This window comes from Phaseolus vulgaris, chromosome 11 (assembly GCF_000499845.2).
Source record: "Phaseolus vulgaris cultivar G19833 chromosome 11, P. vulgaris v2.0, whole genome shotgun sequence".
NCBI classification, from domain to species: domain Eukaryota; kingdom Viridiplantae; phylum Streptophyta; class Magnoliopsida; order Fabales; family Fabaceae; genus Phaseolus; species Phaseolus vulgaris.
In genome coordinates, this window is record NC_023749.2 from 53,216,311 (window position 1) to 53,288,399 (window position 72,089).

General features: G+C 30.5%; 7 protein-coding genes, 1 long non-coding RNA gene and 1 pseudogene across 10 annotated transcripts; 3 read left to right on the top strand and 6 right to left on the bottom strand.

Annotated features, from left to right (window-relative positions):
* The first annotated feature begins 9,085 nt into the window (after positions 1-9,085).
* On the top strand, positions 9,086-10,689 carry LOC137825753 (DNA damage-repair/toleration protein DRT100-like). The gene has a single exon (XM_068631516.1). The coding sequence runs from the start codon at positions 9,198-9,200 to the stop codon at positions 10,299-10,301; it is 1,104 nt and encodes a 367-aa protein (XP_068487617.1). The 5' UTR covers positions 9,086-9,197; the 3' UTR covers positions 10,302-10,689.
* A 7,097-nt stretch (positions 10,690-17,786) lies between these two features.
* On the bottom strand, positions 17,787-19,955 carry LOC137829569 (protein gamma response 1). Its single transcript, XM_068636398.1, has 3 exons — positions 19,180-19,955; positions 18,932-19,024; positions 17,787-18,753 (listed from the first exon to the last, which is right to left on the bottom strand). Exons 1-3 carry the CDS (start codon positions 19,841-19,843, stop codon positions 18,083-18,085), a joined length of 1,428 nt encoding a protein of 475 aa, XP_068492499.1. The 5' UTR covers positions 19,844-19,955; the 3' UTR covers positions 17,787-18,082.
* A 6,175-nt stretch (positions 19,956-26,130) lies between these two features.
* LOC137823662 (zinc finger A20 and AN1 domain-containing stress-associated protein 5-like) lies at positions 26,131-27,058 on the bottom strand. The gene has a single exon (XM_068628887.1). The coding sequence runs from the start codon at positions 26,855-26,857 to the stop codon at positions 26,444-26,446; it is 414 nt and encodes a 137-aa protein (XP_068484988.1). The 5' UTR covers positions 26,858-27,058; the 3' UTR covers positions 26,131-26,443.
* A 2,761-nt stretch (positions 27,059-29,819) lies between these two features.
* On the bottom strand, positions 29,820-36,450 carry LOC137819416 (FACT complex subunit SSRP1-like). 3 transcript variants are annotated; one of them, XM_068623268.1, is made up of 17 exons: positions 36,319-36,450; positions 36,085-36,140; positions 35,111-35,296; positions 34,792-34,897; positions 33,809-33,945; positions 33,638-33,721; positions 33,463-33,557; positions 33,226-33,334; positions 32,994-33,080; positions 32,803-32,895; positions 32,442-32,639; positions 32,194-32,339; positions 31,962-32,109; positions 31,532-31,630; positions 31,261-31,434; positions 30,268-30,346; positions 29,820-30,142 (listed from the first exon to the last, which is right to left on the bottom strand). In XM_068623268.1, the coding sequence occupies exons 2-17, from the start codon at positions 36,136-36,138 to the stop codon at positions 30,015-30,017; spliced, it is 1,923 nt and encodes a 640-aa protein (XP_068479369.1). In that variant the 5' UTR covers positions 36,139-36,140; positions 36,319-36,450; the 3' UTR covers positions 29,820-30,014. The 3 variants fall into 3 exon arrangements, with proteins under 3 accessions (XP_068479369.1, XP_068479376.1, XP_068479385.1); XM_068623275.1 differs by having other exon boundaries at positions 36,085-36,245; positions 36,319-36,427; XM_068623284.1 differs by having other exon boundaries at positions 36,085-36,190; positions 36,319-36,412.
* Positions 36,451-36,639: 189 nt separating this feature from the next.
* On the bottom strand, positions 36,640-37,822 carry LOC137819436 (uncharacterized). Its single transcript, XM_068623295.1, has one exon. The coding sequence runs from the start codon at positions 37,373-37,375 to the stop codon at positions 36,689-36,691; it is 687 nt and encodes a 228-aa protein (XP_068479396.1). The 5' UTR covers positions 37,376-37,822; the 3' UTR covers positions 36,640-36,688.
* Positions 37,823-39,441: 1,619 nt separating this feature from the next.
* Positions 39,442-41,428, top strand: LOC137820020 (vestitone reductase-like). The gene is made up of 4 exons (XM_068623791.1): positions 39,442-39,723; positions 40,212-40,739; positions 40,833-41,028; positions 41,148-41,428. Exons 1-4 carry the CDS (start codon positions 39,603-39,605, stop codon positions 41,293-41,295), a joined length of 993 nt encoding a protein of 330 aa, XP_068479892.1. The 5' UTR covers positions 39,442-39,602; the 3' UTR covers positions 41,296-41,428.
* Positions 41,429-42,459: 1,031 nt separating this feature from the next.
* On the top strand, positions 42,460-43,341 carry LOC137820036 (uncharacterized). The gene is made up of 2 exons (XR_011082529.1): positions 42,460-42,772; positions 43,067-43,341. It is a non-coding gene; the product is annotated as an uncharacterized lncRNA (long non-coding RNA).
* A 612-nt stretch (positions 43,342-43,953) lies between these two features.
* Positions 43,954-46,298, bottom strand: LOC137820027 (vestitone reductase-like; annotated as a pseudogene).
* Positions 46,299-48,880: 2,582 nt separating this feature from the next.
* Positions 48,881-52,035, bottom strand: LOC137823671 (zinc finger protein WIP2-like). Its single transcript, XM_068628897.1, has 2 exons — positions 51,314-52,035; positions 48,881-49,491 (listed from the first exon to the last, which is right to left on the bottom strand). Exons 1-2 carry the CDS (start codon positions 51,905-51,907, stop codon positions 49,054-49,056), a joined length of 1,032 nt encoding a protein of 343 aa, XP_068484998.1. The 5' UTR covers positions 51,908-52,035; the 3' UTR covers positions 48,881-49,053.
* Positions 52,036-72,089: the final 20,054 nt, after the last annotated feature.

The following is a 72,089-nucleotide window of genomic DNA, read 5'->3' on the forward strand; positions in this document are numbered from 1 at the left end:
AGGAAAAAACTATTTCGGGAGAATTTTTCGGAAATTTTGTGCAAACCAAGGCTATCCTCTACCAAAACTTGTGAAATTTCGCCCTACTTTCTGCAATTTCTATTCTGGGTCCGTACTGCGCTGAAAAGGTTCACAAAAGTACTTCCATGTGTTGTTTGCACCCAGGTAAGGAGGCACGTCCATATAACAATCACAAAAAGGAGGTACGGGGAAGAAAATCCAGGACGTTTTGTTTTCGGAAAACCAGTTTTGTTCACTCTCGGTCTGGGACTTACTACGCCTTACTCCTTGGGTGTTTTGGTATGAAATTTTTACCAGACGTCCGTCACTGTGTCTATTGAGTTTTGGCTGAGAGTTGAGGCCCAGATTCGTCCCACAAGATTGGCAATAAATTTTTTATTGATCACTGCCAGGGCCGGAAGGAAGGTTCGTTTGTTTGTGAAACTGTTTGATTTTTTTCGTGGGCGAATACTCATCCGTTTGACCTGATATTTGTCGCGTTTCGTCCCAAATTCAGTGGAGATTCTTACGTGGAATTTCAGGAAAAAACTATTTCGGGAGAATTTTTCGGAAATTTTGTACAAACCAAGGCTATCCTCTACCAAAACTTTTGAAATTTCGCCCTACTTTCTGCAATTTTTGTTCTGGGTCCGTAGTGCGCTGAAAGGTTCACACAAGTACTTCCATATGTTGTTTGCACCCAGGTAAGGAGGCACGTCCATAAAGCAATCACAAAAAGAAGGTGCGGGGAAGAAAAACCAGGACGTTTTGTTTTCGGAAAACCAGTTTTGTTCACTCTCGGTCTGGGACTTACTACGCCTTACTCCTTGGGTGTTTTGGCCAGAAACGTTTACCAGACGTCCGTCACTGTGTCTATTGAGTTTTGGCTGAGATTTGAGGCCCAGATTCGTCCCATAATCTTGGCAATAAATTTTTTATTGATCACAGCCAGGGCCGGAAGGAAGGTTCGTTTGTGTGTGAAATTGTTTGATTTTTTTCGTGGGCGAATACTCATCCGTTTGACCTTATCTTTGTCGCGTTTCGTCCCAAATTCAGTGGAGACTCTTACGTGGAATTTCAGGAAAAAACTAATTTGGGAGAATTTTTCAAAATTTTGTGCAAACCAAGGCTGTCTTCTACCGAAACCTGTGAAATTTCGCCCTACTTTCTGCAATTTTTGTTATGGGTCCGTACTGCGCTGAAAAGGTTCACACAAATACTTCCATATGTTGTTTGCACCCAGGTAAGGAGGCACGTCCATAAAACAATCAAAAAAAGGAGGTACGGGGAAGAAAATCCAGGAGGTTTTATTTTCGGAAAACCAATTATGTTCACTCTCGGTCTGGGACTTACTACGCCTTACTCCGTGAATGTTTTTGTCTGAAATTTTTACAAGACGTCCGTCACTGTGTCTATTGAGTTTTGGCTGAGAGTTGAGGCCCAGAGTCGTCCCACAAGATTGGAAATAAATTTTTTATTGATCACTGCCAGGGCCGGAAGGATGGTTCGTTTGTGTGTGAAACTGTTTGATTTTTTTCGTGGGCGAATACTCATCCGTTTGACCTGAAATTTGTCGCGTTTCGTCCCAAATTCAGTGGAGACTCTTATGTGGAATTTCAGGAAAACACAAATTCGGGAGAATTTTTCGAAATTTTGTGCATACCAAGGTTGTCCTCTACCGAAACTTGTGAAATTTCGCCCTACTTTCTGCAATTTTTATTCTGGGTCCGTACTGCGCCGAAAAGGTTCACAGAAGTACTTCCATATGTTATTTGCACCCAGGTAAGGATGCCCGTCCATAAAACAATCACAAAAAGGAGGTACAGGGAAAAAAATCCAGGACGTTTTGTTTTTGGAAAACCAGTTTTGTTCACTCTCGGTCTGGGACTTACTACGCCTTACTCCTTGAATTTTTTGGTCTGAAATTTTTACCAGACGTCCGTCACTGTGTCTATTGAGTTTTGGCTGAGAGTTGAGGCCCAGATTCGTCCCACAAGATTGGCAATAAATATTTTATTGATCACTGCCAGGGCCGGAGGGAAGGTTCGTTTGTGTGTGAAACTGTTTGATTTTTTTCGTGGGCGAATACTCATCCGTTTGACCTGAAATTTGTCGCGTTTCGTCCCAAATTCAGTGGAGATTCTTACGTGGAATTTCAGCGAAAAACTAATTCGGGAGAATTTTTCAACATTTTGTGCAAACCAAGGCTGTCCTCTACCGACACCTGTGGAATTTCGCCCTACTTTTTGCAATTTTTATTCTGGGTCCGTACTGCGCTGAAAAGGTTCACACAAGTATTTCCATATGTTGTTTGCACCCAGGTAAGGAGGCACGTCCATAAAACAATCACAAAAAGGAGGTACGGGGAAGAAAATCCAGGACGCTTTGTTTTCGGAAAACCAGTTTTGTTCACTCTTGGTCTGGGACATACTACGCCTTACTCCTTGGGTGTTTTGGTCTGAAACTTTTACCAGACGTCCGTCACTGTGTCTATTGAGTTTTGGCTGAGAGTTGAGGCCCAGATTCATCCCACAAGATTTGCAATAAATTTTGATTGATCACTGCTAGGGCTGAAAGGAAGGTTCGTTTGTGTGCGAAACTGTTTGATTTTTTTAGTGGGTGAATACTCATTCGTTTGACCTGAAATTTGTCACGTTTTGTCCCAAACTCAGTGGAGATTTCTACGTGGAATTTCAGGAAAAAACTATTTTGGTAGAATTTTTCGGAAATTTTTACCAGACGTCCGTCACTGAGTCTATTGAGTTTTGGCTGACTGTTGAGCCCCAGATTCGTCCCACAAGATTTGCAATAAATTTTGATTGATCACTGCCAGAGCAGATAGGTAGGTTCGTTTGTGTGCGAAACTGTTTGATTTTTTTCGTGGGCGAATACTCATCTTTTTGACCTGAAATTTGTCGCGTTTTGTCCCAAATTCAGTGGAGATTCTTAAGTGGAATTTCAGGAAAAACCTATTTCGGGAGAATTTTTGGGAAATATTGTGCAAACCAAGGGTATCCTCTACCGAAACTTGTGAAATTTCGCCCTACTTTCGGCAATTTTTATTCTGGGTCCGTATCGCGCTGAAAAGGTTCACACAAGTTCTTCCATATGTTGTTTGCACCCAGGTAAGGAGGCACGTCCATAAAAGAATCGCAAAAAGGAGATACGGGGAAGAAAATCCAGGACGTTTTGTTTTCGGAAAACCAGTTTTGTTCACTCTCGGTCTGGGACTTACTACGGCTTACTCCTTGGGTGTTTTGGTCTGAAACTTTTACCAGAAGTTCGTCACTGTGTCTATTGAGTTTTGGCTTAGGTTTGAGGCCCAGATTCGTCCCACAACATTGGCAATAAATTTTTTATTGATCACAGCCAGGGCTCAAAGGAAGGTTCGTTTGTGTGCGAAAGTGTTTGATTTTTTTCGTGAGCGAATACTCATCCGTTTGACCTGAAATTTGTCGCGTTTTGTCTCAAATTCGGTGGAAATTCCTACGTGGAATCTCAAGAAAAAACTATTTCGGGAGAATTTTTCGGAAATTTTGTGCAAACCAAGGCTATCCTCTACCAAAACTTTTGAAATTTCGCCCTACTTTCTGCAATTTTTGTTCTGGGTCCGTAGTGCGCTGAAAGGTTCACACAAGTACTTCCATATGTTGTTTGCACCCAGGTAAGGAGGCACGTCCATAAAGCAATCACAAAAAGAAGGTGCGGGGAAGAAAAACCAGGACGTTTTGTTTTCGGAAAACCAGTTTTGTTCACTCTCGGTCTGGGACTTACTACGCCTTACTCCTTGGGTGTTTTTGTCTGAAATTTTTACCATACGTTCGTCACTATGTCTAATGAGTTTTGGCTGAGGTTTGAGTCCCAGATTCGTCCCACAAGATTGGCAATAAATTTTTTATTGATCACTGCCAGGGCTGAAAGGAAGGTTCGTTTGTGTGCGAAACTGTTTGATTTTTTTCGTGGGCGAATACTCATCCGTTTGACCTGAAATTTGTCGCGTTTTGTACCATATTCAGTGGTGATTCTTACGTGGATTTTCAGGAAAAAAACTATTTCGGGATAATTTCTCGAAAATTTTGTGCAAACCAAGGCTATATCCTCTACCGAAACTTGTGAAATTTTCGCCATACTTTCGGCAATTTTTATTTTGGGTCCGTATCGCGCTAAAAAGGTTCACACAAGTAGTTCCATATGTTATTTGCACCCAGGTAAGGAGGCACGTCCATAAAACAATCACAAAAAGGAGATACGGGGAAGAAAATCCATGACGTTTTGTTTTCAGAAAACCAGTTTTGTTCACTCTCGGTCTGAGACTTACTACGCCTTACTCCTTGGGTGTTTTGGTATGAAATTTTTACCAGACGTTCGTCACTGTGTCTATTGAGTTTTGGCTGAGATTTGAGGCCCAGATTCGTCCCACAACATTGACAATAAATTTTTTTATTGATCATTGACAGGGCTGAAAGGAAGGTTTGTTTGTGTACGAAACTGTTTGATTTTTTTCGTGGGTGAATACTCATTCCTTTGACCTGAAATTTGTCGCGTTTTGTCCCAAATTCAATGGAGATTCTTACGTGGAATTTCAGGAAAAAACAATTTCGGGGGAATTTTTCAGAAATTTTGTGCAAACCAAGGCTATCCTCTACCGAAACTTGTGAAATTTCGCCCTACTTTCGGCAATTTTTATTCTGGGTCCGTATCGCGCTGAAAAGGTTCACACAATTACTTCCATATGTTGTTTGCACCAAGGTTAGGAGGCACGTCCATAAAATAATCACAAAAAGGAGATACGGGGAAGAAAATCCAGGACGTTTTGTTTTCGGAAAACCAGTTTTGTTCACTCTCGGTCTGGGACTTACTACGCCTTACTCCTTGGGTGTTTTGGTCTGAAATTTTTACCAGACGTTCGTCACTGTGTCTATTGAGCTTTGGCTGAGGTTTGAGTCCCAGATTCGTCCCACAAGATTTGCAATAAATTTTTTATTGATCACTGCCAGGGCTGAAAGGAAGGTTCGTTTGTGTGCGAAACTATTTGATTATTTTCGCTGGCGAATAGTCATCCGTTTGACCTGAAATTTGTCGCGTTTTGTCCCAAATTCAGTGGAGATTCTTATGTGGAATTTCAGGAAAAAACTATTTCGGGAGAATTTTTGGGAAATATTGTGCAAACCAAGGGTATCCTCTACCGAAACTTGTGAAATTTCGCCCTACTTTCGGCAACTTTTATTCTGGGTCCGTATCGCGCTGAAAAGGTTCACACAAGTACTTCCATATGTTGTTTGCACCCAGGTAAGGAGGCACGTCCATAAAACAATCACAAAAAGGAGATACGGGGAAGAAAATCCAGGACGTTTTGTTTTCGGAAAACCAGTTTTGTTCACTCTCGGTTTGGGACTTACTACGCCTTACTCCTTGGGTGTTTCGGTCTGAAATTTTTACCAGACGTTCGTCACTGTGTCTATTGAGTTTTGGCTGAGATTTGAGGCCCAGATTCGTCCCACAAGATTGACAATAAATTTTTTATTGATCACTGCGAGGACTGAAAGTAGCATTCTTGTTGGAGTGATATACCTCTCTTTCACAATCATATTACAGAATCAGATAACCCCACTTTTCTCAAATTCTATAGGTTTTGTGCCAGTAATCCACCCAATGAGATAAAAAATATTATTAAAGATATAAAAAAAATGTAATCCATAGGATTAGATAAGTAATTTATTTTCAATTACAATAGACATCCACTACAAAGAAAATCATAAAATAAAAACCAATTTTAAAAACAAAAAATAATGAGTTGCTATAGTGACTAAATTAGATAGCAATTTAGAGACTAAAAAAATTTTTATTTCTAAATTAGTTTCTTTTATTGTTAAATAGTTTTTATTATTGTTAAATAGTTTCTAAAAAAATTTGATTTTTAAATTAATTTCTATTATTGTTAAATAGTTTCTAAATTAATTTTATATAATTGATATTAAATAATCTTAAAATTACTTATATATGTTTACTGAGAATCAAAGATTGTTTAGTCTTGTTTTAGTGGAACTTTTATAAATATATTTATAGTGTGAATATATATTAACAAGAATAATGAGAAAATGAGAATATATTGCTTTGAGGTTAAAATAAATTTTGTATTAACAAAATATGATGTTATTCTTATTAAATATTTTTATCAACTAAATAGAATTTAATCATGTTTTAAAATTATGATAGCAAGAATAGTCAAATTTTGTTACAAAATATCTGACAAAATTGTTTCTTTAAGAATTGTATGAAAAATGTATGATGACCCAATAGATGCATATTTTTTATCATCGTTGTTATTTTTTTAAAAAGCATCTAAAATAAATAAATAGTTAAGAAACTAATTTATTTAAATTTTCATCTCTATTGCTAATTAGCTATTAATCACATCATAATGGTTATTTCTAAAAGGATACATGTAGTGAAATATTTCTAATGGCAAATACCAAAATCTAAAAGAATGAGAATGTGATAGTTTATTTTTTTATAAAAGTTCTAATGTTAGGCATTACCATGAAACTTAACATCTCACATATTAACTAACAACAATCACCTGTCACCATATTAAAAGAGTATTATTAAAAGAAAATATGAAGAAATTAAACCAAAATTCATATATTATCAAAAATGGTACATAGGTAATCTATGCATATTAACAAAAAATTATAAAAAAAAAAGACTAGATAAAAGTTTATTATACTAATAAAATTATTCTGTATGAATAAAGTCTAAGTTAACTCCTTTCACGAAAAATGTGAGAAGCCCTAAACCTAATATGTAATAGTTTATTTATGAATTATATATGTTATTACAAAGCTAGACTCTCCTAAACTTATAGCTCTCAATTTCAGTTTCTGTATTTATAAATTAGTTTTAATTTTCGTCCTGTGTATCGATTTCAATCTAAATCTCCTGATATCGGAGGAAGATACTTAAAATAATACTTTAACTTTTTTATATTTAATATTTAGTATTTAAAATAAACTTTTTTTACTTTTACATACACATCTATTTATACTAATTTTTATTATGTGTACAGATTTCTTAAAAAGACATAGATATGTTTAGGTGTAATGTTATTGCTAATCATGTTTAATTATTTAAAAGAATATGTAAACTTTGATTATTAGAATATGGAAAAGGTAATTAAATGATGAAGATGATCTTCCAAATATTTTGTCCATCATAGTTTTAGGGCATTAGGATTAGGACTTTATTACTTTCATAACCCCAAATCACTGACTACGAGGAAATTAGCTGAATGTAAAACCCTTTAATCATCTAATCTTGGATATCAAATCTCATAATCATTCACATATATACTAAACTTCAACAAACCAATTAATTATACAAAAATTCCACAGAACAAAACCATAACATCAAAATTTCATAAAATAACTCTCCAATAGTTTTGGGTATATAATAAATTTTAATAATGTCTAAGTATTAAATTATACAACACTATGGTTTAATGTATGACAAGTAATTGACATAATTAATTGCAAAAAAAAAACTAAAAATCAAAACATTATTGCAAGCTGAAAAATTCAGTGGTAAACACATAAGTAAATTAATTTATCTGATTAAAATATTTAATAAAATTAACAGATATCAATTGATTCCCCAACTAAAGTGGCATAAAATATGTGTATGTATATATAATAACATTGAAAGAGTAATAAAAGAATTATTTAAAATACATTGATGATGTAAGCAAATTATATTGTGTCACAATATATGTGATAGGTTTATTTAATTTTGTAAAATCTCACATATGATTTTTTTATTAATCGATAGAGTAACAGTTTTTTTTATAACATATAACATTTTAAACTATGAATTAATTTCTAAGAAGAATATATTTCATAAAATGAAGAAAGAAAAAGTGAAATTAAGAAATATTTTATTAAAAAGAGAGAGGCATTGATTAGGGGTGGTGAAAAGTTGGCATGTTTTGAAATCAGTAAAGACCAAATTTTGGAAAAGTAAAATAATGCAACCCTTTAACTTTAAAGTGATAATGTAAAATCATACCCTACTTCCATCACCTTAATTATCCAATTAAAAGTCTTAAGCTTGTCATCTATAAAACAAATCCCAATAATCTTCACACATTAAGATCAGATTGCAAATGCTGAAATCAATACCATAAAACAATGATTAAATATGTTTTTCATCTAATAATATAACATAAAATTGATTTTCCTTTTAGTCCAAACTTTAAATTATCCTGATACTTATATTATATAAATAATTGTGGATCTTTTTTATATAGAATAATTGTTATATTTTTTAAAGATTGATAACTTTTATCAATATTTTCATACTATAAATTTTTAGATGGTTGAAAGTTATGAAGTTCTGACATTCCTCTTAAATAGCGTGTCTGTGTGACACATATATCGAACACCGACACTCGTAGAATACATATCGATGAAATGTACAATTCGAAAAAATATTTGTTGGATTTCTAATAATTGTAGCACGGGTCTAACAAAATTTTAAAAAGAAGAAATACATATTAATTTTCTAAAATCTCAAACTTATTGTATAAATTTTTATTAGGATTATAAAAAATAAGAAATAAATCATTTTGAATCAGTCATAAAAAAACATCGTTTTACTCCAAAAAAAACTAAAACATACTTAGTGCAAATAAATCTTTATTGTCGATTTATATAAATTATATAATATATAAATTTGTGTTTTCGTATCTTACACTTAAAGACTATACGTATTTTAGTGTTCATATTCATTTAGTGTTCATATTCATATCATATTAATGTCTGTCCGTATCAGTGTGCTACATAGATCTAAAGTTTAAATTAAGAAGAAGAAAAACTCAGTTTTATAGTACAATCAAGAAAAACATATTTAACTCTTCTTTAAATACCTCAAAATCATTAGTATCGAGTTGATGATTATATATTATTATCATTATTGAAGGGCTTGACTTTATTAACTCCAACATGTGCATGTGTCATGTGCAACCCACTCACTATATAATGAGTATTATCACAAATTATTATTTATTCTTAATCAATAATAATATGATGCATTGTTAAACACGTATTGTATAAATAAAACCCTAACCATGCAAATCTAAGAACTCATCACTCTACAACACTTTCATTGCATTGCATTGCACTATTCCACGCAACACAAAACACATGGCTTCTTCCTTCTCCTTCTTCTTCCTAATGTTGCTTCCCCTCGCCGTTATCTCCGCCGTCACCCCCTGCCCGCCCTCACAACGGGCAGCACTCTTGGCCTTCAAAGCTGCCCTGACCGAACCCTACTTGGGCATCTTCAACACATGGAACACCACTGACTGCTGCGCGAGCTGGTACGGCATCGCCTGCGACCCCACCACCGGCCACGTCACCGACGTCAACCTCCGCGGCGAGTCCCAGGACCCAATGTTCCAGAAACTCGGCCTCTCCGGCTACATGACCGGAAAAATCTCGCCGGAAATTTGCACACTGAGCAACCTCACCTCCCTCGTGGTTGCCGACTGGAAGGCGATCTCTGGCGAGATCCCTGCCTGCGTCACATCACTCTCCTCCCTTCGACTTCTGGACCTCGCCGGAAACCGGATCGCCGGCGAGATTCCAACTGAAATCGGAAATATGAGGAGCCTGAGTGTAGTGAGTCTCGCCGACAATGAGATCTCCGGCGAGATTCCGACGTCGATTGTGAACCTCCGCAGACTCATGCATCTTGACCTGAGCAATAACCAGGTCTCCGGCGAGATACCGTATGATTTCGGGAAGCTCCGAATGTTGAGTCGGGCATTGCTGAGTGGGAACCAATTAACCGGGTCAATACCCAAATCCATATCCAGAATGAAACGGCTTGCGGATTTGGATGTGTCGTTGAACCGGTTAACCGGGTCGATACCGGCTGAGCTGGGAAAAATGAAGGTTCTCTCTACTTTGAAATTGGATGGTAACTCCATGACGGGTCCGGTTCCTTCCACTTTGTTGAGAAATACGGGTATGGGCATTTTGAACCTTAGCCGAAACGGGTTTTCGGGGACCATACCCGATGTTTTTGGGGCGGGTTCTTATTTCATGGTTCTTGACTTGTCCTTCAACAACTTCTCGGGTCGGATACCCGCTTCGTTATCCGCGTCTAAGTTTATGGGGCATTTGGATTTGAGCAACAACCACTTATGTGGAGCCATCCCAATCGGGTCTTCCTTTGAACATATCGATGCGGCGTCGTTCAGCAACAATGATTGTTTGTGTGGAAACCCGTTGAAGGCTTGTTGATGGTCGACCCGATCCGACCCGAATGAGTGTTGGGTTGTCGGTGAATATAAATATATATGTTCCAAGATATGATGATGATTTGGTTGTAGTGAAGGAGGCAAAAGTGTGATTTGAATTTATTTAATGCGATATATTTTCTTGTGATGTAATATAAAATTAGGGCAAGTGTTGAAATGGACAAAAGTTATTATGAGGGTGTTCTTGGTTGCATGTGCATGCAAGAGAGCATAGGTCAAAGAGAGTTCTGAAAAATTCTTGTATTGCATGTGGGTTTCAGAGTTGCATGTGGATCATGATTCTACAACCAAGTTGCAATGTCCTAATCCCAATGCTCCTATGATTTGATTCCCAAAAAAATTAATTTTAACAAGTTGATATTTTATAAGAAGTTTACAAAAAGTAATTTATTCTAAATTAGTTATCATTTTAAAAAAAACAAAATATATATATATATATGGTTTAAGCAAAATGTTAACTTTTTTATATGAAATACAAGAAAAGAAATTATATTTTGACAACCTTAATAATATAATTCTTGATGTAATTGATTTAGATAAAAATATATATGATAAAAAATAAATAATAATATTGAGTATTGTAATATAGTTGTATAAAAAATAGTATTGTCAACTTTTATTGTATTAAGATAACTTAATACATGGTAATTTTTTTTATGAAGTTAATTATTCTTTAACATTTGTGTTAAAATCTTAAACTTGTAATAGAAGTAAAATACATAGTTCGGTTTCTAAAAATTAGGGGTGGAAAAAAAATATATTTACTCTGTTACTGAATTGGTTTAGTTCATTGTAGATTCAATTAAATTGGATCAAATTTTCATTCCAATCCAAATTTGATAAGTTATTCAATATAGTTTCCATTTTTTTCATGCAGATTTCTAAAATTGACACTTTATGCATGTTCAAAGTTCTTTAAAAAGATAAACAATATGTTGTTATATAATGCAATTCTGTAAATGTAAAGGAAGGGGACCTTCATATGTATGTTTTTTTTTTTTTGTGACGATTATTGGTATTCTTTTAGCGTGCACTTTTTCTTATTAAATTTATAGACTTACGAAATTAGGATTTGAATATTGTTTTTCTCCTTTTTACCATGCTATTAAGACTTTTGGATTTTGAGTTCACAACTCATAGGTAGTGTTACCAAATGCGTAAATATTGGTTTGGGAGTTATTTTGGGCAAAGTGGCTACAAGAACTAGTCTAGAAAGTAGAGGAATTAGTCTAGATTTAAGGATATATCATCTAAGAGTGCAAGAGGATGAAAGTGCTAGTAAAATTTTCTTCACATGTAAGGTAGCATGTGCTATTTGAAATTTGTGCAACAATTGCATTGGAATCATAACTCTATCACATAACTTATTATTTAACAATTTTCTACAATTCACATGTTTTCACTTATATCACAAACAAAATCGTGTGTGGAAATGACTAAAGATAGCTATTGTGAGGAGTATATGAGACTATAGGAATAATATTGTCTTTAAGGATGTTAAGGTAGATGTAGTGGAGATTCTGTATATAGGACCATAGGAATAATATTTTTCTCCTTCTTGGATTGTCACATATGCACTTTACATTATTTGGAAAGCGTAAGGTAATTGTTTGTTAGGTAACCTATATCCTAGAAAGAGGTGCTAATGCGCGTGAAGTTTGTTGGCATGTTCTTATATTGTTTTACGTGACCTGACTAAGGGGAGGGGAAGGTACATGGATGCAGGTACATGGTTGCAGATGTTATCAGATTCTCTATGACGCATAAATTAGGAGCTAATGAACAAAAGTAGAGTCATGCTCAATCTCAACTATTGCCAACTCCACTAGTTAACTTGTGTGGGATGGATGGTGTTGTGGATTATATTTTGAGTAATTGTTATGCTATGTTTTGTTGACCTTTGTTTTTCTGGAAGTTATCCATATACACAACATGTCTTTTTTGTAATAGGATTAAGATATTCCTAAAATACTTCTTAGTTATTCATTCTTTATTGATAAAAAAAGATACTGTGAAATATTAATTGAGTTTGAAATACATAATGAGATGACAAGATATGTGTAGATTAAACATTACCGGTTCTAATACAAGTAAAGTAATGTGATCATAATGTTTAGAAATTAATAGAGCTTTTGAAAGAAAAGGGAAAACAACATAAAAGTTACAAAAAAAAATCTCACATTTTGTAATCTAGACCGTGATTGTTTCATTTCCTAAAAACAAACTTGGACTAAATATGTTTCCAAGAACTGAATTGAATGTTTACTCAATAGAATAATAGAGGCACTAGTACCACTTTGGGGGCACGTGATGATGTTCTTCATCCCTTCCCACATTGATTCACTTTGTCCAAAAGGGTATTCCATCCAAATAGGCTCAAAAGTAAAAGTAAAAGTAAGATTGAGAAATGAATAGCTCAAGAAAAAAACAATGGTTGCACAATTGTTTACTAGAATCCACCAACCATAATGTAAGATTGGCCTACCTTTTTTTTCTTGCAAGACATGAGTTCGTCCCACCACCTCACTAATGGCTACATTTTAGGTGGCCCTCTCCTGGAAGTGGGTGATTCATGGTGTTTGTTACTTCCACTTTTCATATTTCCTCACTAACCCGGAAACTTTTTGTTTTCATTTTTCCAAGATTATCATTGCAACTTGGATTGTCATTATCCAACAATATCTCCATTTTAAATATAATAGGATAAACATTAGTATTAACAGTTTATATGAGAGAAAAAAAGTCTCATTAACCTCAAATTAATTTAAGCATAACTTAGTGTTCCGTTTCAAATCCGTTCAAATATCACTCCATCTGAGATGTTGTCTGTTTTAAAATTCAATGATTCTTTGTCTTTAAAAGACGACTCGGTAAATTAGCAGAGATATAAATTGTCTTTAATCTCGACTTTTAAATGATTTGTGCCTACATACTTAAAACATTTAGAAAACTTAATAATTTTGAAGTGTTTGTGAATCATGTCACACCATGTTGACGTATGCACAGTTTAATGAATTTTGTTATACAAACTAACTTGTGTCCCAGTTAATGGTTTTCTTTATTTTCCCCTAGAATTGTTTTTGAAGAGAAATTTATTCACTAATATCCTAAAACTACGTGTAATCATCAGCACATAGCTTTCTCAAGTTAAGGTTGGTGAATGATTTGGGTATATTTTAAAGGTGTCATGATATGGCGTAAAAGGAAGAAGCAGGCCTCAAGAATGTTTTCTCAACATGCAAATTTAACATGGGGGAAGAAATAAAGGAGCATCTTTATCCCGATTTATCATGTGAAGTAGTCAGGGAAAAGTGACTACAAACTCCAAAGAAGAAAAAGCCACCGCAATTTGTTCCATTCTTTACCTTTATCCCTTCTCGGGCCATTGTGACATGGAATCTTTTATATCCCGGCTGATCCCCATTTCTATTCTTATTATTCTCTAAAAGAGTTTCAACGGTTGTTTTCTTTTTTGTCACTTAGTTGGTCGGTCTACTCTTCTTTCCCTCTTCTCGAAACGATCTCTGCACTCTCCTTTAACTGCTCTACTCTTTGTTTTCATGAACTCCAAGCTTAGATGATACTTACAAAAGACATTCTGACGATTTCGATCGACACTCGGTGCTATTAGTATTCGATGATGACATACCTAATTCTTACAATTTATGCCTATTTATATGATTATCATAGGTTTTTTTATTATTGGACCGAATTAAGGATTTAAATCATGATTAAAAGTGTATTACCTAATACTTAACCACTGATTAGTCTTATTAACCTTTTGTTTGAAAGTGTATTACCTAATACTTAACCACTGATTAGTCTTATTAACCTTTTGTTTGAACGTAATAATTTTGGTCATGACGATCGACTTTTACCTGACATTGGACCTCCATGTATTGTATGGACCTAATCGGTATAATTATCTTTTCTCGTTAATCACACAAATTTTTTCACCCCTCCAAAAAAAAATAACACGGATAGAAAATTATACAAATAGTATACACAGTTTATGGCAAAGACAATTTAGTGCCTTTAACATGATTATCAAAAACTGGGTTCCACAAGCCGGTTCAACCAAATCGGACTGAAAAGTAGGCTGAAAGAAACAATGGAAAAAGCTAAAACTGGTTTCCAACTGTAGAAACCTGTCTCTGAAGTTATGATTTTCATTAAGATGGCTACATTTGAATATCAAAAAGCCAACTTCAGTCAATATTATGAATTTCTTTATAAAACTTTCATACATCACTCAATATTATGAATTTTTTTATAAAATTTTCATATTCGATATTACTATATAACTTAACATTTCAACTTTTATTAATAAATTATTTGTCAATTCAACACTTGTTTTTTACAGTAGAGTATAACATTTATTGGGGATGGCATTTTACACCCCATACTTTTCAAGCTGCACACTCATATGGTAGTGAAATTGACAAAACTGTCCTTTCAGATTGTATATTCTGAAATTTATTTTTAGATCTAGAATACAAAATAAAAAAATGTATTTGAATTATTCCAAAATATAAATTTTGTATTCTAAAGGTCATCGGATTATTGGACAATCCTGAACTGAAACTGCAAAAAACAAAAACCTAATAATAATTTATTTTCAGAAAATGAATTTGGAATTTCAATTTTTACAGGGGTGCAGAATGCAATACCCCATTTCTTTTGTTTAGTTTCTGAGTGTTGACCGTTATACACCAATAAGGCCCAAGCCAAAGACCCAAACACAAATGTGGAAGCATTTTCTTCCTGCACCCATGCTTTTTTCCTTCACTATAAAAAGTAATAGACCATAAATCCTAAATTCTATTATATCCTCGTAATCAATTTAAAACCATATTATAAATTATGTAAATTGAAATACATTTTAAATTATTTATTCTAGAAACATTTTGGATCATGTAATTTAAAATATAAAATATAATTTTAGATTGTCTAATAGAAAAATATAATTTTAAAAAAACTGTGCATTATCGAATTCATAAACCTATTATTACAAGCTTTTTAAAACAATAAAACCAAGATTTATTTTCAGCTTTCGAAAACAATAAAACCAAGAAGTATTCCAGATAAACTATTTTAAAACTTAACCTAATCTGAAAAGTCTTCAACAAATTCTAAAAAGAATGTAATTTTATATTTAAATAATAAACAAACGTATTTTAGTGATTATCATATTAAAAAGTTAATGGAAATCATAGAAATAATAGATAATGATAAACAAATTTAATTAGGATGTATGTAGTCGAAACACCGAACACTAGACACAGATATTTTAACATGTATAATCATGTATAATCTTTAAGATGTCCAAACACAAACACAAGAATACAGATTTATATATTATATAAATTGACAATAAAAAATAAAAAATTTATGGATAGTATGTTTCAGTTTTTTGTGTCAGAAATATGTTTCTACCTTGACCCTCACTAATGGGTTCTCTTCCTCCACTCCTTAACAGTTCAGCATGCCACTTACTTTTAGCACGTAACAAGTTTTTATTCATATCACTTCCACTACCACACTACCCCTCCAATAGCAAAACGAGTCAATTTGACCTATTTTAGTCCATTTTGCCGTTCACCTACCACAAGTTGATTAAGATGGGTTTAGGGGTCTAGCTCATTCCACCAAAAGAGCAACTTACGACACCTCACTAGTGTTTTTAAAATTGTTACTTTTTTATTTTTGTATTTTTTAGATATTGATGTATTTTTTAGAAGCTTAAATGTATGTATTTTCTAAATTTTTAAGTAGTTAATTAATATCTATAAATACCATTATATATTTTTACTCTTCAAACAATATAATATAAAAGTTTAACTCATTTATATTTATTTTTTATTTAATTTTAATTGTATATTAAAACAATGGACCAACGACCAGTTGGAAAGGGTCAAGGTGGACTAAAAATATTAGTCCACCCTCCTAAGTACTTCCTAATTTTACATGCCCCAAAACACTTCCCATGTACTGTGGCCACAACATTCCACACCTTACACTATTTTCAAAACACCATAAAGCACCCTTTAGTGTTCTTGATCACCACATTCCCCACCTTCCTAGGGCACCACCTATGAACGTCAAACCATATGACTACACACTCACAAAAGACCACAACTATCAATTTCATTCAGGAAAGTTTTCAAGTGGGTATGATTCAAACTAGCACTAACTCCTTTTCATCCCTTGTCTAATTAGTTAACAAAAAGATGGCTCTTGATAGTTTGTGTGTGAGGTGCTCTAAATGCAGTAATAATAAAAAATTGTTCCCAAGTTACCTGAGAGTTAGGTGAATCTCCGATGTTTAACTAAGGAGGATTTGCCTTCGGGTTACCATCAATTTCAAGTTATCCCTGCAGACACACATAAAACACTTTGCATTTGTATTGCTGCTATGAGTTTCTAGTTATGTGATTTAGCTTAACTAATGCTCTCTTCACTATGGTATTCTCTACTTGCAGTAATTTTTCAGTTACTCTCCACTAATAAATTTTTTGCTAAATGCATGTTTGTTGCCCACGTGATATCAACACCACCATTTATTCTAGAATGAGATTTTCGGAATATAAAAAATATGATACTGAATAAATAGGGAGTGTCCAAAAAATTTATACAGGCGTAAAAAAGAAAATGTCTTAAATGAGTTGGTATTCTTCCATTCCAAGTCCAATTTATTTAAGAAGTATCTTAATAGGTTCACCAAAATGACAGGCCCCAACAAAGTACTATGAGTAATTCAAAACAAAATCCACTTAAGAGTCTGAATAGAGGAACAACTACCCGCTATGATTATCCCTCTCAATAAAAATTAGGGTCAAAAAATTTAAGACATTCAAATTGTTCCTAATTCCAAAAGTCATTCAGTATCCAAAATTTTAAAAGGAAAGTCATCACTTCCAAACTTCTATCAAAATACTATCTTTAGAAAAAAAAATAGTATTTTAGTAACGATATCATTTTAATTTTAGAGTTTCAATAGTTTTTTAAACTCTTTCTTAGTTTACACGTGTTTTAAGTATTTTCTCGGTCAAAATGCTTTTAAAATTTAAAAAAGTATTGTCTTACCACCTACTACCAGGATTATTTTTCAAAAACACCTATAAACAGGCCAAACGGTTAAAAGTATAAAGCTTTAAGGGTCAATTTTCAGGTTCAACCCACATAAATTTTGGCCAGCTTTAACGGCCATATGTGTTCATTGACCAATACAAATTCATTCAGCAAAATGAATAATTGCATATCATTATAACAAAATATCCCTTGCTAGTAGTTCATGCTACATAGAGCCGTGAAACTAAGGGATAATCTCCAGAATTAAGCTCCCCATATCATCCCCTAAAGGGAACACTAACCCTGAACAGTCTATTTCAGAAAATAATACATATAAATAGTTATACAGAAGAACTTAAATAAATACGAAATAAATTTCAAGCACAAGGATACTGTCTAGAAGAGTAAAGTACAACGACTATTTCTATAATAAATGTTTATTTGCTGTCAACAACATAAGATATCTACAACTAGTAGTACATGCATTAGTCCAACCGGGTTTAGTATGAACTACACAGGGAAATTTTGCCTCTTGGCATTGAGACTACCAATGTATCAGTTAATAATGTACCTAATATTCAAGGTTCCTAAGAGTGTTTTTCTAGATTTACCAGGAAACTAAAGTTTGAACAAATTTCAATTGGATACAGAATCCTTTTATAAATCAAATAGTAATCGGTCTAAAATATACTCTTACATTTCAGATTCAAATCCAATATTCCAAAATCCTTCGGGAGTCATAGGCGGAACATACCTATATCGATGCCTAGAAACACCATCAAGGTGTTCACAGCGGAAATTCTGCTTACTCTCAGCATCCTTGCCATCAGCATTAGGAAGAACAGCATCATAGAACTTTCTGCATTGTTTGCACTCAACTCCTTTTAAATTTTCACGCTCAGCTTTCTTTCTCACTGGTTCAACATACTTGTAACTTCTTTTGTCAACCACAGTAATAGAAGATTGCTTTAGCTTCTTCTGAGGACTGCATTTGGCACTCACATCCTGTGTTTCATCATCTGAACTGTCGTTGTTAATGTCTTTCTGAATCAGGTTTGGAAGGTCCTCCTTGTTCAAAACCTTATTTAAATTTCCTCTGATATTCTCTAGAGGAGTGTCAAGAAAATCATCATGAGGGTCAGGACCTGTTCGACTTTGATGGGACCGGGTTTGCCTCCAGGAAGATGCAGGCCGCTTCGCACTCGATACAGAGACTAATTTTGTACTTGGACATTTAGGGACATCACGAAAACCAGAGGATGAAGAACTCAAATTGGCTCCTCTATCCTCCTCAGACGGCTTCTCCTTCACTTCGTTTATGTCACACGCAGTAACAAACACATCTGGAGTTTTCTTGTCAAGGCCTAAAACAATAGGAAGTAGATGATGTGTAATCAAATAACCTAAATTGTACACTTCACTAACTCAACATAGCATTTAGACAACAAAGTCTATGTATATTTAACTTGATGCAGGTGGATCGAAGTGAAGGACATTTCACACAAACACAGTTGCTTAAATATTAAGAAAAAACGCAATTACCTCCAAAGTCTTCCAATGGGATTTCGCTTCTCACTTCAGCTGTTTCACAAGCACCGGTAGTGATATTTGGATTCTCAAATGCAAGAACTGCAACTGCATGCAAAAGACAATTGGTGAGTAAGGAGTGTTGAATTGACACTTTTCAGTTGAAGGATTCATAAGCAGATTCACAAATCACACACACAAAACATGCGACAAACTCTATCTAGTTTTCTACCACACAGTTACAAGAGAAATTAGCGCAATACCAGGTTCTACCATAGGACTCTGACGCGAGCCAAATTCACTCCCACTCTCGAATTTGTTTTGCTCAACCACATTGTCATCATCGATACCAACCTTCCGTCGAAGGTAAACGTGCTGAGACTTAAGCCTCTTATACGCCTCAGTAACGCGATTCCTCTTCGCTCTCTCGTCCCGCAACTCACACGTCAGCGCCTCCACGCGTTCTAGCAGCGTCCCTTCCTCTTCAATTTCTCGCGTCTTCCTCCTCAGTTTCTCGTCCAACTCCTCGATTCTCGCGAGCAACATCGCCTTCTCGCTCTCGCACTCCTCCAATTTCGAAAACGCGGCGTTTCGCTTCTCTTCGGCGTCTTTTAGAGCGGACACCTTGGACTGCACCAACTCCACGAGGTTCTTGTGTAGCGCCATGTTCTCGTCGGCCTCGTGCTGGAGCTCGTCGATGCGACGCCGTTTCGATGCCGCGTCGGATTTGAATTGAGGATAGAGCTGGGAGCAGAAGACGTACTCGATCTGCGCGATGCGGTCCTTGGCGTCTTGAATTGAAGCGACGAGGATGGTGCTGAGACCACCGACGAGGTTTGCGTCGCCGGCGTCGGAGAGAGGAAACCCTAATTTCGGAGAGGGAGGGTGGGGCACTCTCTCTGCGGTTACTGCCTCCGGTTCGTCCATTGCGGATCAACGGAAAATGCGAACGAAATGAAATTAGAATAAAAGTGCGGTGACGGTGTTATGTTACGTTACTCTGGCGCGAGATTCTGAATTTTCTTTCTAAACTAGGGGAAGGAGAATGGTTTTATAACTTTTAATATTTAACAATTAATCTAATAAGAAAATTATAATTAGTTAATCGATTTTATTATATACTATTATATTAATGTGTAATATATGATAATGAAATTTTTATAAATATATTTTATTGCTATAATAAAAGGAATAATAAAATAACAAAAGGTGAAACAAAGGTGTAATTAAAAGGTGAAAAAAAAGTGAAAAGTAAGAAAAATAATGGGTATCTTTTCCCATGTAATGCATTGAGTTGGTGCAACAAACTATATAAATTAGTCTTAGATTGAAAAACTCAACCCATAATACAATTTAGTAGGTTAACATATCATATGAACAAGAAACACTTAACTTGTGTGTTAGTTATTAGACAATCATAATAAAACTTCGTAATCTTTATTGTTATCATTGTGTGTGCTTACTAGTTTGTGTGTGCTTTAGATAGTTTACCAAAATGTCATGCAAAACTTAATTTAATCTTGAAATAACGGTTTGTATGGACGATCATCAGGTAACCACACCACTCTTAAGTATAAATACATAACTACGTGTGAATTTTGTCTCATCTGAATAAGTGATCCAATTAGCATCACTATATCTTTCTAACACAATGGAAAATATGATATATTCAATGACATAATTCATAATGTCTCGTAAATATTTAATGAGACTTGCAAGTGCATCCCGATCATTTTGATTGAGACATTGGGTTTTATCAACATAAAAACATATAATAACGTACTCACATGATAGTTGTCGTTTTGCTCTCAAATTAAAATGATTCTAGCGTAGATTTGTCTAACGGTAGAGAAATGATAGTATAAAAGTGGTCAAATGATCCCAAGTCGTTTTCCAACGAATCCAATAGTGATTTCAGTGAATAGAATTCGAAACCTATTTGCAAACAATGAAAATTAGCAATAATGGTAAAGTAAAAGGGGTTGTGATCATGAAGCGGGAATATATAAATGATACTTTAAATCAGTAAAGAATGCAGATTGACTCCAAGTTCTTCCACCAATGAATTCTTCACAGGTTCTCTAAAGATTATTCTTTTCTCAATCCTCAACAGAGCTAAACTAAATTGAACATGCGCCAAACTTAATTCAATTGAAGCTCACCAGTAAAGCATGTGTCTACCGGTTTAATCAATATCCACTTTGTTCCATGCGTATACTCCATGGGAATGTTTATCCTATCTCTTGAATCATGCGCCCAAGAAATTAATTAGAACAATATGAACTAACTAAGAAACCAAAGTTTAAGATAAGGACTAGTTTTCCGGGAGATTAGACAATAAAAACAAGTCCTATAGAGAATTAAAAATAGAAACTTTTATTAATCAAAACCTCATAACTCAATGGGGAATCACAAAGGAATCAACCAAAAGGTTTAGCTTTCCATGCGGAGGCAAAAGAATTACAAAGAAGAAAAAGAAACTAAGAAAACCCTATGAAACTCTCCCCCTTTTCTACTTGATGCTTGTGTCCTTTTAAGGATCTTGAGAAAATATTGCAGTTTAGATTTTGTAAACAGTTTTCAACTTTCCATAATTCTTTTTATTTTGCAGAAGATTTGCTTCCAATTCTGTTTTTGAGATCTTGTAGCTTTTATTTTCTCTTTCTTCTCCTCAGAATTTGTTTTTTGTTTCGATTCAAAGAAGCAACTTGGACTTTTGCATATTTGGTCTATTCACAAAGGTAAACAACTTCAGATCATTTACCCTAAAAACACAAAATTACCAAAAATAATAGTTAAGGTCTAAATAAACCCAATTATATGAATATTAATTAAAACAACAAATTTATTTATTATTATAGTCAAATAATCTATGATTAAAGCTATTAAGTGTGAATAAATATATACTCATCAGTGATCCAATTAGCATCACTATATCTTTCTAACACAATGGAAAATATGATATATTCAATGACATAATTCATAATGCCTCTTAAATATTTAATGAGACTTGCAAGTGCATCCCAATCATTTTGATTGAGACATTGGGTTTTATCAACATAAAAACATATAATAACGTACTCACATTATTTTCAAATTTAGTGCACATACATTTATCAACACCTATGGTAGAAACTATCATTGAGTACAACATCATCAAGTTTTTCATACCAGTTTTTGGTGTCTCTTTGGTCCATATGAGACTTTTAAAAGTTCCCATACTTTGATCTTTTGACCAATAACTACAGACCAACTAGGTAAGTCATATAAATCTCTTCCTTCAATTCATCATTCAAAAGGTCGTCTTCACATCCATTTGAAGAATAAGTAACTTACGGATAAAGGTTAAAGTTAGAAACACTTTAATAAAGGAAATCATGGAAATTGGAGAAAAGATATCAAAATAATTCCTTTTTACTACTAATCTTGCATTATATTTTTGTATGGACTACCAAGATGATGTTTTTCTTTAAAGTTCACTTACAACCTATGAATTTTGCTCATTCACCCATCATCTAAATATGAAGATGGAAAGGGAAAGATATGGAAGAGTGATCAAATAAGCATGTTATAAGAAATAAGAAGAAGCTTCAACAAATCACTACTAATTTTCTCTCTATTAATATGACAATCAATGTGTTTTTTCCATTCATGCATCACCTGATTGAAAGCTATTTCAATAGTATATGCAATCCATTGTAATTCATAAGTAGTCGAAGTTAAGAATCTATATTCAACTTTAGATGAGTTTTCATAGATAATAGACTGCTTCTTATAACGCAAGATATAAGAGAATTTCCAAAATAAACTACGTAGTCATTCATTGATCTTCTAGTATCAACACATCCTACCTAGTAGAATCATTATGCCTTTGTAGCTAGAACTTATTGTTTACAATAAGAAATATTCCTTTTCCAAGGGTTTGCTTCAAATATCACAAAACACGCATGACCGCTTGATGATGAGCATTAGTTGGAGTCAAGAAAAACCAATAAGGTGATGACCAACTTGAGTTCTATCTAATCTAGTATTAGTTATATGAGTCTTCCAATCAATCTTTTATAAGAAGAGGGACCATGAAGACTATCTCCAGAACTAGATGTTAACTTAACAAAAATTCAAGCTTCCATTAACAAATTCAAGCTTGTTTTTAGCAATAAGGATTGTAATCATTGATATACTCCTAGAATGAAAATTATTTCTATTAAGAACCGAAGAAACAATACACGTATTCGAATCATATTAAGGTGTAAATTCAAGAAGCTCTTCGCAGCATGTGTTTGTTGGAATTCGTCTACCATGAAAATAGAAAAGAAAGCAACAATAAAGAAAGATAATAGCAAGAAAGAATCAAGAAAAAAGAAATTGTAGTGATTACACAACAGAGCATGGTGTGTTTACTGGTTATGCATAATCATGTCACAAAAAAAAAAATGGGAAACGAGAAGATTGAGATAATCTAGGAAGCATGAGAAATGAAGAGAAGAAATAGAGTACAAAAGAAATTCTCATTGATTAAAGAACTATGTGTGGATACAAGAAAAAACAAACAGTTATATATACAAAACTATCAAAATTAGAAAATAGAGAAACTGACTATTGATCCTTATTAAGAGATAACTATTGATCCCTATTAAAAGATAAATGTTGGAAACATAATTAGAATGACACACAATATCTTTGTTTGTTCCAACAATAATATTAAGCTCTCATGACCTTAATACATAAACAAGAAACAATAAATGACAATAACTCATTTCAGGTTAATCTGGACCTGTCATTTCATATCCTAAACATCAATGCTCAATTGTTAATTCCAATTATAATCCTTTTAAGGATAGAAAATTCTGAATTGAAATTACATATTCTTTTCCATATCCATTCACATTTTTATTTGCAAATGTATGTTTGGTAGCCACATATAGTGTACCTATATAATTCCATTGCCATAGACAAGGAGCTATGAGAAAGATGTTGAAGATGGGTTTGGTTGGTGTACCACACTCAAGATGGAGAAGTGATGAAGCTAAGTAGGTGTAAGTTTTTTAAAGGGTTGGGGTGAGTTTTATTTAGAAAGTGTATTGATATGTTGAGAGTGGAGGAAAGTGAGAAGTGAGTGGGAAAGCAAGGCATATTGAAGATGTATCTCTTGTCAACATGACATTCTCACCAATGCACCTTACAAACAAACAACAATATGCTCCACAAATCTTTTCACACAAATCACAACAAACTCACACCATCCACTCTAATTCTCTTTTTTCCATTCTCTACTTTACTCTATCAACCACATCAAAACATATTAATATATATATATATATATATATATATATATAATAATTTGGTAAGTATAAAACTGGGAAAAATATCATTGAAGACTAATTTTAAAAAAAAAAAAAATTATTGTTTATGTGGTGTTACTTGGATTTTACCATATGGTAAGTGGGGTAGCCCTAGATTATTGTGATCGATGTCCATAGTGAGTTGCTCCCAGACATATATTATCATGCATATGTTCAACCCAAATTAAAATTAAAAAAAAAATGTTGAGGAATCACTTTCCACCAACAAGAGAAAGTTAAAGGCAGAAGAATCTTTATCATCCAACAACATCTATTTGTTTGTTCTATTCTTTTTATTCAAATGAATTTATTTCTTCTTTAATTTTCTAAGAGAGAAAATATCGAAAATAAAAACTAAACCTATATATCATGGACTTAAATCCAAATACTTTTATGATCTTTCTTAATCATATATATGTTTTTACTTTTTTTTCCCTTATTCACCAGCATATGCTACTTGGGTTTCTAATGTGCCAATTTCATTCAACATTTAAATTACACAAACATTCGTTTAATTACTGTATATAATTTTAAAAAATTAAAAAATTTATGTTCTTGTAAAAAAAATTAAGAAATTTTCTACCGGTTGAATAATTGACTTTTTTTTTCTTTAATTGAACAATTGATTTCTTTTTTTTAATCATAGATCATAATATTTTATTACGACAGTTTAACCTTATTATCATCTCAATCTTAATACATTTTAAATATATCATCCTAACTTTGTACAATAGTTCAAGTAGTTAATAAATTTCATATTTTAATTATATTATCATTTTTAAAACTTTAACAAAGCAATATGATCATTTAAAATTAAAAGATACATGCATCATCATCACGCATGATCTACGCACAAAGAGATGGCATATCATGCGCACCCCTCAGCTAATGACTTTTTCCATTAACCTGCGCACACTTTTCATTGAAGATTAAATATTACATACTGAACACGAGAAGAGTTTTATTCAAACCTAAAATAAAATAACAAAGTTTTAATATTTTTATTATTTTAGAAAAAGAAATTAACAATATTTTAATATACATTTGAAGAGGTGGAAAAAAAACTTTTATCACGAAATCCTAGGCGTTGGATCATCTCATCACATTCCCTCGAGATTCTTCTATCCAAATAAAATAACCACAACGCAGTAATCAACGAGACGCGAATCCAATTAGCACCTCACACGTGGCGCAATCCCATTGGCTACAAGCCAAAAAGTTAAGCGTCACCATCACGAACGATGGAAACAGGAATCGCGAGATCTCGCTGCGGCTGCATCACGACACGATATCACCCACTAACCAATATATCGCGATAATAATTAAAAAATGTCACATGTCTAATCAAGTGGGCCCACCCAACTTTCTATCATCATCACTATTCTCGAAAATTCCAAAATTCAAAGTACAGAACAATTTGACAACTATACCCTCAACTTCAATCTAATTTACCTTTTCCCCCACACCCTGAATCCTATGCTAAAAATAAGATAGTAAAAAAAAAAACTAAAATACATTTTATTTTATTTCACAATAATTTTATTTCTTAAAACAATATAATATTTTTAAAATATATTCAGTCCTGAAGTATAATCATGTTTTATTTTTTTAAAAGAAAAAATTACTTAATTTCGATTGCTTTAATTTTTGTTCTGAGTTCGATAACCTTCATTTACAATAATAAGTAGAAAATAGAAACTTTAATATTACAAGAATAAAAAATAGAAATAAAATGGAGATCAAATGTCAAACAAACTAATTTAGAAATAAAATAAAAAACATTCCAAAGACTAAATTCATGTTTAACCTAAAATCATGAAAGAAAACCCAAACTAAGAAATAAAGAAAAATAAATATAATTGAGCCAAGAAAAAATCACATAATAATCACAATAATTTATAAATCCCAACTCGAGATTAAAAAAAAAGAAAAGCACATAAAAATTAAGAAATTATACATAAAAAAATAAAAAAAAGGATCACCGAGAATTTCACGTTCAGGTTACAACTTTCCCAGATCCCACCCACGCGCCCGAGATGAGACGCGCTGCGAGTAATTAAATTAACCACCTAACTGCGATCGTGAGACTGTTAAATCTCCAACCGCGTCGAAACGCCTTCGTTTCGCGTCGTTTCGTCTCAGCGATCGATCGAAGTGTTTTTTCTCCTTCTCCGATTTAGGGTTTTCAGACCTTCACGATCTTCGCGGCCTTCACGACGGGATTCTCCCTCGCGATGGCCTCTCTCCCGACGGTCTTGTAGTCGTAGGAGCAGTCGTGGCGGTCCGTGTACCGGTGCTCAGCGCAGAAAAGGTCACCGCACCGACAGCGGAATCCGGTCAGCCCGACGCGCCGCCGGCATCCCGAGCACCGGTTCACCGCGCGCTTCGGCTCCGATGCCACCGTCCGGTCGGCGTTCGCAGCGTCCTCTAGAGGAAGCGAGCGCTTGGGCGAACGCGACGACGTGGCGGGAGTTGCAGCGTCAAAGAATCTAGATGGTTCGGAAATGGAAGTTGCTGCGGCGGCGGTGGCTGTGGCGCAGGGGGTGATTGGCTCCGGGACCTTGAAGTCGGTGTCGTTTTTCTGCGCCTTCTGAGCCATTATAGTGCGTTTTGGTGAGAAGGAGAAAAGAAGAAGAAGAAGAAGAAAGAGAAAGAGAAAGAGAGAGAGAGAGAGATTATTGAGATTGGAAATGAGAGAGAGAGGATTTGTAAAAGAGAGAGATGAGAGGTTGGTAATGAAAGGAGAGATAGAATATGGGCGTCGTAGAGACGCGTATGGAAAGGAAACTTTCTTTTCATTCATTCTAATGCAATTACCAACTTCTCCACTACTTTTTTTTTTCTTTCAATTTATTAATTATTTATAAAAATGGTGTTTTTCTTAAAAAAAAATTATTTTCATTGAATAGAGAGAACTATTATTTTATTTTTTATCGGTTCATTGTCTTTTATTTTCTCTCTAGCTTATCAAATGATTTTCTTTTTAGGTAAAATACATTTTGATAACATGACGTATTTTTTTTTTTATAAACTCTTATATAATTATCATGGAATTAGAATTTTGTTTTAGATTATAATTAAGAACGTATTTAATATTTATTTACTGTTTGGTGTGGTTAATTTTCTATCCGACTTAATAAATTTGGTTATGTCAGTAACAAGATGGAGACCTTGTTTGGTACCAATTGACAATTTAAAAAAAAAAATATTCTATGATGAGAAAGTTGTGTTTTTTATTCTTTAACTACAATGCTATAAATGAAAGATAAAAGTTGAACTACTTGTTTGGCCTAATGAAGAAACCTATTTGGAAGATGGATTAATCCAAACATGTTCAACCATGAAACTAAAGTGGAAAGCTTTACAAAATACTTTACATAAAAAAGATTTTGTTTGGGGCTACTTCTTAATGCCAATCATGCACCAAAACTTCACCATTTGTTATTTAAGATGTGTTAAAGTTTATTTAAGGAATTAATTTGTATTTGTTTAGAATGATAAAAAGAATGTTTTTTTTACAAGACGAAACTAATACTAAACATGAAAAAAATTTGTTTTGAAGGATTAAATTTATAAGTTGAATTGTAAATATGCTGTGAAATAATTAAAAAAATGATAAAAATGAGTTTTAAGAAGATTATTAAAAGTTTATGAAGTTATTGACTTTGCAAGAAAGGGGTAAAATGGGAAAATGAGGGTAAAAAAAAGGTGAGCCGTGTGTGACAAGAAGGAAGAAGCTAGCCGCCAAATCTGACCCTCGTTTTCTCAGAGGTCATTTTCGTCCATATTGTCACTGACACGTGTGCTCGCACACTTGTCTTTGCCACTTGCTCCTCGCACGTGTCACAGCGTTTCCCGTTCTAGTGAAAGGGATGGGAGCGTGTTTTTCTCATTACGTGGAGGCTATCAACATTGGGTCTATTCAGAAACGAGAAGTTCAAAAAACAAAATCAAATTATGGAAATTATTAAGATGTTTGATTTTGTATTTTATTCCATGATTAGAATGTATAGATTAACAAAAAAATAATAAAGTGGGAATTGGTAAAGGCGTATTTATTGGAAGTTTCTTTGCGTGTTTTTTGATGTTCAATATGTTATTTTATCTTAATTTGTGTTGTATTTATTTTTAGGATTAATGTATCTAAATATTTTGTATTTGATGAAATACTTGTGTTAATTACTATAAATATTTGTGTTAATTACTATGACAAAATCAAATTTATAAGTTTACTCATATTTTTTATCAAAGGAATGCGTATGCTGATAAGTTGACTAATTTAAGATTTATTCATAGAAAATCATTTTATTGGTACAATAAAATTTCCTTTATTCTGTTTTTAGAATTCTTTATAATAAGTATAGTCTAATAAGTATAGTCTAATTATGTACTATTTTTGTTAACATATAAGTTTTTGTCTAATATCTCCATAAATTTTTTGTATTTGTTTTTAATAATATTTTTTTCGTGTGATTAATTACATATGACTGTTGTTAATTGAAGTATCAGAATAACTGCGATGTCAAGTTACATAATAATAATAAAAACATAAAAGCTTTATATATAAAAAAAGTGTACTTATCATTAAAATATAAGTGTTATTTCATTATTTGTTTGGGTAAAAGTATTTTAGTGTAAAATTTAATGGTTAATGTGAGTGTGTTAGCACATTAAGACGTTCTAATAATCGTTTTAAGGAAAAATATACTGCTGAGTAATAGTATCTTTTCTTCACAATCAAGTTATTATACTAATAATATTACTATTGTCGCGTTGTTCATAACTACAATAGTTTATAATAATTGTGATGTGAATTTTTATTACAGAAATTAATACGTAAAGTAATCACACAGAAATTTAAGTCATTCACCAGATGCACAATTATAAAAAATAAATGCTAATAATTAGAATAACCATAATTGTTTTACATTTAATACAGACATCTCATTTTAGGTTACAATAATTGTATGTAACCATATATGTTCAATCTAACTACCTAATGTCAAACAAAAGAACAAAAAGACAAAAACAGACATATTGAGGAAACATGCAAAGGTTTTTCTGATGCATTGTAAACGTGTTAATGACCATTTAGTCAATGTTGGTAGCTTGGTTGAAAGAGTAGGATCTGAGGTGGAGAAAAAGAAAGGTATAATATACTGCTACTGCTACAACCATTTCTGATTTTATGCACAATCCATTGCACCTTCCAAATTGTCAAAGATCAAATCATCTCCATCAATTTCTCATGTTTTACAAACTGTAAATTCCATAATGGTACTTTTAAGGTGTTGATTTATAGATTTTAATTAATCACAGCCACTCAATTACCATTTCTCATTTCTCTCTATTTCTTTATTTGCTTTTTTCTTTAGAATCTTATCATTTTGTAAGTTCCATTGAACATTTTCAATTATGATCATTTGAAGAACAACAACAAAAAGGCACAAGAACCTGGTCAACAAAGCAAGGTCATCCTTTCCCTGTCTTCCCCAAAGCCATGCAAACCAACTGAGGTTTCAACCCCTCAAAAGCACAAGACTCAGAACATTCCAATCACCTTTCACAAGTTATCAAGCCATTTCAAAGAACATTACTTGTATTGTATCAATTTTCAAAGTTAACGAGTAGATGCCATCTCCAGGAAAAATACATGGAGCATAACTTACACTGGCTTGCATTTCAATGACAGAAAGTTTCTGCAGACAATTGCATTCACATAGAAAATGAGGATTATTTTCAATATTGAACTAGCCTCAGGTACCGTCAGATACATTTGCTGAATCAACATTCATGGGTTGGGGATTCTTGTAGTCACTAATCTCATCCTTGTAACGTTTTTTATCTTCACGTGCTTTTGCCTCGTATGGTTCCTTCTCTTCCACTGAGCATTCAACAGGTGAAACAATATACAGTTTAGTTAATAAACATATGTAATAAAGCTCAGATGACGAATTAGACATGGTGGAATGGAACTGCATAAAATTAAAAATTGGCAACATTGCATACCTGACATTTTTTTCCATTTCTCTCCAAGTACTCTTCCCACATCCGTAAATGAGATTCCAGGGTTAGTTTTCTTGAGATTCTGTCAAAAAGTTAAAATACTTTCAGGAAATATTATATAAAGAGAACTCAACTTATATAAACCCCTGCTTGACCAGTTAACCGTTTCATGTAGATTTTGTGAATTCTTAAATTAAAAAAAATAAAATCAAGGGTATATAATATCATTTCATAACAAATTCTCACTTTCCTCTTCTTTACAATCAAACACATATTCATTCAAATTTTCTACTTATTTTTTCTCTCTCCCCACTCTATTTCACTTCATTCAAACAACCCCACTATTAATTCATGTCTCACATACTTCTTTTCTCTTCCACTCTTTCTTTCACATCATCCAGACTGATACACTATACAAGAGAGAGAGAGACATTGAACTAAAACCATGTGTTACTAAGACAACATATAGATGTTTTATTTATATTGAGAAAAAGGAATCAATACAATAAGTAGAGGAGATTTGATATCCTCTAATAAAAAAACATGCTCTAATAATATATATATATATATATATATATATATAAAATCTAGATATTCTTAATTATATAAGATGTATTCCTTAATTTTATAATTATAACATAGACAAAAAGGCTATGAGTTTTTTAATAGGCACTAGTAGGAGAAAAATATAAGTAAAAATAAATTTAGGTTTTTCATAAGTTAAAAATAATTTATACATAAACCAATTTATAAAAACTCTTTTATATTGTTTTTCTCACAAAAAAATTAACTTATGCATAAAACTTATTTCATTTTTCCTTCTAAAAATACTAATGCAGAAGTTTGTGTAATTAGCATGCACATTGCCATTGTAATCTGTGAACCCCAAACTCTGAGGCTGGGCAGCAGCTATCATAAGTTTGGTGATAAAAATTCCCACCACCCACATCCGAAACCATACCAGCACCGATGTATAAGACTGGGAACAGAACATACCTCTCTTTCCAATTTAGAAAAGAACATAAAACCAGACATTGCCCTCTTGGGTGCATTTGGGTCTTTCTTCTTCTTCTGTTTTTTCTTTTTTCCATCTTCATCATCTTTTGATTTCTTTTTAGAAGTAGATGCCTTAGGAGGCAGGTCCTTCTTTATTTCCTTCTTGGCAGGCTTCTGAAAATTTGCAATCATTAAGGTATCAGACACACCATAGATTTAAGAGTAGAGAAGTACTACTAAGATAACAAAGGCAAAAAAGAAAATCAGGTGCCTCTTTCTCATCGCCACTTTTACTGGCATCAGAATCGTCTGCCCCAGAATCATCAGTAGGAGAACCTTCATCATCCTTGTCAGCAACAAAATCTGAATCCTGTAGACATTTTCCACAGTTTAATTAATACAGAAACAAGACTAGAAAAACCCTGCCACATTAAGCTCCCAAAGACTAAAGTTGAGAAGCTTGCGAACACAAGAAATAGACACTTAAAATAGGCGAAAGGTCAGCTGCAAAATAAGCTCAAGAATAGCAAAAACTAAAATGTAAGCTCCGAATTCACTGAAGATTTTCATGCACCAACTATAATCAGAAGTTGGTCAGCACAAATAAATGTTGCCTCCTTGATTTCTAAAACTAGAACACAAATTTTCTAAACGCTACACATGAACTAAAGATAAGTGATTTAAAATATCTGTTCGATCACCTCCTCATCACTTTCATCGTCACCAGCTGCATTTTTTATGCGCTCAAGATGTGGATCAACAGCATCGTCATCGTCATTCTCGAGAACCTTCTTTATACCAGCAGTAGGTTGACCATCTCCTAAGTTCATAATTTTCAAGCCCTTTGAACTGCATGTTCAGGTATAAAACAGTTGATTATACTTTATAAAACGGTTAATCCTACGTAAAATTTGGCAATGAGCTATTATTTACCTAATAAATTCATACAAATTGTGGTACTCATTTCTCTGAATATTACGGAAGAGATGCTCTTGTTCAGATTTTAGTCTGATAAGAAGGTCAAAATAATGCATATTGGAACCACCAGCAGCATGCCTCTCGAATTCCACATAGTCAATCTAATAGGAAAGGAGAAAAGAAGTAAAACCTCATTGTTTAAATATCAGATGCTATCAACCAGAAATTGATATGTGGTGGTCAGCAAGCACAATCCATTATACCTCTTCATGAAGAATAAGAGTAGGAGGCTTAGGTAGAAAGAAGAAGCTCTTCTCAAGGGGATACAGAATTCCATCTTCAGCTTTCAAAGATGATTTCACAGCATAGCCATCCTGACAACTCCTAAATTTTCCAGGCTTAGTGACTTTGGCACCAGACAAGCCACGTAATATTGTAGTGAACACTTCATGAATAAGTCCCTGGTTGTGAATTGAAAATGAAACACGTCAGCTACTGCATCATGTGATATGCATGACCAACAATTAATAAATTCTCAAATCATGTGATTAATCCTTCAAGAACAGTATCTCAGGGGTTTATATATGGACATATGAATCAATTATGAACAGTTTTAAGCGATACCTTATAAGACAGCTCTAACTTGTCCTTGTACTTTGTGTTATAAAGATCTTCATTCATTGTCAATTCACTTTGGACAACATAATCAGATTCAAACTATGTAGAAATGAGCAAAACAATGTCAAATTCATAAACAAATAGAATGCACATCATATAAATTAGCAAACCATGAACCATTGAGAAGCAGCAATTACCTGCATCACAATATGAGGGTACAAAGTTTGTCCCTTCCGAATAGGGGGATCAAGACTAATAATGACGAAGGTATGTGGTTGATTAGACTACACATACATAAGAGAAATCGTCACTACACTTAACAAGTCCAAATTTAAATACATGGCTGGCTAATGTAATTGAAATTTTACTGGTCACTTAAATATGAAAACAAATATCAGTCGAATGAAAGTACAGAATAAGGAAATGAACCTTAGGAAGTAAAAATAGGCGAACTACACTGCTGTATTGGATTTTGAAATCATTAGCCTGTCCCTGAAGTCGCAAGAATGACATGTGTAACTCAACAATGTATCGTCCTCTACATAAAAGAACAAAGTTTTACTATTAATACTTAATTGGAAGAACAACAATACAAGTGGAATAAACTATGAGAAGCCAAAAGCCCAAAAATACTTGAATATATGTATATGCCTTTAAATACATTACCTTGGTGTAAGGATCGCAATACTCTCAAATGTAACAACAGCATCTTCACCTCCAGCACCAACATCAGCCATAGACATTATTCTGCTGCGGAAAACCTGATGCAGAAAAGATAAAATGTCATTTAACTTAGAAGTTAATATAAGACTGGATCTTTTATTTCCACAAAGAAACTCACCTCAGCAGGAGGAGTTTTTTCATCGCCAACAAACTGGGTGTTGGAACTTGGTATATGGAAACTTATCTCCATCAGTGAATCTTTCTGATAACATAAAAAGGAATAGACCATAAAAACAATGCACAATCATTGAAAATTAATATGTTAAAATGCATGAAAATGTAGATAAACCTCATTAGCTCCAGTTGTGTCATCCACGTGAAACTCCAAGATCACATCATTCTTCCCTTGAAGCTGTGTTTGGGAGACATCTGCAAGCGACACCTCAAAAGCTTGCTTTGAACCAACCATGAAAGCCAACATATTTCCTGAAATGGAAACAGAAACATAAAAGTCCAGTATAACTGTAGAAATGTTCAAGTCAGTTTTATCATTATCAAACAAGTTGCCCAACATAAAGACAAACTATTTGATTACAAAAGAAAACAAGAATGAGATAAAGTTACCATCACCACCCAAACACTACACATACATAAAACAACTTTCCTATCTTAACAGCTTTTTTACACTCAGAATTGCACTTACTATGATTACCAAAGTGGAGGGAGTGGCGCCTAAATCCATTTGACACTTACAGCATGTTTGGGACAGTTTTTTGTCATCATTTTCAGTTGTTTTTATGAAAAATAATTTGTTTATAAAATATGTTTGGGTCACTTTTCCACAAATTTACCCTAACAAAAACTGGTTCTAACTATAACAGTTTATAGCACTGAAGGATTATGGAAATAATTTAATTTTCACCATTGTTAACACAGCCTTAGAGTATAACAAAAAGAAAATGACCAACTGCAAATTGGGGAGAAAAAAAATAGCACCACAGCACATAAGTTTTCAGCCTTTATTCATATATGGAAAACATCCAGCACTATACAAGATAACTCCTCCAAATAAAAATTGGATGATATCAACTGAATTTCTTTGAAATTAGGATAGGAGAGTTTTATCCTTTACTAAAAATTTTACATACCATTTCTTCATGGGGTGCTACTGAATCAAACAGAATACAATGTCAAATTAACTTTTTTTTCCCACACACTAAATTATCAAATTTACAGCAAGTAAGGATGACAGAGATGTTTAAGATATATGTGACAAATCATGAGAAGAATATCAATTACAACAAATAAGTCAGTTCACTTAATATAGCAAACCATTTAGATCAACTTCTCCCCAATTACGTCCGCTAACAGAGAGTTGCTTCTCCCGTACTGTTATTCCACAAGTGTTTTGGAAAAAGTTGGTCAAACTTACAACATCCTGCAAAAATGTATAAAATTACCACATAAGAACGAATATTGATAGCAACTGAAGTCCAAGTCCTCAGTATTTATATCTGTCAAAGGGCTAAAGCACCATAATATAAGAAAAACCTAACCAAAGTTATGAATTCATTTTTATGCACATCCAAAGTAACTGCACATTTTTGCACATCCTACTTAACTACACATCGGGAGGGGTAGAGGGAGTAACCTGCTCACGAAAACCAGTGAACTTGTAGTACAATCCATCTTTAATTTGAACACCAAGTTGGTTAGTCTTTGGAACCTTCATCCATGTCACCCCCTCTATATCGGATGTATCAACTTCAATTAATTTACCACCGCCCTGTCTCTTCCATACTATTCCTCCAGAGTGTATTTTTATCTGTCCTGGATTCTGCAACCTCACAACAGGAGAAGAAGTGTCATACATCTCAACTGCAAATTTCAGTCTCATTCACAAATTCAGTAAAAAAAAATCAATTCTTCGACTCTAATTGCTATTAGCTTTGAATTAAAAAAGCAACTAATTGTAAAAACTTGACATGAAACATGCAGTACAACTGAGTAAGGCCATGCAGATTCAGTCTCTTCCTACCTATACTAAACAAATACTTATTACATCACACCAAATCAAATAACTTTTTACTGTAGAAGATAGAAAAAATTGGAACAAAAACAACTCACTCGATTTCATCATACTATACCAAGATTGTATCCAAACAGACCCATATTGAGAATAGAGATAATATGGAAATGAAAAGGTTATAAATCATTCAACTCCGCCAGTTGTTTAAACAATAAAATGAAATATTTGTTCCATTTCATTCTAAAACATCCGAACAATGCAATGGTATTTTTATTTCATTCCAAGACACCCATTCTGTTCCAACTAATTCCATTCTATTCTATACCACTATTCAAACTTCAAAAGTAATCATAGATTCCTGAAAATATTTTTTATAAACCAAACATTGAAAACATGCATGCCCGAGCTCTTATTTTCGGAAATACTTTTTTCACAACTTTTACCAAACACGTTGCATTCTCAAACTCACATTCGGGGAAGTCTCTTTTTACAACACTCGCTAATTCAAACACATGCATAGATTCATGGAAATATTTTCTTATAAATTCAACCATACACACGGAAAAGAGCAGCAAAACTAAGATTAGAGGGTTTACAGTGCCTCCACGGCCTCCGAGAGTGATATTGTTGAATTGATGACCGTCCGTCATGGCTGAAAATCAAGGACAATGACAAAATTCACAAAGGAAAACAAGAATACGGCTTTATCAGTACATGCATAGCCACATCAGAACCACCATGTGAGTGAGAGAAATAGCTGAAAAAACAAAACTGAATAGAAAATCAATGTAGAAATGAAAATGTAATAGCGAAGACGCAAAATTGCTCACAATCTTCACGAAGGAGAGAACTAGGTTTGTTTCTCCTTCTTCCAATCAGAAATTTGTTACAATGGAGTGAGACGTGGAACACGCCATCAGCAATAAGACCCGAACCAAGTTCTTCAATTCTTATAACTTTTCTATCATATTTTTTTTAATAATTTCAAAATTAATATTTATATTCACTTCAATAAATTATATATTATTATTTATGTTATATGAATTAAATTCAGATATACTTATTTTTTATCGGTAATTTTTTTTTTACTTAATTGTAAATAATGATAAAATATGTAACTAATTTTTTTGACAAATCAACATCATCATAAGTAAAAAGAATAAAAAGGCAACATATATTTATTTATTCTGAATTACAAAATTAGGTGAATTTGGAAGCCACTGCGGTTCCCACACCAACAACAACAGCAAAAACGCACAGCAGAGAAACCACACGAGCCCTAGCGAAGAGCGCGTTCAACTGCTTCGCGGTTTGGAGCGTGAGCGTGAGGATCTGCAACCGCCCTTGCTCCTCCATCTTCCTGAAGAAGTGAATCGGCTTCAGCGCGCGCCGCAGCATGAACGCCACCGAGAACGGAAACGCGAACGCCACAAGGCTCTGCACGGAGACCTCCGTCACGGGGTCCGATTTCGTCTGGTACGTGACCCACGCGCCGAGAGTGAGGTGAACCAGACCCATGGCGGCGAGGGCGTGGCTCAGCCTGTACATGTTCCTCATCATGGTTTCCAGAACCACGCGCGTCTCGGCCGCGAGTGGGGAGAGGTCTCGTTCCACTGTGGGGCCTTCGATCTCCTGGTGCTTGAAGTTTGGGTTTTGGCTTGGGTATGGGCTTTGGGCTTGGGGTGGGCCTGGGGCGGGCTTGCGGTCTTCATTGGAGTCCGAAGCAGAGGAAAATTGGTTTGATGAGAGAAAGCTGAAGGGTTTGAAAATTGGAAAATTAGGGTTTTGGGAAAACGAAGTGGTTGAAGAAGATGAAGAAAAACCATGGGGTTTTCGGAGCGAGGAGGTTAAGGTTAACCTTAGTCTTCGCGAAATTATGGCGGCCATTAGCGTACGAAGGAAGATGAATCTAGCGAAGGGGAAAATTGAAAAAGAAAATGTGTTTCTGGTCTTCTCAATATTTTTTCTTCCTTCTTCTATGTTCAACAAGGAGAAAAATTGTAGCAAGTGGGTTAATTAAATTTTAAAAATGTTTAAAATTACTGAAAATGAGTTTGTGAGAAACCTTTTAATTAATAAAAAATAAAAACTAACTGAAAATTCTTCTTCTATGTTTTGATTTCATAATAATTAAAACTTAAAACTTAATTAAGATTTTTTCATTGTGGTAAAAATTACAAAATATAATAAAAGAATCTCTTTTTTCACCTCCATAAATTTTTCGATTCTATGTTAATTGGATTCATAATTCTGTTTTGAATTATATAGTTTAAATAAATAATTTTGAATTATGTAATCTAAAAGTTATTTATTATGTAAAAAAAAATTAAATTGTAAAAAGTGCAGAAGACACTTTCAAATTCGAAAGTCTATTATAAGGGTGCCACGAGAACCAATGGGGGTGCAGAAAGAATTAGCAAGTGGGGGTAGAAGCAAGAGAGAGGAAAAACAAAGAGATGATACACAATTTTGTTTAGGGTTACTTTTGTCTTTTACACACTCTTGAGAAGTGCAAAGGAAATCATGAGGTGCAAAAAACACAAGGCATGAGCCTTATTCTCTCCCATTGACCCAAAGGGTAAGTATCCACATCTTGACTCAGAAAAAGTTTACATAGCTTAATTTTAAAGACTTTTTTTTCTATTATTTCTATTATATATTTTTTATTATTGGTTAATCTTGGTTAAGTGTAAAAGGTTTATATATTTCTATTATATATTTTTTATTTAATGTATAATATTTAACATAAAAAAAAACTTTTTTTTAATAATAAAAAAAGAAAATTTAATTTCTCATTGCTAATATAACATGAGAATCATATATTTTAGTATATAATGCTTCTTTCAATAAATATTAAAATCTTTTAATATAGTAATATATATATATACCAAAAGTTTAAGATAACATTAAAAATAATATTAGAAATTGAAATTGTATAATAATATAAGAATTATATATTAAGTTAACATTATTATTTTTAATTTTTAAACATATAGTATATATAAATTAATAATCAATTTTATTGTAATTTAATTTTACATATTTTAAATAGTCAATTAGTTAAAAATTATGATAAATTGAAAATGAAAATACAAAAAAATACAAAAAATTAGTAGATTATTTTTTAAATATATATTTCTCTTTCTCTTAATAAATGTATAAAAACTAACGTTCAACAAATTTGTCACTTTCTGTTGACAGTTATTGTTAACTTGTCTTTAAGTAAATCTTAAATAAAATTCAATCATAATAATAACTTGGTACTAGACTAACGTTAAGCACAAGTTATTAAATACTAAATAATGAATAACTAAATTACCTTAAACATTTTACCAATTAAATCTATTTTAGATAACTTTTTTATCATTTAATTACAATTAATAAATTACCCAAAACTCCTAAACATTATTGATATATAGTAACCTTAAAATTGTAAATACTTATTTGGCATTTTCAACTTCTCTCTATTTTTATTTTGTTTCATATCATCAACTACATTTATTATTATTTTTAGAACATATAAAATTTGGAATCTTCCACTAAAAAAAATCATTAAAAAAAATTAATTTTAGAGTCTAAAATAATTAGTTATTATATTACTAGTTTAAATTCATTTTATAAATTAAAATATTATTTATATTTAAATTAATTATCAAAGTTTTAACTACTAATATTTTAGATTCTAATATAGACTAATTTAGAACATGAGTAATTATTAACTAAAACCTTATTAACTAATAATTAGATACCAATTTAAAAATTATTTTATAAATTTTTATTAATAATAGAGACTATTTTAAATATCAATAATTTTTAGTTTTTAAAATAATCTTTAATCTAATTAATATAATAATTAATTATTTATTATTATTATTTAATAATTGTACTCTCCACCGAACATTTTCCTAAACCCAAATCATGAACATAAAAGGTGTGGCAATTAGGTAAAGTATGTGATCATGATAATAGAAAAAAGAAAGAAAGAAAAAAAAGCTAAAACATGTACAATAATGAATAATTAAAGTTCACAAGTGTCACTTTCAATTACAACTTTTTTCTGTGCATAGAAAAATTGAATCTGTAGCAGTAATCAGAGCAAGAAAGGTTTGAGAAAATGGAAGAAAGCAAAGGAAGAGTGTGTGTGACAGGAGGTACAGGTTTTATTGGTTCATGGATTATCAAGACCCTCCTTCAAGATGGTTACTCTGTTAACACCACTGTGAGAAACAATCCAGGTAACACAAAAGCTTCTCACATGCTAAACATTTATAGAATCAGAACATTCTCCTTCTTTTTATTATAAGCTTTTCATGTTATAGGATTTCAAATCAAATGCTACACTGTTCTTAGTTGTTTCCTGAACTTAATTTGACCATATATATTGAATATTCATATTGATTCCCAGATACCCTTTTGGTGTGGGTTCATACTAGACATTGCTGCTTGAAGGGTGGGAATTTTTTTACTTGTTTTTGGCATTTAGTTTCAATGATTTGTGCATAAGCTGTGTGTTGAAATTGATGTTTAAATGATTGTGGTGTGTTTCTGATATGGTGGTCCTTTTGGAATTGCCAAAGAAACAACATTCTTGGTTGATTTGAGTAAGATTGCCCCCAATGGAAAAAAGAACAGCACTCTTAATCTCTCTAAATGTTCTTTATTTGATTTAGTTTGCAATTTGATTCACTGAACCAAAACTGCAATTTTGATGTTTAAAACAAAGAACACAAGAAGGATCTTAGCTTTCTCACCGGCTTACCAGGAGCATCTCAAAGGCTACAAATTCTGAGTGCTGATCTCAGCAATCCAGAAAGCTTCAATGCAGTCATTGAAGGATGTGTTGGAGTTTTCCATGTTGCTACCCCAGTTGACTTTGAACTAAGAGAACCAGAAGAAGTAGTGACCAAAAGATCCATTGATGGTGCACTTGGCATTTTGAAGGCATGCCTGAATTGCAAGACTGTGAAACGAGTTGTTTACACCTCTAGTGCCTCTGCTGTGGTTCATGGTGGCACAGAAGAACAACAAGTGATGGATGAAAGCTCTTGGACTGATGTGGATCTTCTTAGAACTTCAAAGGCATTTGGTTGGAGTTATGCAGTTTCAAAGACATTGACAGAGAAGGCAGTGCTTGAATTTGGAGAACAAAATGGATTGGAAGTTGTGACTCTGATTCCAACTTTTGTTTTTGGACCCTTCATTTGTCCAAAGCTTCCTGGCTCAGTTCAAGCTTCATTGAAATTCTCATTTGGTCAGTGATGCAATTTGATTATCCTATTTTCTACCATTTATCGTGTAACAGATAGTTAAGAAAATGTAAATATATAGAAAGAAATTTACACAGGAGAAAAAAGTGGATTTGATTCCTTGCTTGAGACACCAATGGTGCATGTGGATGATGTGGCTAGAGCACATATATTTCTGCTGGAGAATCCTAATTCAAAAGGGAGGTATAATTGTTCAAAATGTTTGGTTACTTATGAAAGGATCTCTGAAATTGTTTCTGCCAAATACCAAGAATTTAAGCCAGAGACAGTAGAGTGAGTTTCTGTTGAACTTCATGTTGTGACACATTTGACAGTTCTTCTTGATTTGAGCATTTGGTTTTTCTTTGATTTCATTGCAACAAGTGTTTGGTTTATTTTTTTATTTATTGTAGATGTTTCAACAAAATAAAAGGTGTGAAGATACCAGATTTATCATCAAAGAAGCTCATAGATGCTGGATTTGTGTTCAAGTATGGAATTGAGGAGATGCTTGATGATGCAATCCAATGCTGCAAGGAAAAAGGGTTACCTCTTAAGTAATTTGTACCCTTATTTATGTAATATATGAGGATGGTTATTCATAAAGTGGGACAAAAATTATCTCATTTGAAAAAGTTTTTTTTTTTACATTATGCTTTTGTTTTTGGAATTATAATACTGTGAAGTTCAGTTACATTTATGTATATGACGCTCCTACGATAAGTATCAGTGAAATGTCAAATTCAATAAATAATTTTTTGATATCTGACAATTATAGCACGCTTCCAACACAATTTTAAAAAGGATAAATATAGTGATTTTCTAAAAACTTAAATTCTTTTGAACTAGGCGTGAGAAACATTTCTATGCTACAAAGAAAAAATTCAGACATACTTGTTTACAAAAATCTTGATTGTCAATTTATATAATTCATAATTATATAATATATAAACATCATATTCTACATTATAGAGATTACACATGTTAAAGTGTTTCATGTCGTGTCGAAGTGTTTGTGTCGTGTCCAGTGTCCATGTATGTCTTTACATAATTATAATATCATCTATGTAAATTGTTTTAATTTTGATTGACGTTGTTATTTTTGTCTAAAAAATTTATTTTATTATAATGGTTCTAGATAATTTTTTAACTAAGAATAAGTTTAATTACTTAATTATGTAGCTTGCTAGTTGAGTTGTAAGAAAAATTTTCAAAAAATTGCCCTTTGTCTCTTGAAGAAAAATACATGATGGTAGCAGAAAGAGCAATACATATGAGCAGAGTTCAATACAATGTTTATCTTGATCAAATTATCTCTCGTTTGCAATATGCTACTTATCAACCTCCAAGAAAAAAAAAGATAAAGTTTTATTGAAAGTCATATTAAAATATATTAAAAATTATAGAGTAATTATAAAAGTACATAAATTTTAGAAGAAATTTTTGTTGCTTAAGTGTAATTTTAGTTCATCTAAAAAAATTTGTTGTCCCACTACTTTTGTAATGCTTTATTTAAATATTTTAAAAAAATAGTTATCAGAACTATTTATAGAACTCTGTTTTAAAATTAGAATTGAAGTAAATTTTACATATTGCAGAGGGAAAATAAATATTTTATCTTAAATGTTATTATTTCAGTGATATAAACTTTGGGATATTTGGCATCTCATGTCGTTTTCTGTTGCAAGTGGCAATGACAACAATCCAACATTATCATCATTCTTTGCTATCAGAAACAGAATATTTCTGAACTCTTAAGAAGAACACACTTTCTGCCACTGGTTACTTCCCTCTTTCATTTCTTACTTTTGCCACGAAAAATCAAAAGGGTGAATCTGAATGGTATTTTTCTCTCTCAGTTTCTCTCAAAGCCCACTTTTTTGCAAGCCATCATTTCAGCTCAAGTGCTGCTCACAGTCTCAGAATAAAGCAGGCACATCCCATGTTCAAACAAATAAAAGGTGTCTGAGATGCAACACCCTTTACTCAGATCAAGATAATTCTCCTCTTTCTTGCTCCTTCCATGGCCACACCAATGGTATGTAACATCTAAATCACTTTCTGTTAAAGATCCTACATCGATTAGAGATTCATACATTTCATTCTTTATAAGTGGATGCAAACCTCATCTCATAAGCCGGTTTTATGAGATTGAGTTAGGCTTAAAGTTCACTTCTTAATATGGTATAAAGACATTTTTCGAGTCTATTTTAGCGATTGTTTGTTGAGTTTATCCGATCACCCGCTATCGGACAGTTATTATACCATCCATGTTGTGTTCTAGAATTATCATAGATTTAACATAATCATTATTACCTGTGTAATGTTGTAGGAGATAAAGGTCTATTTTCATTGGCTCCACCACACCAAGGAATTGATGGGGATTGGAGTGAAAAATCTGGAGTAATTGTGTACAAATGGAATGAGATGAATAACAGACCAAACACTGGCCGTGCCAATTGGAAGAAAAGATGGAGTTGCTGTGCCGAGTATGATGAGAATGCCCCACCTTGTAGACGTGGCTGCCATGTTTCCTATGATGATGGTTTTACCTTGTATTAGCTACCACACTTCTAATTTTGAATGATACATCCTTTTTCTTTGTTACTACAATTCTTGTTTTGGTTCCTATCAGATCTAATACCAATAATTAGACAAGCAGGTTAAGAGACAAACTTGTGAAATTAATATTTGTCCTTGAGTCGCTATGGTGTGTATATTCTTCGGTCTTCGAGGTGTCGGTTTTTAATAGTTCTTGGTCGTCGGTCTTTGATCAAGGAGAAACATTTATAAAAGGTTTTCCGACACTTGAGTCAGTGTTTGGTATTCGGTGGTTGAGAATAATAAATACTACTAAATGCATATATTTACCTTGTTCATTTGCTTTGTTTTGGAACATGTATTTATATGTGTTGGTGGGTATGATTTGATACGAATTATCGAGTCAATCTTAATATTAAGGAAGGATTCCGTATACTTAAATTATGCCTAATCAATCAACTTAAGTGATGATTCGACTTAATTTTCCAAGTTGTACTAAAGGTTTTGGTCATGCTGGCTATGTATGGTACAATATATGTAATATATGTAGTATAACCAATTTTATGAGTTAGTTTCACAAATAATGGAATTTCCTTTGTTTCTATATTTGTTCTGTTTTTTTCTCAGTTGAATTTGTATTCAATTCACTTCACACCCCGGTGTAACTATATTCAAGGCTATAAAAACAGATTTTGAGGCTCTTTTAGGATTGATGATTATTAGCTTAAACAACTACTTATGATGTTGTCTCATTACATGGATAAGCACCCTATTATACAAAAACAAAAAGCTACACAATGCAACTACCTTACAGGTAACCCTTTTCTTGGCAGCATTCAATTGCATCATCAATCATTTTCTCTACTCCATAGTTGAACACGAATCCTGCATCTATTAGCTTCTTTGAACATAAATCTCGTATCTTGATACCTTCAACTTGTTTCAACGAGCTACAAGAAGAAATTACCAAATACTCATTGCAGTGAGATCAAAGAAAACTTGTGTACTCAAATGAGGAATGAATGACAAGTGTGTAACCACTTTAAAAGCAAGAACTCACTCTAAGTTTGGTGGTTGAACTTTTGGGTATTTGGCATAAACAAGTTCAGACATCCTTTCATAAGTCACCAAGCATTGTGAACAATTATACCTCCCTTTTGCATTAGACTGTTCCAGCAGAAATATATGTGCTCTAGCCACATCCTCCACATGCACCATTGGCGTCTCAAGTATCAAACCAAACGGTCCTTTCCTGCCTACATAAATATGAATCACTTCAAGAATGGTCAAACCTTTATACAGAATATCAAACCTCACACATCAACTCTAGTGCTACCCGACAAAAATACATCATGTAACCAATCTCATATAAACCAAAGGATTAAGTCACTAGTCAAAGTAAAAGAAAAAAACAAAGTATGACTTGAGAAAAAAGATCTGAGAAAAAACATAAGTATCTCGATATTACAAATAATACAACTTTAGCATCTGACATTAACAACTAGTAAACATTTCTTTTGATGAAATTGACAAGTTCCCATGTTAAAGTTATCTTGATCAGGTGTTTACATATTGTCTTTGAGCTTGATTTCTGTTCAATGTTGAATTGTTTATGGCATCTTTAGTATTGTGTTTCAGTTTTGAAGTCATGACAATTAAAATTGCTGTCACATACCAAAAGCAAAATTCAGTGTAGCATGGACTGAGCTAGGAAGCTTTGAACAAATGAAGGGTCCAAAAACAAAAGTGGGAGTTAGTGTCACAACATCCAATTCATTCTGTTCTCCAAATTCAAGCACTGTCTTTTCTGTCAAAGTCTTTGAAACCGCATATGACCAACCAAATGGTTTTGAAGCTCTGAGATAATCCACATCGCTCCAAGAACATTCATCCATCATTTCTTCTTTGCCATTGAAAATCACAGCAGAGACACTAGAGGTGTAAACAACTCTTTTCACAGTCTTGGAATTGAGGCATGCCTTCAAAATACCAAGTGCTCCATCAATGGATCTTTTGGTCACTACTTCTTCTGGTTCTCTTAGTTCAAAGTCAACTGGGGTAGCAACATGGAAAACTCCACTACACCCTTCAATGGCTGCACCAAAACTTTCTGGATTGTTCAGATCAGCACTCAGAATTTGAAGCCTCTGCGATGCTCCAGGTAAGCTCTTAAGAAAGCTAACATCTTTCCTGTGTTCTACTTTATATCAAAGTAAACAATATTGTAAATTTTGCTTTCACTAATCACAAAACTTTGTGCATGTTGGGGTAATATGAAACTGGAACATGTTACAGATGCAAGAATCTTGTAAAACACAAACAAAAGTTACAGAACCCCACACTTTCAGCTAAAAAACCATATGGTCCAATTAAATGCACAAATTGAATAGCAATAGTAGTAAAAATACACCCTCTTTTCTTGATTAAAGTTTGATAAAAACTATAAAAGGATCAGTTAAGATATGAGATGAAACCAACCAAGTATTCTGATCTTCAACAAATTCCAAGCAATATTAAAAAGCAGATTCAAAAGAGTGTTTCAGAGCATTTTTTTTCATTCTGAAAACGTTCATAGAAAACAGATGGGGTTGCTTTTGCTACCTGAGTTGTGTCTCACAGTTGTGTTGACAGAATAACCATCTTGAAGGAGTCTCTTGACTAACCATGAACCAATAAAACCTGTTCCTCCTGTAACACAAACTCTTCCTTTGCTTTCTTCCATTTTCTGATGCTTTTTCTCTTCATCTAACCACAGTTGGTTCATATGCAATTACTTGATAAACACTACCATAGTGATTGATGACTATGTTAGTGTGAGAAAAAGAATAGATAAAATAGATAAAATGAATGAAGTGTGAGACAAAGAATTAATAAAATAAATAAATATAAATAATAAATACCTTATTTCTCTTATAAAAATGTACTTAATTTGATTAAAACTCTCTTAATTTCTCTCTTTCTCTCTCATCCTTCTCTCTTCTTTCCACCCCACTAATCTATTTATAATCATTTTTCTTTATCATGTAATAGAAAACCCACTAATCTATTTATAATCATTTTTCTTTGTCATGTAATAGAAAATATATAGAGTAAATCTTATCTCTATTAAGAGATAAGATTCATCATCATACCTCTATTGAACACATTTTATATTTGTCATAATTTGACACAAAGTAAGAAGAATATCTCAACCATTGTATGACTTTTTTTTTTCTTTTTTTTAACTTAGTTTTTTTTATTGATAAAAATAAATAAATATATTCTATTTAAGGATGATGCAACCCTTATACTAATCACTCCACTCTTTTGAATACAATGTACCCATATAAAACCTCCAATAACTACCTTAAAAACCTTGTTCCAGCTTTTGTCACTAACTTTTTGGTACATATTGTGTGCAAAAAGTTGGTTATCTTTCTTAGTGAAATCTTTTGCTTATAGAAGAAAAAACACTATACACTGTCGTATATATGCATGAACACACTCAATCCAAAGAAGGTACACTTTAATGTAATAACCCTTTTCAGAGGCAAAGAAGCCCTATGTCATTTTGCTTTTTCAGCTATTACTTCAATATTTTAATAAGATCTAAACAATATATTCATTTACTTTCTTCCACATCACTTCCAAATTATTTTTTTATACAACCATGCAATTAATGAGAACTAATTTATTATATTATGTTTCAATATTTTTAAACTGAAAATCACAAAATAAATAAGATATAATATTCAATAATAATTTTTTATTAATAAAAATTAATAACATTAAAATAAAGTATTTAAGGGATGTTACAATTTCTATATAAAACAAAACCTAATAATTTCTTACATTAATCACATTAAAACACAATTTTGACTAACCAAGACTTTAATTTACCAAGGACTTCAACTTAGAATACCAAAAAAATTAAATATATTTTAAAGACTGAAAGAAGTCTTAATAATTTTTTACCACATTCAATTTAGTTTCTTATATGAAAAAAAAAACACTACAAAGAAAATCAATACAACAAAATTAATAAATGGTAACCAAATTTAGAAAAAAATAACTAATTACTATATTAATTAAATTAAATACTAATTTAGAGACTAAAAAATTATCCATATCTAAAGTGATTTCTATTATTAAACAATTGTACTAATTTTTAATATATATATATATATAAAGTATTAACAATAAAAATAACTAAAAAATAGTGTTAGCTAAAATCCCAAACAAGTTAACATAATTTTAATTAGATATAAAATTTAGGGAGTGTTCGATAGAAAAAAAAGAAATATAAGAAAAAGAAGCAGGTAGTTAGGTAAAGAAAATAATAGAAATAATAAAAGTTGTTTGGGAGAAGAGAAATAAAATAAAAATTATTTTTTATATTATTTGATTTTAAAGAATGTTGTTATTATTTTGATTGATATTGGATATTTAATTATTATTACTAACTTTATTATTATTATTATAAGGAAACAAAAAGTTGTTACATAAACCTAAAACAAGGAATGGAAGTAACCATATTCATTTATGGAAGGTTTACAACACAACTTTCACTTATTTGATCACTTTTGTGCACAACTCTTTTATGGTATGTTTCACATAATTTATGTAAAACATTTTCCTACATTTTGTCTCTACTAAACCATGCATTTTCTCTCATTTTTACTTTTTTTTCTTCCCTCTATTTCACCATTAACAAACTACATTTAGATGTAATATCATCAAAACTAATAACATTGTTGAATCAAAATTAGTTACCTATTATATTTTCATTTTTGTCATAACTGATGTTGGTTTTTCAATATATGTAACCATACATCTTAATACTCAGAAAAAAATAACCATGCTTATATCAGAACTTCTTCCTGGGCTTGATGCTGCTATTGCAAGTTCTTAATGTGCTAATATTCATAAAATAGCTATCTTAGTAGAGCAGAAAAAATTGTGTATACACTACTAAAAAAATTATTAAATAAAAATCAATTTTAGAGATTAAAAATAATTAATTGTTATATTAACTAAATTAGTTACTATTTTAAAAATTAAAAAAATTATTAATTTTTAAATTAGTTTTTATTATTGATAAATAATTTTTAAATTGGTATCTAATCAACTACCAATGACTTAATTACCAATTATTTAGATTCTAAATTTAGTAGAAAAAATCTTGATAGCTAATTAAATATCAAATTAGAAATTATTTATCAATAATAGAAATTAATTTAGAAACTCATTTTTTTTTAATTTCTAAAATAATATATAATTTAATTAATATAGTATCTAATTTAATCAATACAATAACTAATTTAATCAATACAATAACTAATTTAATCAATATAATAACTAACTATTTTTTATCTTTAAAATTAGTTTTTATTAAATGATTTTTTTTTACAGTAAAATCAGATGCAAATTTACACACAAAAGAAAAAACATATTCCAAGAAAGTTTTACATTATCGTGGTGATTTTTGTTATTTGGAATTCTACACAAACCCTAGATGCTAAAAGCTAAAATGTGGATTTATATATATGTATATTCTGAAGATTGGTGTATTAACTATGTTTAAGCATGGCACACCATAAAGAAAAAAAGGAGTGAGAGAGGATCATAATGAAAATAGTAGATACTGCTAATTAAAATGAAGGTAGCAACCCACATAATTATGGAAAACTGAAGCTGAAAAGATGAAAAATAGGTCAATTCAACTACACAGTCTATTACAAGCATGTATGTGAAACTGAGGAATATAACAGTTCATCCTTTTATATGTTTTTCTAAGTTTCATGTTGAATTTTCTCCATCATGTTCAATTTCAGAAGCTGCTTCATCTTCTTCTTGCAAGCAATCAATGCCAAAAGCACCATGGCCATAGCCAAAGGCCTTGACATGGTCTTTTAGGGACCTTTTGTGTTTGAAATCAGAGCCACATAAACAATACCATATTTTGCCACAGTTCTTCTCATGTGTTCTCCAATCACCTTTCACTGCAAATGCTTTGCCACACTTTCTGCACATGTAGGGTTTTATGCCGTGCTTTCTCTTGTAATGTGTTTGAAGAGTTCTGAAATCCTTCAGAGGCCTTGCTCTTGGGTGGTCAATGTTGTGCTTGCAACCTGGTGCACAACAAAAGCATGGAAGCCTTAACATGGCTGTTGGTTGTGTTCCTTTCAGAGAATCAGGCCCCTTTCTGTATTGAGATCCATGTCCCCACATATGCATCTGAAAATCAACTCATTAATGAAACAGAACTAAAGCAGTTATAGCAGATGATAAATCTATTAAAAGATTGATGTATGTAGCAGATGATAGATGTATAGTTGAGATATCAAGTTGCATAAGATTGATGTATGTAGCAGATGATAGATGTATAGTTGAGATATCAAGTTGCATAAGATTGATGTATGTAGCAGATGATAGATGTATAGTTGAGATATCAAGTTGCATAAGATTGATGTATCTTATTGATGTATGTAGCAGATGATAGATGTATAGTTGAGATATCAATTTGCATAGTAATATGCAAAAGATTGATGTATGTATTGAGAATTATTGTTCAAATTAACCAATGTTTCTTGTTTATTAATATCTTTAGAGTACAATTTCTACTCTAAATGGTATATAAAAGTGTTTATAGTTTATTTATACATGGGTTAGAGGAGCCTTTACTTAAAATAGTAATGTTTTTTGCATGTAAATAACAAAATGAGTATATATGCTCCAGAATGAAATAGTGTTCTGGTGTGAACCTTAGATTAGGCATGTGAAATTTATAATTAAAGATTCTAATTTGCTTCCATTTACTTCATATACAGCAACAAATTCTAAACCAATTTGTTTGCAGAAAGAGAAATTAAGGTGCATGCATGTACAATATTTGGGTTTTAGTGAACATATACATAGATGTATATATGAATTTGAGGATTGATTAATTTTTTATAAAGATTCAAACACCTCAAAAAATATGATTTTAATTTATTTTTGCATTCTGATAAAAAAAATCAGTTTCATCTGTGGAAAGTAATTCATCATAGAAACCATCTAGTGATTATATCATGAAATTGAAGGAATTACAAAATTTAAAAGGCAAGAAGAAGCAACATGGCTTATTAATTCATTTCTAATTTTGCTGAATAAGATGACAAATCAGTACTAACTCAAAAGTACTAAACCCTAAATTCAAAGTACAAATCAGTACTAATTCTTTTATATATGAATTGGAATATGTGAAATATTTTTTTTTATTCATTTTATTTTTTATTGATAGAAAAAATTAACTCAAAGTTTGTACCCTTTTGTATAACTTATTCAGATTTCAAGATATGTTTTCTTAATTATACTTAAATTATACATCAGGAGTGTGAGGGACTGGCACTTCATTAAGACATGTGATGAGGAAATGAACTCATAACAACAAGTGAATGAATAACAATTTTTTTAATTTTTTTTTTTTTACTGTTTTGCAGTGCTTTGAAAAGGGTGTGGTAAGTTCACAGGCTTTTGACGAGGAACATCTGAGTCCTGAGAGAAGCATTGATATTAATAATTTGTTTTTACTTTCCATTCATTTGCACTTTGCAGTCTGGCGCAGCACAACGTTCTAGGCGACATAAAAGCAGAAGCAAAGAGGTTTCCAAGTTTTCAAAGAAAACAAAAAATTAATTAAGGTACTGAGATCGAGACCAAATAGTGTTGTTGTTCATCAGAAACAAAGAACAAAAAACAAAACAAGACCATGCAAAAGGGCTGCACACAGGAACACAAAAATGATGAACCACACAAGGAGGGGCCTATCTCATCTGATTCAATCTCAAAAATCATTGAAGAAATTGGAAAGAAACCAAGGACATTTTATGATGAACATAGTAAAAGAAATGATGAAAGTACAGTTGTATTTGTTTTTTCTTTTCCATTTTAATAATAGATATGTGAAAACACATGATTGCTGTTGTTAGATGATTGTTTTTGTTTGTTGTTTAGATGTGTTAACTTAGCTGAAAATTTACATGACAATGTTTAACATCAAAGTTTTTATACAACATACCTGAAGATTATTGTATCTGTTGAAGGTTTTTGAGCACACAGGACATGGGAACTGTGTAGGACCAATGAGAATCTGTGAAGGGGTGGGAATCCAATACTGACCCTTGTTCAATCTTTCCAAAGGGTGTTCAGAAACTATGTTCACTTCCTCTTTCTCACCCATTTCCCTACAAGTTGAGGACACCCTAGATGACCCCAGATCAGAAGAAGTATCCATTCTTGGAAGCCCTATGTGTAGGGCAACAGTCACAGTTTCTTGATCACCATCTTCACCACTCTCATGCTTCTTCTCCTCTTCTTTCTCTTCCACAACACATGGTGAGGCTTCATCATTTTCACCTGTGAGGCTTATCTTGTTGATGAGAGGAAGGGCCTCTCTGAGAGGAGGAGATGAAGGAGGAGGAGGATATGAATATGAATATGAATATGAAGATGAAGATGAAGATGATTCTCCTTGTAATTGAATTCCAAATCTGTTGTTTGAGTAATTGGGAAGAGGGTAGGATTGAGAAGAGGAGGAAGAAGAAGGGTAGTGAGGGTGGAGGAGCATGAAGTTGAACCATTCATGGAACAAATTGGACTTAGGATCTGTCATGGTGAATGATGTTTGATGTGTGAGAAATTAAGGAACAATTTGGTGATATATAAGACTATACATGAGAGTGTGTGTGTGTGAGAGAGAGAGAGAGAAAGAGAGAGAGAAATGTGGATGTTATGTGGTTGAATTGAGAGGCATATAAGTAAGTATGAAGGTAAAAGGATTAGAAAGCCAAAGTGTGTGGAAAGTCAAGAAATTACCCCCTGCAAGGCAATTAAAGGCGAAAGGGAAAGGCAAAGGTAGAGTCAGAGATTAGACTTGCAGTTTGTCTCCCAAGAGAGATAGAGTTTGTGTTTGTTACAACACCACACACACACAAACACACACAAAAGAGTTCACAAAAGGGAGAAGAAGAACACACACAAACTTTCTATTGCTACCATTTTTAACTCTAACCAAACATTCACCCCCATTCAATCAAATCAAACCAAACCATGTTGTAAAAACAAGACACTTTTCAACACTTTTTCTAATGCATCCTTGTCATTAATGAAATATGATGCTTTAAAAATCCTGTTATATATAAATTTTGGTGTAATGAATTGAGATATAAATACATAATAAAGATGAAATTTATAATTAAATGATATGAAAAAGTATTAAAATAATAGTATTAGAAATTATAAGGTTGTTGTATAAAAAATTATATTGTTAATATATCATTACTCGTAATTAAACTATACCACAAAATTATTATTGAATTGGTTTGGTATGTGTTTTACCTTTTACTTTCTATACTTCAAAATCATCATTTTTCCTTTTTATACACACTATATTTCTTCTTTAATTAGCCTCTACAATTTTAAGCAACCCATATTAAAAAATTAAAAATGTAAAGAATAAAAGGAATTATAATGTTTTATCATTTTTTAACTCAATAACATGTCATTTTCAAATTCTATCAATAATCAATTTTGGACTTCTGGAAGATTTTTCCATTAAAATTATATGCATAGAGAATAAAATAAATGATTTATAAATACAGAGAAAAAAAAATAAAATTTACAATTATAAATGTTAAATAAGTAATTAACTTTCTTTAAATTATCACTTCATAAGTGTAAAATATATGTCGGTTTTACTAATGGTTTGTCTAAATGTTTAATAAATTTTGTAAACCACATGTTTCCATATATACATATATATTATATGAGATTATTATTTTTTTTTTAAAAATCTTCATAAATAGTTTAAAATATAAATAAATATTTTTTTCAAAAATTAAAATAAAGTTTATGTTTTTTAATAAAAATAATAAATTAATTAAATGAAGCTATTTGGGTATTCCAACCCATAAACATACTATATTTACAACACATCTATACCATATATCTTCAAACATTTATATCATGATAAAGAATTATTATGAAATCACATTAGTTGAAGATGATAAGAATCCTAAGTATGGTAGATGATAATAAGTTGATGTAAAAGTTAAAAAAATATTTGTTTAGAAAATGAAGCCATTTGTTTTATAGGTAGCACTCCCTCGTAATAGTAAGTAACATGAGCATTTGTTTGGGTTGGTGTGTTTAGAAGGCATTGTTTGATTTTGCACACATAATGATGATGTTAATTCTACCATTCTCTCTTCCTCTGTTGCCTCTTGGGTCAACAAAATATCAAATGCACACTATTGGTTTTGGTGTCTGATTTTCCTTTGAAAGTTTCGAAATCTGTTCTAATTCTGCCTTTGCTACATTTTCTCATGCACGTGATTGTTTTTTGGTATAATACCAATACCTTCTCTCACTCAAATCACCACCTATGGAGATGCAAATCTACATGCTTGTAAACACACTAAATAGCAACAATTTCACAATTATTAACATGTGAAAAATATTATATAAATTTGATTAACTTTGTTTTGATGAATTTTTTTTATCACAAAAAGAATAAATAAAATAAAATGAGACACATGAGTGTTTCCTTATACAGACACTTTAGGAATGTTTCAACCTTTATAAAGTGGTCAAGGTCAGTCTGCTTAACTTCTGACATAAAAGCATCTATCAGACTCTACAAACCACCAAATCAACCTTCAAGAAAGAAAATGAATAATAGGACACATCAAAAGAATTCAACAATTATCCTATTAGAATCCTTATAACCAATCTTTAGTTAAAACAGGACAAAATACAATACAAACAAAACAATCTCTAGTATACCGGGAAGCTCACAGAATAATTTCTAAACAAATTCTTCACCTAAAAAACAAATCTCACACAAATCTACTCAAGAATGGGTCCATCTTCTTCTAACCTTCAAACATGAAAACACATTACCTACTTACTAAGAATAGCAGGCTGAAAAAATGAAAACAAGGAATGCAAGAAAAAAAATGTGTTTGGTATGGAGAAAACAAATAAAAAGTTGCAAGAGGATCTATATATACATAATTATAGAGGCATTGGCTTCTCTCACAAATGTTTTAACTTTTTGTTTATATAATATATATCTAGGATTATGAACTGTCTCCACGATTTAAAATGTAGTAAAAAAGCGTTTTTAATCTTTTAATGCTTTGGCAATATGGTTAGGGTACAAGCATATTATATAGGAGCTTGTTACTGGAATAGTTATTAATTTAAAATTTTAACTATCAATTATATAGATTTTAAATTTGATAATATAGATTTTAAATTTGATAGTAAAAGTCTTTATAGTTAATTAGATACTAATTCAAAAATTATTTAACAATAATAAAAAATAATTTAGAAACTAATTTTTTTAAGTCTCTAATTTAATTAATATAACAATTAATTATTTTTTATTTTTAAAATTAATTTTTATTATTGATTTTTTTTAGTAATACTTGCCCACCTCGCAAGACCAAACTTACAACTCCATCAAGTGAAAGTTATTAATTGAGTTGAAGCAATAATATTACATATATTTGTTGGTTCTATTTATAATAACTATATTAGAAAATATTTGTATGTTTTAAAAACACACAAACACATGCACATAACGGTTAAGTAAACAACATGGACACACATAATGACTTAGTGCGCACACATTAATGCAAATGTATACATAATTTCTTTTTATCTTTTGAAAGGATTTGCTAAAAATAGACTAACAAATAACATATTAGTAGAATTTTGTGTATTTAGTATAAAAGTAGGAGATCATTTGTAATATACCTCTTTGTCTAAATACTTTTTTTTTGGTGTATGTGAATTTAAGTGCATTAATAGGTAGAAATTGGATATACATGTGATATATCTCTTTCTTTAAAATAGTTGTATCAGTAGGCGCCGGACGAACACACAGGGTCGACCGATCGAATGCATAATAAATGATATTTACGCAGCAAACTAAGGTGGTTAAGATACGCCTCCGAAAAACTAAGGTGGTTAGGATACACCTCCGAAAAACAAAGAGAACGTGCTTAGAGAATATATGTTCCCCAGATATTTCGGTGCATACCTTGCAAAACCTATCCATGACCATCCTGAACCCAAGGGATAGAAAACCCACTAGGCAATCCTATAAATAGTGTGCTCAAACCAAAGAAATGTACGTTTTTTCACCCACTTGCTGGATCACACTTAGAATCTCTCACTCACTTGAGCGTCGGAGTGTCTTCGCAGGTACCTCGCCCGACCGACGGAAACACCAAGAGGGAACGACCGACTGAAGAAGAGAAAGATCGACACGTCAATAATTGTACATCTCTCCACTCAGGTACAATAGTATTTGTATGAAAATATGAAAAGTAGGAGAATTATCTCTTTAATTTTGAATTTCAATTTCTATATTATTATTTTTTAAAGTAAATTATTTATATATGGGTTGCAACACCTAAAAATGTTTTAATATTTGTTTGTTTTCCTCTTGTGTTCCTTTCTCTTTTTCTTCATGGTCACTTACCAAACATGATTTGAACAAGTGGAGGAGTATGATGAACATGATTTTGGAGGGTAGTGGGCATAAGGGAAGTGTTGTAGGGCGTGGAGGACAAAACTGTGTGCTTCAAAATGAAACCCAACGTTTGAAGAAAATGGCTGCCTTCAGGGAAAGACTAGAATAATGTGACAATCAAACCCACACACATAGATAATGATACAAACAAAAACAAAACCTAATTCATATTAATCACACCTAATTCAAGACTAGAGAAATATTTTATGGACTAAATTTGTGATCTGTATAAAAACTGAATCATCCCTATAAAGTTTTTTTTATAAAAAAATATTTAAAGTAAATAAACTTTACAATTAAGATTAAAAGGCATAAGTTCATTAGTTCTCAGATTCATTTTTCTTATAAAATATATATATATATAAAATAGAAGTATTTCAGAAATATTTCAATCCGTATACATGAAACTAAACACCTGCACACTTACCAATATTTTTTAATACTAAGCTTTCAAGTGTATCGTCTACCTTCTCATCCTAAAAATATAATAAACGACTGCACCTCCCCTCTCAGGCGACAAACCTTCTACCTTTTATTATTTCTAATAGATCTCTTACATACTAGAGGTTTAAAATACTAATCTGAGTGGAAAAAACATGTTAAATGTACATTTACAATTACTCACAACCAAACTTTCAATTATGACATGGTGAAAATTTCAAGGTGATCAATTCGTCCATTTTTAATTTTCAAGGTGGTTAATAGGTCAAAAAAATTCAGTTGATGATTTAATTATCACATTCCATTTCTTTCACAATTTTATCTTACAAAATTATTTATTTGAGTAAAAACTGTCAATATTTAAGAATTATATTTAAATTCAACGCAGATATATTAATGGTTTTAAAGTAGACTTAAAGTCTATTCGGGTGAGATTTTTTCACACATCAAAATATATATTAAATATTAAATATTTTTTAACTGAAAATTTGGTTAATATTAATACTGAATTTAATAAGATTTGAAATTAATATGAGTGGAGAATATGTTCAAAATCATATTCATATTCTCCAAAAGGAATAAATCAACCGAGTTAAATATTGCTAATTTTTTATTTATTTAAAAGATAATTTTTTTCTCCTTTTACCTATACCACATCCACACAAATTTCGACACCACATATTAAGCATCTAGTAATAAAGAGCTTGTGATATTTTACTTTATTATAAAATAATAATAGTGATGTAAATTTGGTATTTAAAATCTTATATATAATTAGATATTAATTTAAAAATTATTTATTAATAATAGAAACTAATTTAGATATTAATAATTTTTTTAGTCTTTGAAATAGTATTTAATTTTTTTTAATATAATAACTAATTATTTTTTATTTAATAATTTATTTTAATATATATATATATATTCAACAAACCACTTAAAGTAAATGTTACAAATTAATTTTTGTTAAATAAAAGTTACAGCTAAAAAAGGCTAATTTAATTAATCATGAGTAATTGACATTTTTTAATTTAATGTAAATTAATAATTTGCTTCACTAATTCCTTATCAATTGCTTCATTGATATTAAAAAAACCTTCATTCATTTGTATTTAGTAAAAGTAAATATTGTGAAAATTAAATAAAGTATACAGTATTTACCTTTGGCATAAATGTATATATTTTGTACATGAAAGAGGACAAATCTTAACAAGAAAAATGTCCTTTCCTCTATTCAATTTACTTTAGTCTGTACTTGCTTCAAGTTTTTCAAAACTATTCATGGAAATGAATATGAGAATGTAAAGTTCTTATTTACATAATAGAAATTATAAAAAATAAATATAACTCATTTTTTAAAATCTCTATTACACACAAGTTCTCATTCTTTTCTCATATATAATAAATGAAACTATATGTTTAGAATATGAATAGAAATTCATAAAAAAAAAATACTCTAGAAAGTATAATTTTATCTTATCTCATACTTATATTTTTTTTATATTATAAAAAACTTTTATTTCTGTATTATAAAAATCATTTATAGTACGAAGAATTCTATTTTGATGTACATAAATTATACCAAAAGTGTTCATTAATGCCTTTAAAATAATTGAACTCAATTAATTTGCGTATGCCCGTGTTTTCAGGCATTCTGCAAAAACACATGCCTGTCCAACTCAATTTTAATACACTTTTTCTGTAATTTCTTATATTTTTTTATTCTGCAACATTAAAAAAAATAAAAAATATATATATATATATATATATATATATATATTCCTTTTGTGTTTTTTTTGTTTCCATTTTATTAGGTACACAAAAGAACACATATTTTGAAAGAAAAAGTGCATTAGAAGATAATATATACCTTTATATTTTCTACATATATACTAGGCAAACGAATATGTATATATCCCAAATTCTATTCAAAACTAAAAATAGATAATTATATATTTATGTAATTTTATAAATAATATTATATACGTAATACATTTTCAAGTATCTTGTTCAACAATGTATATGTATTTGAAAAGAATAATAATATGAATTAAATGATAAATAGTGAATAATAAGAATTAAACAATAAATAGTGAATGATCTTATTGAAGAATAAACGATTGAAGGTGTAATTATTTTAAAGGTAGAACAAGAAAACAACAAAGAATAAATAAAAAGTGAATTTGTAGAAAAGGAAATTCAAAGAATTAGAAGAGTATCACTATAAGAAAATTATGAAATAGAAACTAATTTTAGAGACAAAAAATAATTAGTTGTTATAGTGACTAAGTTAAATATTACTTTAAAAACTAAAAAAAATAGTTTTTAAACTAGTTTCTAGTATTGTTAAATGATTTCTAAATTGATATCTAATTAGCAACAAAGAGTTTTGGTATCAAATTTATAATCTAAATAATTGATAGTTAAAACCTTAGTAACTAATTAGATATTAATTTAGAAACTATTTAACAATAATATAAACTAATTTATAAACTATTTTTTTTTTAGTTTCTAAAATGGTATTTAATTTAGTTATTATAGCAATTAATTATTTTTTGTCTATAAAATTAGTTTCTATTTCATGATTTTCTTGTAGTGTATATTTTATAAAATTTTTGAGACATATTTCCAAACTTTATGTTTGTTTTCAATGAAAATACTATAATTGATGAATAATAATTTAAATAAAATATTTTTATAATTTCTTTTATTTGGACTAACCATCTTTGAAGATTTTGTGTTTAAATGCATTCAATATTTAAGCATGAAACAAAAATAACTTCACAAAACACATTATTCCATTGAAAATATTTTTACAATGATTTTTTATCAAACATATCCTATCTTTAAAATATATGAAATCATAAATTTTGTATACTGTATTAAAATAACAAACGTTATCTAAAAGCTTATTCATTAATTTTGAAAAGAATCTACACCAAATTTAGTAAAAGACAAGTTAAATTGCAATTCGTCAGATAGCATGCGAAACATAGATAAGGTAAGACTTATAATGAAAATAAAAATATAGCATTTTAAAAAAATACAAGTGAAATACTAATAATATTGAGGTGATTAATATCATTTATTATTCCTCAAATATTACATACAACACACTTCATTCACTTAATAATATTCCATTTCGTGTATTGTACATCAATCACACTCAACTTACTTAAAAAAGCATAAGTAATACAATAAATAAATATTTATTTTAAATTTATCAATAAAATAATTAAGTTAAATAATATATATATATATATAATTAACATAGGAGTGATATTAAGCAATGCTTTCCTTACTTGAGCATGATCCCTCCATAGAATAAATTCTCTTTTTCCTGAAAATATGAGTAATCGTTTGAGTAACAGGTCATCGCTTGAGCAATAGGCTATTGCTTTTGAGGGATATATGTTTCTTGTAAAGAGATAAACAACATTGATTTTTTATCAATTAACTATTTGTTGATTGAGTGATGAGAACATTAAAGGAAATTTAGATAAAAAAATATTTTAGAGTGATAATGATTTCTAGAAATAAATAATTAAGTCATGAAAGTTCTAATTTATATTTTTACCTATAATTAGAATTTAATATTTATCATTCTAGAACCGTCACTTCTAAAACTTGTAAAAACAACAAGTTCATACATTCCATCAATAACAACTCAGAAAGGTAAAGTTCTCTTATCTTATCTTCCAATTTCTAATATGAATCTCTCAAACATGCATTTCGAACTTTTTAGGCCTAAACAGTTTAATATATCTCAAAGTACACTAGACAAAATTTTAGTGAAAAGCTTTGATGATTAACAAACATATTAAGGAATCCGTGATCATTAAATGGTTCAAGATCTTGAGCAATGTGAAATTAAACTCAATCCAACTACTTTATCTATGAAATATATTTGCATTGTTTCTTTATTTAGAGCTCAAGAATAGAAGGAAACACAATCTTCCATACTTGGACTCACTTCAACAAACATCAAATATCAAGAATATTTATGTGCAAAGTCTCTTTATATATTATCAAGTTCTTGAACATTTTGTAAAAATTACACAACAACAATCATTTTTCTAAAGGACTTGTATAAAGAAAAATAAGTTAGAAGATCAAACACTAAATTACAATATAAATACTCGTGATGCAAAATTTACTCTAGTATTTTTATGTAATTTAGGCTTTAGTGGAAATATGCTAAAATCTTTGTATTCTTCACCATATAAAGTTACACATCTCTCACATAGAATAAATCTTTCTCAATCTATCTATTGTAGTTAGGAGTGACAACAAATAATAATTGTTGTTGGAGATCCACTTATATACAATGAAAGACTCTAATCTCTAGTCGATGTGGGATCTCCAACAATTGTATTCTCAATCTTAAGAGGAGATTGAAAAGGGATAACTTGAAGTGATTTGGTGACTAATTCTTAAACAAATTTTTCATTACTACAATCTTTTAAGAGTGACTTAAGAGAGAATCAGATGTAATTCAAGTTTTATGGTTAAACCATTATAAATTGTTATGTTGTTGTTCTTCCAAGTTCTTATTTATTGGGGTATCTAACAATTTACAATATATATATATATATATATATATATATCTACTTAACTTGCATTCTACATCATGTATGCTACTTCACAAACTACTTATTTAGGATTGTGAAAAGCCAAAATGCATTAAAAAAGTATCTACTTCATCAAAGATGCATAAGTAAGTTACCAAGGAGAAATCACATTGAAGAATAGTTAGATATGGCTTACTATGTTTCAGAAGTTCTAAACTCTCTCATTAAAATTACAGAAGTTGTTGTAAGAGAGAGAGAGAAAAAAAATTGTAGAACTTCATAAAAGTGAGAAGTATATTGTTTACTATCTCAAGAGTGTAACTTTATTGTCTGTTTGAACCATTTTGAAAGTTGCACATCACAATAAATTATGCTTTCATTCCTTTTGATTGAATCTGAATGAAAAAAAAAAACCCACCAATTTCATTTCAATGTTCACCTAATCTTGTTTTCAATGAAAAGTTATGGCATTGAAACTCTATATAGATATAGTGAATTGAGTCTTGAATTTAAGCTATTAAATACCAATTTTTATGAGACATTTATTTTTTTAATTTAAACTAATTTTTTTTATCGACAATAGCAAAATAATAAATAAATATGAACCACTTTAGGGTAGTTCAACCCTTATACAAAGGAAACAAAATTCAGCATCTTACAAAAGTTATCAAACTAGTTAACCAAATCGCTACCCGAAAACTAAAGACCAGAAAGCATATAAAAAACGTATCAAGCGACCAATCTCATACATTCCAAAGGTTCCAAACACCAGCTGAAATTATATACTAAAAATTAATAACACTCAGTTATATACTTATTAACTATGAATTTTGTAGGGAAGAGATATACTAGTAGAAAATTATAAATAGAAATCAATTTTAAAAACAAAAAATAATTAGTTATTATATTGATTAAATTATATATTATTTTATAAATTAAAAATTATTGATATATAAAATAGTTTATAAATTTATAAATTAATTTTTAAATTAGTATCTAATTAGCTACCAATTTTAAATCTAAGGTAATTGCTAGCTAAAACAATTAAATATCAATTTAAAAATAAATTTAATTTTTTTATTAATAATAATTATTATTATTATTTTAATATATAAAATAATATCTAATTTAGTTAATATAATAACTAATTATTTTTTATTTTTAAAATTAATTTCTATTTAATGATTTATTGATATTTATCTTAGTAGTTGATTTTTATTTCTGGTCATAATATTCTTTGGATCATTATTTTTATTTTTAGACCCTCTTATTATCCTCAGACATTATTATTATTATTATTGAATCAAAATAATGTGTAAGTTAACTTTGTTATATTAAAACTAACGGACAAATGGTTTGAAGTTTGAAAATATTCTATTTGACTCACAAATATCATAACCATTATTTAAATTTTCTCATAATACAAACCCATAGGTTTGAGTAATCACTACAACATAAACTATAATATTCATTCATAACTTGTTGAATTGAAAATTCATGCATCCATGTTTCGAGGCCACTCGTGTAAGATTAGTGTCCTAAAATATACTTAGAAGAACTTAAATAATTATACATGGAAAAGGTTGAAGAAGAATAGAAAATCTTTTTGACCTATTATTTCATGTTTTCAATGCCAGAAGGAAGAATTAATGTGTTCTTAGACCTTGGAGTTTTCATTTGCTAAATTGTACCAAGTCATTCCACGTTCCACACCATTTCCCACACATATCCATTAAAAAATTTACAGTAAAAAAACTAAACATAGATCCTATCATTTCTGTCTGCAGTCAAAATATATAATACAGACACATTCAGTATAACAAGAAAGATCAGTGAATCAATGTCATCAAATGATCTTAATCTCTAGTGATTCAAACATACCTTTTCACGCCAAGCTATTGAAGAAGGTTACTAATTCAGGTATGAGATTATATATTATAGATGATACGATAATGATTTAATATGTTGAGGTTACTAATTTATGTGTGAGATTATATATTACGAATGATATGATAATGATTTAATATGTCGAGGTTACTAACTCGTGTGAGAAATTATATATTATGGATGGTACGATAATGATTTAATAGCGATTGGTTTGATAAAGCCAACAAACAATTGTTAAAATATACTTAAAATGACTCTGATACTATATTAAGAAGTACATTTTAAGCTCTCGTAAAATCGGTATTAAGAAGTGGACTTTAAGTTTAACTTTACTTCATAAAATGAAATGCTCTAATCTCTAGTCGATGTGGAATCTCCAACACACCCCATCATGCCAAAAGTGACAGCTCGTGCATGGGATAATATAATATGGGTGGTTCGATAACGGCCCAATAACGAGTAGTCTGATAAACTCATCAAACACTATGAGGTTGAGTTAAGCTTAAAGTCAACTTCTTAATATGGTATCAGAGTTGTCATGACAGCTCTGTTTAGTGTAGTTTTGGTTGATGTAATTGGTCTGTGGTGTGGTGGGAAAGTTAAACCTATGAGTAGTTTGAGTATTTTGTTACTTGTATACGAGTTGGAATACTCCTGAAATGTTTCATTTTTAATTTATTTTATTATTTACTGATAAAAAAAATCAGAGTCATTTGTATATTATAAAATATCTTAAACTTTAATGGATATAAAATTTTCAATAATGCATAAATTAATAAATTTGTTTAATAAAACGTAAATTGAGAAAAATGAAAAAGAATTAGAGATAGAATAAGTAGATGTCTGCATCAGCTTAACATGCAGATGATATTTGGCACACACGTATGTAGAAGATATAAATAGTTGCAGATGAAGTTGAAAATATAATGATGCAAAAAAATGACAGAAGGGTGTTGAGCACTATAGTGAGCCGAAAATGTAGGTTCTGTGGCAAGATGCTATATTCTCGCTCTTCTTCAACAATTGCTGACCCCACTCCCCTCCACCACCATCACTTAAATTCAAATATATAATAACATACACTTTTCCATAAATAATTTTATACAATATTAACGGAGATCTCACGTCGATTAGAGATTAGAACCTTTCATTGTATATAAGTGGGGTGCAAACCTCATCTCATTAAACTGGTTTTATGGAGTTGAGTTAGACTTAAAGTCCACTTTGTAATATGGTATCAGAGCCATTTCGATCTTATCCTAACGAGTATTTGTTGGGTTTATCAGACCACCATCCATAATATGTTATCCCACGCACGAGCTTCTATCTATCACTCTCGACTTGAGACGATGTGATAAAGATCTCACATCGACTAGAGATTAGAGTCTTTCATTGTATATAAGTGGAGTACAAACTTCACCTCATTGAACCGATTTCATGAGGTTAAGTTAGGCTTAAAATTCACTTTGTAATAAATATAATTATATCTTTTAAGCAACCCTAAAGAAAAAAAATGTAGGTAGGTTTTATTTGAAAAAAAGGAGGGTTGAAGAGGGTGAAAGTGATGTGTGAATGGAGGGATGGTTGTATAATAAAATGGGCATTATGTGTGTGAGAGAGAGAGATTATTAGTTTGATTGAAAGTTGGTACAGTGAGTGAGGTTGACATGAGATGAAGCCAAAAGCCATGCATGGGGATAAGAACAGAATCATGATTGGAACTCACTGTTCACATGCACATACAACCTCATAATTCTCATGTCAGTACATACATAATTGCTTCACAATTTCCACCTCAAACTTCTTAACATCTTCCACTTTCACTTTTCTCTTTCTCTTTTCCTTTCCTTCAAATGCCACCATCATCATATACAATAATAATATGCTAAAAAAAAATGAAACTACAAAGATTTATATAATCTAAAAATGAAATGGGGTTTTGGAATTTTGTTTCTTATCCAAATTCAAGTGTTGACTCATTCAAGATTATTGTTTATATGTAACTAAATAGATCACATAATAGTCATCCACATGAATTTTTATACTTTGTTTCCTTTCTTAAATATCTTTCATAAAACAAGTTACTATAGGTGTTTTCTAGTAGAATTTTGCCATGAAGAATCGAGTCATATACTTTCCAAAATATTTTATAATAAAAAATAAAAATATGTGTTGTATTTACTCTTTGTTTATTTCGCATAATGAAAAGTTATTTTGATTGCCAATTTTATTGAGAATGAGTGGTTGGATAAGTTGAATAAACACTCGATAAAATAGATTGAAATAATTTTGATATATTAAAAAATAAATTTTAAATTTAATTCAATATTATAAAACTGATTTATAAAATGAGGTTTACACATATTTATATATTATAAAATATTCTAATCTCTAATTGATGTAAGATGTTCACTACAAATTATTGTCTTCACTATTCTATATTAAATTTCCTAGTTTTCCCCAAAAAAAAAAAAGTCATGTTCCTAAACTGTTTTTTTTTTTACACGAAAGTTAACGTACAAATGTAAGTACTTGTCATAAACGTAATTATCTGTCACAACTTGAAGCCTCACATGTCTAGTTATCTTCATATAATCTAATATGATATCCATGTGAATTTATAACACATAGGTTATTTATATTATTAATGGGAATTTAGTACATGCATTTGTTTTTTTTATTTGAGTACACTTTTAGACATTTAATGTTGCAAGTGGAGGGGGAAAAAAAAGTTGTTAGTGTTTTTTTTATGTGACACAGAGGTTATGTGTAAACTATCCACACTAGATTAATTGCATTGCCTGTGTTTTTTATTTGACTACATCAATATATCTTTGGTTGTTCTTTTTATTTGAAGTCCATTTTACATTTTTCCTTGTAATTTTCTTTTGCTTATTTAGCTTTGTATAATAAGTGAAGTAATTTATCAACAAAATGGTTAGAGTGGAAGCTCTTACATTATCTTTGTACTTTCTCTTGCTTTAGATAAATGCTTCTAGTGATGTTTCCTCAAGCCCCTCCATTGTAGTGTGCAAATTTATTTGTGCCTAACCATGAAAGAAGTTTTTAACTTTTTTTTCTATCAAAAAAAATTAATAAATTAAATTAAAAAAAATCTCAATCATTATACTATATATATATATATATATATATATATATATATATATTAAAAGTATTTCAAACGTTATAAAATAATCACACTATAAAAATATTATTAAATAAAAATTAATTTTAAAACCAAAATTAATTAATTATTATAGTTATTAAATTAGATATTTTAAAGATTAAAAAAATTATGAGTTTCTATATTAATCAATAGATAATTTTTAAATTAGTAACTAATTATAAACTTTGATACTAAATTTAAAATCTAAATAATATATAGTTAAAATTTTAGTAGCTAATTAAATATCAATTTAAAAATTATTTATCAATAATAAAAATTAATTTAAAAATTAATAATTTTTTAATTTAATCGATAATTAATTATATTTTATCTTTAAAATATTTTTTATTTTTTTGTGTTATTAAAGCTATAAAGCTAAAGAAAGATGATAACATACCCCATGATTAAATTTGTTAAGGTTTTATCTATTAAAAGAAGATATAAAAATAACAAAAAATTTCTGCATTGACACTACATCAGACTGAAAACAGTTCTTCTTCTGCCTGCAGACAACTATCCTCTTACATTAGTGAACTGTCAAATCACAGACAAATTTCTGATCAAGATTTATAAATAGAATTCACAAATCAATTGTTTTATTTTCATACCATTTATAATTATTATATTGTCTTTGATTATATATATAATTAACTTCTCTTGATAATAAAATAAAAGAACATTAAAAAAATCACTAAATAAAAATTAATTTTAGAGGTTAAAATAATTAATTATTATATTAATTAAATTAAATATTATTTTAAAAACTAAAAATATTAATATTTCTATTATTAATAAAAAATGATAAAATAGTTTTTAAATTAATATTTTATAATAATCTGTTTTAGTTATTAATATTTTAAATTTTAAATTAAAATCTAAAAATTAATAAAAACTAATTTAAAATATATATATAATTAGTAAATAATAGCTTAATTTAAAAATTATTTTATAATTTTCTAGTAATAATAAAAATTACTTATTTTTAATTTAATTAACATAATAATTAATTATTTGTCCATGTTGATCCAGTTGTATTAAAAAGAATAATACAAAATTATGTACTAACATTTAAAAATAGTTTTATCAATATCTTAATAACTAAAACTTAGTATTGATTAATATTAATTTAAAAATTACTTACTCAAACCTTATTTTTTCTTTCAATTAAAAATTGTTTTTAGAGTATGTAGGATTTGAAGAAAACCTCTTGATCAAATGTTGAGCAGCTTGATTTTTACGGTTGGAGATCCCACATATACTAGAGATTAAAGTCTTTCATAATATATAAGTGGATGCAAACTTCATCTCATTACTAGTTTTATGGAGTTTAGTTAGACTTAAAGTTTATCATAGCTAATATTTGTTAGATTTATTAGACCACCCGTTCGGGTCGTTATCGGATCACCCATAACATATATCTCAACGCACGAGTTGACATGAGGGATCTGGATAAATATTGAAAAAATGTTAAAAACTTTGATAAAAAAAAATAAAAATAACTCCATCATGGTAAAAAAACCTTAGTTAGACTTAAAGTCCACCAATAACATGGTATTAGAACCATTTCGAGTCTATCATAACTAGTATTTGTTGGGTTTATCAGACCATCCGTTATCAGATTGTTATCGGTTTACCCATAATATATATCTCTACGTACGAATTGGCGTGAGGGATCTGAATAAATATTGAAATACCTTTAAAATATTTTATTTTATTTTATTTACTCATCATTAAAAAAATGTTAAAACTCAGTAAGAAATGCATAAAAAAAATGAAGTGAAAGAAACAGGTCTCTAAAGGCCAAAGCTTTGGGAGTGCATGGTTCCCCATTCTTTAGACCCGAATTGGACAGTGAATTAAGTTATGAAAAGAGTCATTTTCTGATGTATATATTAAGGTACAAGTGTAAGGTAAAAAAGGAAGAGTAGAAACATAAGTATTGGTCTTTTAGAATGATGTTGTGGATAAGTTTCTTCGGCAAGGTTTGTCACTGAAAACTGAAGGCCTGCAATTCTGGGAAGTCATAGAAAAAAAAAAGTATTAAATTTATGAGAAAATTGAATAGAAGGAATCAATGACTGAGTTTACAGATAGTGGGGGTCCGGCACCCAATACACTGATTGATGCAAATTCCCAGATTTTGTAATTATTACACTCACACCAATCAAGATCACCTTCTCAATCCATACATAAATCAACTCATTTTTCATCAACAAAAATGTATCTAACCACTCAATAATATTACTTCAATTCTAATCACAACAATCTTAAAATATATATATATATATATATATATAAAATCATTAGTTTTTTTTATCAGTAAAAAAAAACATTAATCGGTATCATTTTATGGTGGTTCAACCCTTATACAAAATTACATAATAAACAATTTTTACCTATAATCGTCTATCTAACTAACAAAAACATTGATCGTACTAAAAAAAACCTAAAATACTTCAAGAAACTATCATCATGCTCGTTAAAAGTTCCAAACATCAGTTAGAACACTACAAGAAAATCATGAAAATAGAAACCAATTTTTAGAGATCAAAATAATTAGTTACAATAGGAACTAAAATAGAGATATTTTTTAAACTAAAAAAAAATTGTTTTTCTAAATTAGTTTATATTATTTTCTATTATTGTTAAATAGTTTCTAAATTGGTATCTAATTAGCAACTAAGATTTTAATTACCTATTATTTAGTTTTTAAATTTGGTAGCAAAAATCTTGGTTACTAATTAGATACTAATTTAGAAACTATTTAACAATAATAGAAACTAATTTAGAAACCAAATTTCTTTTTAGTTTCTAAAATGATCTCTAATTTAGTTACTATTGCAACTAATTATTTTGGTTTCTACAAATTGGTTTCTATTTCATGATTTTCTTGTAGTGGAATAGGAAAACGAAGCAGAACGGGATTTTACAAAAAATCTAATATTAAACATTTACTTGCACCATTTCAAACATTTTTAACACATCAGTCACACCCCTTTTAAAAATGATAAAATTATTGTAATTTCAAATTTCACTTACAACTTTAACCCAAATTATATCATTTAGGTATATATTATAACATATATTATACTAAAAATTATTAAATAAACTAATTTTAGAGATGAAAAAGAATTATAAGTGGAAAGCAAAGACATGAATTTGTGGGAAACATTGTAGGATTTGCATGGTCTATCTAAGAGGTGAAGGAAGAAGGAAGAGATAAATGGTTGAAGAGTGTATAGAAGAAGCATAAGAAAATGGAATTGAAGGGCATTTTGTTATGAAGGTGGAGCCACCAAACAACCCTTATCACACAACAAACTAACCCCTTATTACGTACAACCCATCTAAAAGCAGCTTCAGGATCTTTCCACCACACTTTAGGGAATACCACACTTTCAATATCAAAACACAATATTCTATTTAACTTTATTTTAAAAAACAATAAAAAATAAATAAATAAAACTTATTTAATAAAAAGTGTTTCAACTCTTAATTATAAAGAAAATAATAGAAACATACACACTTCCACTACGAGAAAATCATGAAATAGAAACCAATTTTTAGAGACCAAAATAATTAGTTGCAATAGTAACTAAATCAGACACCATTTTAAAAACTAAAACAAAAATTGGTTTCTATTATTGTTAAATAGTTTATAAATTGGTATCTAATTAGTAACCAAGGTTTTAGAGACCAAATTTAGAAACTAAATAATTGGTAGTTAAAACCTTAATTGCTAATTAGATACCAATTTAGAAACTATTTAACAATAATAGAAACTAATTTAAAAACCAAATTTTGTTTTAGTTTCCAAAGTGGTCTCTAATTTAGTTACTATTACAACTAATTATTTTGGTTTCCAAAAATTGATTTCTATTTGATGTTTTTTTTTTAGTGTTTATTCTAGAACAACACACCTCATTCTAGATGTAACAAATTACACAATTTCACCATTAACTATCTACAAAGTCTACAAAGTAATACCAGTCAAAACATCCTAATACACAAAATTACCATAAATCCAACACCCTCAAAGATAATAAAAAAAAAACTATAATAATACATATATTTATTTTATAAAATTAACTCTTATATATACTTCAAGATTCAACTATAATAAATTTGTTTTCTTAAAACTTCAATTACTAGTTTTTTTTTAGATTAAATGATTAAATTTAAATTCAATTTTTAAGATGATATATCATAAATTGTTGGTTCTATTAAATCTCTTGTTATCCGAATATTATCGAACTATAGGTAATATTTAATATTATAAAATTTAGGTTTGAGATGTGAAATTAAAAACCTGAAATGTATTATAAATAACCTTTACTTCATCAAGTAATTTTTTAAATTGGATATACCTTATTTTTAACCAAACAAATAGTTACTTTTCTGTCAGTACAATAATTTAAAAAAAAAATAGTTTCCAAAACATTGTCTTAGAGACCTTATAGGGTGAATATAATCTCTCTTGGCAGTAAAAAAATTTGGAGGAAAAAGTTAATGCAAAAAACATTCATGATTTTGATTTATTTCACTTTCCCATTAAAAGAATAAGATAAATATTCTGTTATATATATATATATATATATATATATATATATATATATATACATGCCATCAAAATTCCTCAAGTGGCACAAAGTTATTACACCTCAATACCTAAAGATAAATGGCATATCCCGGAAATCCAGTGAGAAATTGACTTTAATTTTTCAAGTCTTAACTCTTAAGAAGAAGAAGAAGCACTTGGAGATAATGGACCACACATTCCTTAGTATATTTTTTAATCAAACTTATTCTCAATAAAATATCAGAGATTAATATTCAATACTAAAAACTTATTAAATAAAATTTAATTTTAAAAACATAAAACAATTAATTATTATATTGACTAAATTAAATATTTTTAAAAAAACTAAAAAAGATATTTGTATCTAAATTAATTTATATTATTAATAAATATTTTTTAAATTGGTATTTAATTAACTACCAATTATTTAGATATTAATAATTGGTAGTTAAAATCTTAATAGTTAATTAGATATTAATTTAAAAATTATTTATTAATAACATAAATTAATTTCGTTAATCTTTAAAATAGTATCTAATTTATTCAATATAACAATTAATTATTTTTTATTTTTAAACTTAGTTTTTTTCATTAATATTTTTTTTATGAGGAAAAAATAAAGTTTTGTTGGTGAGAATTGAATCTTTGACAACTTAGAGAAAAAAATGATCTAGTAACTATGTTAGATACTGTTGTTACACATTGTGTATTGTTAGTAAGAATGATATTCTTTTTGCTTAGAAAGAAAGTGGCAATGAGAACCTTATCCATTGATTGTGCAGAAAGCAAAGATTATGTTAAATATCCTTGATGTGTTGTTTCAACTTGACCAATTCTTGTACACAACTTGATCTCATTGGTGAGGAATTATTCCATGTTTGATACTATACAACTAACCTGACAAAATTCTAAGACTCCCTTTGAAGCAGAAAGCCTTGAAGAGGGGAAAGTACTGAAAAAAAAGACACTGTGTAGTGGCAACCACTGCTGTGCTAGCTCATATTCCTTCCTTGACAGCTTTTTTTCAAAAACTTTAACACAGCTCAGCTCTCAGCAGCAGAACTTGGTTCATGGTTTTAGATTTTGTGTTTTCCTGCTTCAACAGGAACTAGGGCAGTCATGTGGTCCAGAACCCAATTATGATTATCATCAATTTGTTTTTAAATGTGTTTGTGTGATTTTGGTTTTATCAGTGAATTTTGGTTGTATTAGTGGATGTTTTTGTGTTTATTGTTTTCTTTACTGAAGACTGGTTATAAAGATCATTATAGGATACATGCTGATTTCTTTTGATGTGATTTACCATTTTTTTCAATTGAAGATTGATTTGGTGGTTTGTAAAGTTTTTTCAATTAAAGATTGTTTTGATAGTCCATAGAGTCTGAAGAATGTTTGTAGGTCATGTGTTGTGTTGACCATGTTAGCCTTGATCACTTTCTGTATAAGGATTGAAACATTCTTGAAGCGTCGGTATAAGGGTTAGGATACTTTGAAATGTTTCATTATATTTTATTTTATTTTTTGTTTTAAAAAAATAGGCAAATAAATATTTGATTTTTTAGATTTTGGAACTGTTATTGAGATTAATATGGCTTCAAAATAGGTTAC

Bases quoted from the DNA above. Each gene is read 5' to 3' on its own strand.
- LOC137829569 (XM_068636398.1), bottom strand. From the start codon at position 19,843: ATGGACGAACCGGAGGCAGTAACCGCAGAGAGAGTGCCCCACCCTCCC. The intron at 19,025-19,179 runs GTATTGCGCTAA...TTTTGCATGCAG, and splicing joins GAGTCCTATGGTAGAACCTG to TTGCAGTTCTTGCATTTGAG. The intron at 18,754-18,931 runs GTAATTGCGTTT...CTATTGTTTTAG, and splicing joins CCCATTGGAAGACTTTGGAG to GCCTTGACAAGAAAACTCCA.
- LOC137820020 (XM_068623791.1), top strand. From the start codon at position 39,603: ATGGAAGAAAGCAAAGGAAGAGTGTGTGTGACAGGAGGTACAGGTTTT. The intron at 40,740-40,832 runs GTCAGTGATGCA...AAATTTACACAG, and splicing joins TTCATTGAAATTCTCATTTG to GAGAAAAAAGTGGATTTGAT. The intron at 41,029-41,147 runs GTGAGTTTCTGT...TATTTATTGTAG, and splicing joins TTTAAGCCAGAGACAGTAGA to ATGTTTCAACAAAATAAAAG.
- LOC137819416 (XM_068623268.1), bottom strand. From the start codon at position 36,138: ATGACGGACGGTCATCAATTCAACAATATCACTCTCGGAGGCCGTGGA. The intron at 31,435-31,531 runs GCACCTGATTTT...GCAAATTTTCAG, and splicing joins AAAGTGGCGATGAGAAAGAG to AAGCCTGCCAAGAAGGAAAT. The intron at 30,347-31,260 runs GTATGTTCTGTT...ACTTTTTGACAG, and splicing joins TTTCTAAATTGGAAAGAGAG to AATCTCAAGAAAACTAACCC.
- LOC137819436 (XM_068623295.1), bottom strand. From the start codon at position 37,375: ATGGCCGCCATAATTTCGCGAAGACTAAGGTTAACCTTAACCTCCTCG.
- LOC137825753 (XM_068631516.1), top strand. From the start codon at position 9,198: ATGGCTTCTTCCTTCTCCTTCTTCTTCCTAATGTTGCTTCCCCTCGCC.
- LOC137823671 (XM_068628897.1), bottom strand. From the start codon at position 51,907: ATGACAGATCCTAAGTCCAATTTGTTCCATGAATGGTTCAACTTCATG. The intron at 49,492-51,313 runs GTATGTTGTATA...GTTGATTTTCAG, and splicing joins ACAGATACAATAATCTTCAG to ATGCATATGTGGGGACATGG.
- LOC137823662 (XM_068628887.1), bottom strand. From the start codon at position 26,857: ATGGCTCAGAAGGCGCAGAAAAACGACACCGACTTCAAGGTCCCGGAG.